The 61,583-nt window shown below is 40.9% G+C and overlaps 4 protein-coding genes and 2 long non-coding RNA genes across 7 annotated transcripts; 3 read left to right on the top strand and 3 right to left on the bottom strand.

Moving 5' to 3' along the window:
- The first annotated feature begins 8,504 nt into the window (after window positions 1-8,504).
- LOC110347421 (MFS-type transporter SLC18B1-like) lies at window positions 8,505-13,085 on the top strand. 2 transcript variants are annotated; one of them, XR_002392052.2, is made up of 4 exons: window positions 8,505-8,599; window positions 12,117-12,210; window positions 12,307-12,353; window positions 12,764-13,085. XR_002392052.2 is itself a non-coding variant. In XM_087187910.1 (4 exons), the coding sequence occupies exons 1-4, from the start codon at window positions 8,586-8,588 to the stop codon at window positions 12,828-12,830; spliced, it is 240 nt and encodes a 79-aa protein (XP_087044036.1). In that variant the 5' UTR covers window positions 8,506-8,585; the 3' UTR covers window positions 12,831-13,085. The 2 variants fall into 2 exon arrangements, 1 of the variants encoding a protein (XP_087044036.1); XM_087187910.1 differs by having other exon boundaries at window positions 8,506-8,599; window positions 12,099-12,210.
- Window positions 10,365-11,375, bottom strand: LOC101725440 (chromatin modification-related protein MEAF6). Its single transcript, XM_004874562.3, has one exon. The coding sequence runs from the start codon at window positions 11,362-11,364 to the stop codon at window positions 10,780-10,782; it is 585 nt and encodes a 194-aa protein (XP_004874619.2). The 5' UTR covers window positions 11,365-11,375; the 3' UTR covers window positions 10,365-10,779.
- Window positions 13,086-22,136: 9,051 nt separating the features above from the next.
- On the top strand, window positions 22,137-31,643 carry LOC101724572 (vascular non-inflammatory molecule 3). Its single transcript, XM_004874560.4, has 7 exons — window positions 22,137-22,443; window positions 22,557-22,687; window positions 25,873-26,065; window positions 27,685-27,976; window positions 28,974-29,347; window positions 29,931-30,104; window positions 30,967-31,643. The coding sequence occupies exons 1-7, from the start codon at window positions 22,231-22,233 to the stop codon at window positions 31,093-31,095; spliced, it is 1,506 nt and encodes a 501-aa protein (XP_004874617.2). The 5' UTR covers window positions 22,137-22,230; the 3' UTR covers window positions 31,096-31,643.
- Window positions 31,644-34,457: 2,814 nt separating this feature from the next.
- Window positions 34,458-35,577, bottom strand: LOC147824927 (uncharacterized). The gene is made up of 2 exons (XR_015441489.1): window positions 35,469-35,577; window positions 34,458-35,361 (listed from the first exon to the last, which is right to left on the bottom strand). It is a non-coding gene; the product is annotated as an uncharacterized LOC147824927 (long non-coding RNA).
- A 1,391-nt stretch (window positions 35,578-36,968) lies between these two features.
- Window positions 36,969-58,947, top strand: LOC101710059 (pantetheinase). The gene is given in 10 exon segments (XM_087187909.1): window positions 36,969-37,202; window positions 37,204-37,297; window positions 38,728-38,855; window positions 45,637-45,760; window positions 45,763-45,837; window positions 46,361-46,652; window positions 47,663-48,018; window positions 57,242-57,416; window positions 57,745-57,748; window positions 58,500-58,947. Coding segments are annotated over 10 exon segments (1,518 nt in total). The 5' UTR covers window positions 36,969-37,107; the 3' UTR covers window positions 58,675-58,947.
- Window positions 58,825-61,081, bottom strand: LOC147824926 (uncharacterized). The gene is made up of 2 exons (XR_015441490.1): window positions 60,436-61,081; window positions 58,825-60,108 (listed from the first exon to the last, which is right to left on the bottom strand). It is a non-coding gene; the product is annotated as an uncharacterized LOC147824926 (long non-coding RNA).
- Window positions 61,082-61,583: the final 502 nt, after the last annotated feature.

Below are 61,583 nucleotides of genomic sequence, written 5' to 3'. Positions count from 1 at the left end.
TAAGTTGAAAGAATTTCGAGGTTATCTAGGCAAAAAATATTTTGTTTAAAGAAGGCACTATTTCTAGCATTTCCTTTGAATACTACTTTTATAATTACTGCCATATCACTTGTAATAGTGTTAATATGTATTTTAATCTATTTTATTAAAAAATTGATCTGATAAAGACAATTTTTGTCCTCAACATAAATGGAAACCCACTATAACTTGCCTTGAATAGAAAATGGCCTTGTAAATGAATTACATTGTGAAATAACAGTTATTTTTCCTGTATGGCCTAAAATTATCGCACACACCAGTTTGTGAAACATTGGCTTAAAGAGTCACATCCTAATGTGTCCCTCAGGCTTTTCAAAACACATTTTCAAGCCTTTCTTTACTTCCTCTGAAGAGAAATGTTGGGTCCAGCTTAATTCAAGACATTATGTTTTAAATTCTTAATAAATTCTTTATTCTATCATTGATCTTCTTGACTAAAACATGTTTGAAGCCTCCAAAGTGTCTTCTAAAAATTAACATATTGTTATTGTTTTTCTTACCATCTTGCTTGTGGCAAATTGCAAATAATTTATATGAACAGGGTTAAAAAGCTAATGACTCTTCTGAAAGATTGTACCAGTTACCCATTATCATTTTCTTTTCTTTTTTTTCCATACATGGGATTGGCCCTTGGAGGGTGTCATTAAGTCACTAAATTAGATAGGCTGGGCTGAAACTTGCAATTCTCCTGCCTCAGCCTCCCAGAATGCTGGGAATACAGGCTCTCACTACCCTACCCCCACTCCCTTTTCTTCCTCCTTCTTCCCCTTTCCCATTTTATCTTAAATCTTAATCATTAAGTAAAAAACATTCCAACTCTTAACCATCTTGAGAACAGCATCTATTGACCCAGAATGGTATTGCAACAAAATTCTACAAGGTAATGAGAGACACTGGGAAAATACAACAGTGGGAAAAATTCAAGGAACCTAAAAGACAGAATGGGGAAATTCTGAAGGTGGAAATCTGGCGCCTGCTCCAGATGATTTTCACAAACATCAGCAGGTCCTAGATGACCCAAATCAAGCTTTGTGAATACCCATAAATGTTTAACTCTATCTAAGGAAAGATACTTGAGGGGAGAGGAGAATGTGTGACTTTATAGTGGAAATTTAAGATTTTCTTATTAGCAGTTTCCTTAACCCTCCCCTCAGGGCGGGATGCCTCTGCAGTTACCATTCACTATTTGTTTAGTTTTCAAAAGTGCATGGTACTGTTTTGGCATTCAGTGTTCTATAAGTCAAATTAAACAAAGTGTTCTAGGAGCTCATAATCCAAAACATAATTTTTATTTTAATTTTATTTAAAAGCAACCATAAGGGAAAAATCATACCATCGTTTTAGTAAGAACAGATTTTTAGGCTAAAAAGTGGAAGAAGACACTGCATTTACCGAAAAAGAAAACGAGAACTGGATGTTTGGAGAAATAATCCCAAAGTAAATCTCTTGTGGACCTTTCGGTGTACCTTTTGAACTCAAGCTGGAAGCATGTACAATTCTTTTTAAAAAAATACAGTCTTTCAATTGTTTCTTAGTGGCTTCTAAGCCAAACCCATTGAGCTTTGGAAGAATGAGGTTCTAAAGATCAGCTTCCATAGAGACAAGGTCAGTTCTACCCGGACAGACTGGGACAACCGATGAGAATTAACAGGAATATGAAGTCCTGTGCTGCTGGCTTTCTAAAACCTATAAGTAAACACACTTTCTGAGTAATTTTGTGCAGACCAATCAGGTTTAAAAAGGCTTCTGCTAGTCTGTTCAAGTGAAGAAATGAAGCTTGGAGGGGCCTGCAGTGCAGGATCCTGATCTGCACTCTGAACTTTCTCGTTCTTGGCAGGGTGCAAAGAAAAGGGATTGCACATTTTCTGGGAGACAGCATCATTGTATTTATTTTAGAATTCTTTCTTGAAATTTTTTCTGAAGTTAAATCCTTTTAGTACCATATTATGCAATTCGAGTCTATCTTCCATGTTTACGCCCAACCTTCAGATGTTTATAAACAGACATCAAGCCCACTTTTAGCCATCTGTTAGCCACCTTAAACAAATGCTAATCTTTTTAATCTTGTTGCAGCATGATCTCCTCCAGCCCTTAATCATTCTTATTGCTCCTCTCTGCACTATCTCGGTTGGTTTTTCTAGATGTTCATTCTGGTTAGAGGTACCCCACACTGAATTCCAGGTGCAGTCTCATTAGCATACTAGACTGAGTCCTACTTTTTAAAAATTCCCTTTAGAGCATTAAGTTTTGGCTTCACTTCAGCTTCCCACCAATTCATGCTACCCTCACATTCTAATAAGCTTACATGTAATTTTTTTTTTTTTTTTTGGTACCAGGGATCAAACTCGGGACCTTGCGCTTGCAAGGCAGGCGCTGGAACCACTGAGCTAAATCCCCGGGCACTTGAATGTAATTTTATTTCTCTATTTTGACTTCACAAAATGTTTCTCCTGGTGTACTATGTCAATCTTGGTTTCTCAGATACCCATTTTGCAGGAAAAGTAGCCAAAATATGAAGACTATCACTTTTTTTGTCCCTTTGATGTCACTGACTTATAATCATCTACATTTCAAAATAAGAAATATCCAGTTAGTAACTTTTTATACAATTCTGTAATGTATCTTTGTGAGATTTAGCTGCTTATGGAAAGTAGGCACTGATTTATCATTTGAAAGTTCCCAAATATACAATTCAATGACTGGTGGAAGGGGAAATTCACCTTTGCAGAGAGCAAGTAAATTGATTTGACAATTTTAAAGTGATATATTTGGCATTGGTACCTCTGGCATACATTTACTGTACAAAATCTCAAAGTTAGGGAGACTGCTAAATTGTGACACTCTACAGTGAATCCTTTTGAATAAAAATATTATAATGTCGTCGAAAATTGTGACAAAATTTTGAAATGGCCCTTCCACTGTAATTAACAGCACAGTCTCTTTGTACAGAAATTTTCAAGTTAAAACGTATATTCTCAGCACCCCAGCGTGTCTTTAAATGAGTTTGCCTGCTCACTGATTCCTTCATTCTACCGCCAACCCTGTCAAGAAAAGAATCACAACTCACTGTATCTTTTTCCTCTCCTAAATCCTAGAAATCTGACTTCTGCTTCCTTTATGGAGATGGATCTCAAGATCCCCAGTGGTCTAATCTTCATCACCTTGATGTCGAGGAAGCACGTGGTATTACTGACATCAGCATTCTCCCAAAGCCCTGTTTATGATTCTGTTTTTATCTTCTGTCTGCTGCTACTCAAGATCCTACAATGCTTCCTCTTTTCTCCCGATGACACTCAAAAATAAACCTAGCTGTGTCTTGCGTTGGCAGTGTCTCTTCATTGACTCTTTTTTTCCTCATTGACTCTTTCTCCACCGTATTCTCTTCTGACAACTACAATTGCATTCGCTTCCATAATCTCTATTTTGCCTCTAAATCAGTGACTCAATCCTGGTTATCTTCCCCTGCAGGGCCCACATCTGGACATCTGGAGCTGAACGTGCTAGAAGCTGAAAGCACCATCCTCAGGCTCATTCCCCCTCCCACCAGCTCCTTGTTTTGACTTATTATCCCCGACACCTTCCCCAAGCCTCAATACTTTGAACTCAACCATCACCCTGATCATATTTTTCACATCCAAGCAATGAAGGCCAAGTGTGTGGGCACAGCTGTCCAGAGCTCATGTGGCAAACTAAAACTTTGTGTCTGCCTATCTCTCTAATGCACACTGCCTTGTACCCAGTAGACACTTCCTAAATATTTACTAAAAAATTAGATGCTAAATGAAGGATTCCAAATACTGCACTTATAGCCTGATTGGAAAAGAGCAGCAATTCAGTATGATGAACCTCCTCTTGTGTAATTAATTTGGTTTGGGGAAGTGCCAGCTCATGTAGCCCTTTGGGCGATTTCATATGTTCTCTAAGCCCAAAGCAACTTCTTTCTTTTGTATTCTACTACTGTATTCCATTTCTTAAAAATAAAACTAATACACATTTTCAGAGATAAGATGTTCTGTATGTGTCCCACAATTCCAGACCAGTGATGAACAATTCCATGTATGAAATAAATTCTAAAGCTATCTATAAACTTTAAAAAATGAAACCTAGATTGGTGCACATGGCTGAGTTGGGGAGCTTGAGGACACTTCTGTGAGACAGGAAACTGAATCTAGAGGAAGAGGAAGGCTGGGTTAGAAAAAAGGCAGGAGGGGAGAATCCAGGCTGGTCGCCTTTTAATGTTCTCTATATTTGCAGATCAGAACACAGTTTTGCGAGCACAGGAAACACATTATTATTTCATTAAGCTAAGTGAACTGATTGCAGTTACATGGTCCCTGCCAACCTGATTTTCACTTAAAGTGAACCATAGTACCCTATCTGAAAGGAAGGCTGACCCACCAAGTTTTATTCCAAGAAGAAATGATATAATGGAAGACTATAATTTTGGTATTTTGTTGGTTTAGTGCAGAGAGAGAGAGAGAGAGAGAGAGAGAGAGAGATCTATAAGAAAATCCAATTCCAGTAGGAAGAACCATTGTAACTATTTTACAGGCTGTTGTTGAAAATTAGTTCATTGCCTTACATACTGCCTTTTATGTGAAGACAAAGAAGCCAATATCAGAATTGTAGGCTGTTTATATCTCTTTTTTAAAAATTCTTTTATTGGTACATTCTACGTATAGAACACAAGTACATTTCTCATTGGGAATTGTACCTTTACATAATGCAACTTGGTTCTTATTTTTTCCCCATTCCTAGCCCTCCCTTCACCCCCTCCACCCTTCCCTATTTACAAAGACTTTATTTCCATTTTTTCCATTTCTCAGCATTTTTCCTTTCCCTTCTTTCCTTTCCCCTGCCCCTCCCACTACCCCTACCCATTTGGACCTTTTCTTCCTATTTTACATTATCGATTATTCATTCTAATCATTGGTACATTTTAGGTATACAATATAATGACGTTCATCATTGGAAATTTGCACCTTTACATAGTCTCTCTTGGTTCTTATTTTTCACCCTTGCCCAGCCCTCCCTTCAACCCCTCCAGTCCTCCCTATTTACAAAGATTTTGTTCCTATTTTTCCATTTTCTCCTATTAATCCCATTCCCTTCTATCCTTTCCCCTAGCCCTCCCACTTCCTTCCCCTTTGCCACTTTTCTTCCTATTTCACATTACCTGTTATACATTTAGTCCTTATTTACACTTTCAGTTTCTCACACCAGAGAAACTATTCGGTATTTACACATGTGTGTCCTATTTATTTCACTTAAGAGTATCGCCTCAATGTGCATCCACTTAGCTATAAATGTCTCTAATTTCTCATTTTTTATGGCTGAGTAGTACTCCATTTTATTAAAAAACCACATTTTCTTTATCCAGTCTCCAGGTGATGGGCATTTGGGCTGTTTCCAAGTTGTAGCTATTACACACTGTGCTGCTATGAACATGGGTGCACCTATATCACTGTGGTATGATTCTTTTAATTCTTTGGGGAAGATCCCCAGCAGTGAAATAGCGGGGTCCAATGGGACTTCCAGTCCTAGTTCTTTGAGGTATCTCCATACTGATTTCCACAGTGGTTCCACCAGTCTACACTCCCACCAGCAGTGGACCAGGGTTCTTCTTTCCCCACAGCCCCACCAGCATTTGTTATTGGTTGATTTCATGATAGCAGCCATTCTTTCTGGAGTGAAGTGGAATCTCAGCGTTGTTTTCATTTGCATCTCTCAAATGACCAGTGATGTTGAACATTTTTTCATGTATTTATTTGCTATTTCTACTTCTTTGTCTGAGAAATGTCTGTTCATTTCAGATGCCCATTTTCGGATTGGGTCTTTAAATTTGGGAGGTCTGATCTTTTTAAGTTCTTTATAGATTTGAGATAGTAGACCTTTGTCTGAGGAAGAGCAGGTGAAGATTTTTTCCCACATTGTGGGTTGTCTCTTCACACTGTAGGGTGGTTTCTCTTGCTGTGCAGAAGCCTTTTAATAAGAAGAGATCCCACTTGTTGATTGTTTGTGCTAGTTCCCGGGCAACTGAGGTTTTGTTCATAAAATCTTTTCCTACACCGATATCTTCAAGGGCTCTACCTAACCTCTGTTCCAACTGGTTCAGAGTTTCTATTTTAATATTTAGATCTTTAATCCATTTTGATTTTAGTTTAGTGCATGGTGAGAGATATAGGTCTAGTTTTAATCTTTGGCAAGTTGAAACCCAATTTTTCCAGCACCATTTATTAAAGAGGCTATCTTTCCTCCAGTGAGGGTGTTTGGCTCCTTTATCGAAGATGAGATGGCTGAGTGTGTCTGGCATTGTTTCTGCATCTTCTAATCTGTTGCACTGGTCCTCAAGTCTGTTTCTTTGCCAGTACCATGCTGTTTTTATCACAGTAGCTTTGTAGTATAGTTGCAGGTTGGGGATTGTGATACCCCCTGCCATGTCTCTGTTACCTAGAATTGCTTTTGCTATTCTGGGTCTCTTCTTCTTCCAAATGAATTTTTGGATTGTTTTCTCGAGGTCTATGAAGTATGCTGCTGGGACCTCAATTGGAATTGCATCAAATCTATATAGCAGTTTTGGAAGTATGGCCATTTTCACTCTATTAATCCTTCCTACCCAGGAGCAGGGGATGTCTGTCCATTTTCTGATATCATCTTCAATCTCTCTTTTCAGAGTGCCATAGTTTTCAGAGAGGTGTTTGATTTCTTTTGTTAGGATGATTCCTAGGTATCTAACCTAGGAATCATCAGTTTTTTGGATGCTATTGTGAAAGGAATTATTTGCCCTATTTCTCTCTCAGTGAATCTGTCATTCGTGTAGAGGAAAGCTATTGATTTTTGTGTGTTGTCCTTGTAACCAGTTACTTGACTGAATTTGGTTATTAAGTCTAGAAGACTTTTGGTGGAGTTCTTGGGGTCTTCTATATAGAGTATCATGTCATCTGCAAATAATGACAATTTGACTTCTTCATTTCCTATCTTTATTCCTTTTATTTCTTTCTCTTGTCTAATTGCCGTGGCTGTTTCCAGAACTATATTGAACCAGAGTGGTGATAGTGGACATCCTTGTCTTGTTCCTGACTTTAGTGTGAAGGATTTCAGTTTTTGACCATTTAGTATATTGAGCCTCCGTTTTCTTATCCCTAGCATTGATACAGCACAAGGATTAAATGAGATCGGATATATGAGTAACTGGCATCATGCTCACCCTGGTACACATGTTAGCTTTGTCCCTGCCTTTCTCCCTTCCCTTCTTTGGCTTATTCAGTTAATTGAATTTCAGAGCCCAGTAACTGAATGAACAGTGTTAGTATTGATATTTCAACCCATTTTGAAAGGCTTCTATATGGTGAGAAGACAGATTGACTGCAAACATGTGATGGGCAGGATAGGTGTGATCGGTGATGGTATCACAGGGATGAGCTGGGTTCTTCCCACTCCCCACAGATAGAAGGAGCTGAAGATGATCTTGCCCGGTGGAATAGGCTAGACAAGAATGAGACTGAGGCTGGTCACATAATCTGTGACACCAGCTTCACTGGGACCCTGGCTTCCCTAGTGGGAAGTTTTGTGCCTCTTAAAGGCTAAAGGTGTTTTTCTTTTCCAAAATTGTTTTGCACTCAGATGTGGCTGCTGGTGCTGATATTGGTATTCAATGGCGTCATTGCTGGGATGAGCACAATTCTGACCTTCCTGGAGGTCCTCAGCTGTGCGTAGCAAGTGACGCCTGCTCCCTGAAGAGCTTCGCTGTGAGGAGCAGTGAATGTCATGGGCTGTTTGAATCTTTCAGTTTCTTAGGATGTAGGGACTTTTCCTCTAAACCATTGTGTGCTTAAAGAATACAAATATTGCAACAGAAATCCTATAAATAGTAATAAGATCATACAAATGTTAATATGGATGAATATTATTCCACTAATGGTCAAAATAAGTTGAAGATGGATGTTTTTCTTGGTTTGTGCCTTGGTGTAGAAGTAGTTTTTAAAAGCTGAAGCGGAGTGGAGAACCCTTGAGTTGTCCCTCTTGTGTGGAGCAGATGCGCTGACAGTGCAGGATGGCTGGGGATCTGTTGCCTGCCCAAGGTCCCTCTGCTAAGTGGCAGGTGATGCAAGTGCCCGTTGTCCTTTGATCTTCATCTCAATGTAAGGAGCAGATAATTATGTGTTTCATAAGCATTTACTACAAATGATCATGGTGTTACTATATCTAACTGATTTAATAGAAGTGTTTTTAGAAAAATTATTTTACAAGTCATAAAACATCTCTTCGAATTCGATTTGTTTCTTTGTTTTGGGGGTTGTTCATTTTTAAGTGCAGGGATCCAAGCCCAGACCTTCTGCATGCTCAGCACACGCTCTGCCACTGAGCTACATCCCCAGCCCTAGTGTGCTACACTGTTTAGAGGGATTTTCTTTGTTTTATCTTAGTATCTCTGTCATACAATTTTTCCTTTCCATGATGGATACTCTCATGTCTCTCTTTGCAGTGAAAGTGGGTTTGAAGAGGGATTAAGTACACTGGGACTTGTATCAGGCCTCACTAGTGCCATGTGGTCGGCAGGGTGAGTATTCACTGAGTGTCGTCCCCACCTGCAAGACGGAAAACACTCTCTCCATTTTACACCCAGAATGGGGAGGCTAGAATGCCACAGATGGCCAGTAAATACATGAAAACTATTCACCAACTCTGGCCATTACAAAAATACAAGTTGAAACCACTGTAAGATGTCATCTTACTCCAGAGAGAATGGCCATCATCAAATCAAATAATAACACATGCTAGTATCTTAGGTACTGTCTTGTCGCTGAGACCCAATACCCGATACCCGTAATTCAGAGAAGGAAAGGTTTATTTTTGCTTGCAGTCTGTTCTGGTTTCAGTACACAGTGGGCTGGCTCCAGGGCAGGTGCCTGGTGGAGGGGCGTGGTGGAGGGCATGGCAGGGGTGTGGCAGAGGAGGTTGCTTATGGCGGGGCAGCAGCAAGCAGAGCTCAAAGTGGGAGGGGAATAGACCCTTCCAAGCCACGCCCCCAGCGACCACTTCCTCCAATCAGCCCTCACCTTCCAACATCACCTTGGGCTATAATCTCATCATGAATGAATCCACTGCTGACTATCATGCCCCCATGATCCAGTCATATCCAGAAAGCCCCACTTTTGAGTCATCATATTACATGCATACCCATGTTTATAGCAGCACAATTCATGATGGCTAAATCTTGGAAGCAGCCTCTATGTTCATCAACAGATGAATAGATAAAGAAAATGTGCTACTTGTATATGATAGAGTACTACTGTGCCAGAAAGAAGGATAGATTTGAGTCATTTGTAGGAGAATGAATGCACCTGGAGACCACAGTGTTAAGTGGAATAAATCAGACACATAAACTTAAATATCACATACTTTCTCTTATATGAGGAACACAAAATATAAATACAGAGCAAAATAAAGGATTGATAATAAGAAATAGGAAGATAGATCTTTCTCATGGGGAAGAGGATTAAGAGATGAAGGGAGGGGGAGAGAGGGAGTAAGGGGTTGAAAAAAAGAAATAAGATGTTTCATATACACCACCAACACCCCAACAGGAACATAGTCTTTATGTACTGGAACATGGACTAATAAAAAATAAAAACTAGAAAAAAAAGAAAAGCAAAAAAAAAGTTATATGAGATTCTCAAAGACAGGGCAGATCGAGAATTCTAATCCACACCTTCTGACTCCAAAATGTAGCTTTAACAGCCAATTTAATACCTAAGCAGCTGGGCGTGGTGGTGCCCACCTGTGATCCCAGCACTTGAGAGGCCGAGGCAAGAGAATTGCTGCAAGTTCCAGGTTTAGCGTAGGCTACATAGTAAATTTAAGGCCAGCCTGAGCTACATAGCCAGAGCTTGTCTCAAAAGCAAAACAAAACAGGGTTGGGGATTTAGCTCAGTGGTGCTACTGCCTGCCTCACAAGTGCAAGGTCCTGAGTTCAATCCCCAATACAAAAAAAAAACAACAACCAGAAACTTAAGCATATACATATTCATATACACTGTCTTATTTATGTTACTTGTAAGATCCTTTAAAATGTATGTCTTAGATTTAAAATTCATTCATGTATTTATTAGTTTTTACCTTTTATTATACCAGAAGGGTAAATATGTTTGAGCAATGGAATGCTGTGTATAGGGAATTAACATATATTCAATTGAGTTATATTATATGCAAATACGGAGAAAAAATGATACATAGTTTTGAACATTTGTCATCCTTTTATTTCTCTGTAAGCCACCAACTTTTCCAATGCAGTTCTTGTTGAGAATTGTTTAAAATTTTTAAACATCATCATTATTTTTTTTTTGATAAAAAAGCTTGTATTTAAAATCTTTTTTAAAGGCACATTAAATCAATTCTCATAAGAGTAGGCAGGGGTCAGGAGTAAGAGCAAAAGACTATCCCACTTTACCCAATATACACTAGTGTCATTTAGCAATACTATTACACAGATTCCATTTCTATTTCCCCTTTTTCTCTTCTGAAAGGATTCCAAATTCACAACATTAAACAATGTTCTTGGGGTCAGGGTTAGGGTTCTGCACTAGCAACAGTGGAAGGATGTCCTGAAGTCCTCCTTCAGGCGGACTTTACTGCCCACCAACTCCTCCCTTAAAACATTAGCTGGTTTCATTTGGAGCAAAGGAATTTCTGTCCATCCTGAAGTGTTTTCATTCCAGGACAGTCCCTTTACACCGACAGTCATCGGAGCTGTGGGGGTGGGGTCCCTGCCACTGACCTGTGTCGGTTTTTATTCTTTCGTTTTTTATGGCTGCTATGATGACTCCCTGAGGAAGTGGAAGAAGCAGCCTTCTGAGGTTTCACTCCCTGAACAGATCCATCCAGATCCTCAGGGTCCTCCTGGCTGGGCTCATTTTCCTGATTGTGGAAGTCCGGAGAAGTATCACTTTCCGTCCCACTTCCTGGTTCCCTCTTTTCAATGAGCTGGTCCTGAACTCCTGCCAATGCACTTACTGCAGCTGCCGAAGTAACTGAAGATTTACTGAAGAGCCGCTCAGCTTCCTTAAACTTCCGGTTCCTTCGGTCATTTTTGCTATTGGAATTTTTTTGGTTGGTCAGATACCGATCCCAGCCATGAATAATATTGCCATACATCTGAGTGTCTTCTAGGTAGCTTCCTTCAAAAGCATAGATCTGTCTCTCCAAGTTTGCCAGTGTCTCCGCCAGCTCCTGCTTCCGCTTCACGAGCTCCGCCAGCTCCCGCCGGGTGTCGGGGATCTGCGGCGGAGCCGCCTTGTTGTGCATCGCCATGTTGGGCTCCATCATTATTGAGTAGACTTTTTTTCTTTCTATTCTTTGCTTTCTTATTTTTATTTATTTATTTTTGTAGTGTTAGGGATTGAACCTAGGGCCTCATGCATGGTAAACAAGCACTGTGCCACTGAGCTACACCCTCAGTCCTAGAATTATTTTCTTATAAGTATTGCTAAGCCAGAACTGACCTTTAAAAATTTTTTTTCATTCATTAAGTTTATTGGTACATTTTAGGTGTGCATTGTGATCACATTCATTATTGGGAATTTGTACCTGTACATGATATATCTTGGTTCTTATTTTTCCCATTCCCCTTCCCCCCATTCCACTCCTCCACCTCTCTCTATTTGCATAAGATTTGTTTCCATTTTTTTCTTCTTTTTTCATTTTTTTCTTTCCCTTCTTTCCTTTCCCTTGCTCCCCTCCCTAGTTCCCCTTCCCCTTTGAACATTTTCTTCCTATTTCACAATATCTATTATACATTTTGGTCCTCATTTACACCTTCAGTTTCTCACATCCAGAATTGACTTTTTTTGTTTTTGTTTTGTTTTGTTTTCCATAATGGGGATCAAATTCAGGACCTTGGGCTTGTGAGGCAGGTGCAGCACCACAGAACTAAATCCTTGGCCTCAAAATTGACTTTTTAATTCAGTACTTATAGTAACAATTTAAGGAAGACCTGTGACTATGGGATCATGCGACTTCAATTCAGTAATTATTTTTTCCGCTGTTTAATACTCATTTAGTTTTCTTTCCACTGCTAGTGCCTTTATAGGACCAATGCCGGGTGGATTTCTGTATGAGAAAATTGGATTTGAGTGGGCAGCAGCTTGTGGAGGCTTGTGGCCTATGACTAGTGTGAGTAACATGTCGATTTTTTTTCCACTTTTGTCACATTTTGGAGAAACTTAACTTGAGGATTTACACTCATCACTGTCTTTCATTGCATCAAAGGGATTAGCGATGGGCTTGTTTTACCTCCTGGAAAACTCTAGAAGAAGGTATGTCCAGCGTTTGGACTGTTTTCTCTCTTTCCAGGTTATCTCGTGGAAATTGAAATGAAATACTGTTCCGCATCCATTCTCCCACTTAGCAGAGTTCTGGGCACCTGGAGGCTCATTGCTCGTAGACACTTTTTAAGATACTAACTTGTTAGAAATGGAGGCACTGGGTGTCTTTTAAAGACTAGAAGGAAAGAAGGGGAAAAAATATAAGAAAAGGAGGACAAAACAGAAACAAAGTTTTTTGTAAATAGGGAGGGGTGGAGAGATGGAAGGGAGGGAAGGGGAATGGGGAAAAAGAACTAAGATATACCATGTACAGGTACAAATTCCCAGTGATGAATGTGATCGTAATGTGTACCTAAAAAGACTAGAGATACTAAGATTCTCCTCTTTCCCCCTCCTTGTAGAGCTAAACCCCAGAACTTCAATGGCACAGAGGAGGAGGAAGCTGCTCTCCTGCCCCTCAGAGTTTAGGTGGATGAGCTGAGTGACCCGGGCTGGGGAAAGGGAGCGTGGCTGGAAGTCACTGCTGGGAGATTTCCTGTTTTATCACAGAGCTCCATGGACTCCACACTAATATGCTGGAAACATCAACATAATTTGGGATAATTTCATATCAGACTGCACTTCCTGTTGTCCTGAAAAGCTGGCCTACTGAACCAATCATATTTACAACATTTATTATGGGAAAGATTGTTGAAAAGCAATAAAAGTTTGTGTCTTTTTGTTTGTTTCGTTTTTGTTTTTTGAGACAGGTTCTCAGTATATAGTTGAGGCTGGCCTTGAACTCACTATAGAGCCCAGGCTAGCCTGGAACTCATGGCAACCCTCCTGCCTCAACCTCCCAAGTGCCATCACACCCAGCAAGGTTTGTATTTTTAAATGGCAATACTTTTCTTGAAGATATTGTTGACTCTTTTTAGGCTTCCTGTTACCTCTGTTTACTTTTTATTGTAAGTTCACTGATTATATAAATATACCTTTTTATTAAGAAGGAAAAAATAAATTGATATGTTACGTACCAATTACATAAAGATGACTCAAAATATATTAATGAGTAATATATTTAATATTGAGGGTAATTAATACTCAATAAGTAATTACTTAAAATCTGCTTTTAAGAGATGTGCTTTCTTTTGTGTCCTGAGATTTTTGTCCTTGTTCAAAGGCAAAATTCCTTCAGTTTTTCTAAAAAAATTTTATGTGTGAAAAGTACAAGAATAAAATACAACTACCATGTGTGTGCTATATAGTCAATTAAGATCTGGATTTGTAAACATTCCTAGTACAACATTATTCGTTTCCTGCAGTGTCTTCCTGTTTTGTTCCACCAGCTGTGGGTGTGTGTTGTTTCTACTCCAGGCAGTGTGTTCGATCCCTAGAGCAGGTTGCAGCCCACTCCTGCCCCCCGCCATAAGTGTATGTTTCATATGAGGGAAGTGCTTCCCCCAACTTCATATGAAGTCCATGCTGCTCTTTGAAGTGAGAGAATGTCAACTCATACCTCTTCTCATTTTCATGCTGGAGTGGCCTATTTACCTTTTTATTTTTTAAGAATGAGAGGTTTAAATCTATTCATTCAAAACTGCCTTTGAATTGTTTTCTGGACTGACACTGTGCTGTGTGCTTGGGACTTGGCGGTGATCACAAGAAGGATCATCTCTACCCTCTCTGTAATTTATACCAGTGGAAAGGACAAACAAATCTGTACTTTTGAATTATCTCACCAAAATGCTCTGGGAAGAAAACTCGGTGTGATAGAGCAGCTGGCTGCCGTTGATTAGGTCTTGGGCTTTACTGCGGGCAAGGTCTCTCCATGGCAGGGAGACTTTTGGTCTGAGATGTGCAGAATGAAAATGAGATCACTATTCCTTCATTCTAAGGAGAGAAGAGTCCCAGATTGTGCAGAAGGCTTGATGAGGCCAAAGATGAAACTGTCCCACTGACTGGTGTCTGGGAAACAGGAGGTGAGGAAGTGGGAATTAGCCAGCCCCCCATTTTGGTGTGTGTGGTTGAACCCAGGACCTTCACACTGAGCCCATCCCCAGCCCTTTTTATTTTGTTTTTTGTTTGGGGACAGGTTCTCGCAAGTCATTAAATTGCCCAGGCTTGGCTCAAGCTTATGATTTTCTTGCCTCAGCCTCCCAGAATGTTGGAATTGTAGGTGTGCACCATCACATCTAGCTAGTACCCAGCCTTTAAATGGGATGCCAGAGTTTATTTCACATCTGTGGATGTTCATTGCATGTGGACAGTGAGTGGGGATATTTTAAGCCAGGATGGTGATGGAGAACTTTGAAGATGTGAGCGAGATGACAATGGTTTGGACCAGAAAGAGAGAGAGAGGTGGGGCCTGGGGAATTGCTGCTGTGGAGAGAGGAGAGCATTCTAGGCTGCCTTGGTTTTGGCCTGAGAGTATGGGTAGATGGCGATGCCACTTAGCAAGATGGGGAAGAATAGAAAAACAGGTCCTGGCAACTATTGAAGACACAGTACCACCACCACCTGAAATGCAACTGCTTTGTGCTCCTATGGAACCTGTATGCTTCACTGCTACAGAAATGGTCACATGTGATACATTTACCACTACCTGAGCTTTCCGAGGAGGCAAACCATGTTTACTCCTTCTTAACGTACTTCTAATGTATGGCTCCATTCCTGGAACAAAGGTGCTGAAGGAACCAAGAAAATTACTAAAAATAGAGAGGTGGGTGTGCCCAGAATGAGCGATGCTTCTGTATTTGGAACATAGTAATTCTGAGGCTCCTACAAGACAAAATGAAAACTGTTCATCCCCAAGATCATACTTCCAATATGACCATATATGAATTAAATTCGTACTTAAGGGTTTTAGTGGTGTACAGGGCATTAGCGAGTTAGTGAGAGTACTGTTGTTTGCAGATAACATGTAAGAAATTGCTTAAAATCACTCCTGCTGGGAGACATCTGATAGGAATATATTCTTGAACATATGAAAATGGATGCAGGAAGTGTGTAGTTGGAGAGCAGATGCATGTCTAACTCTCCTAGCTCATGTATCATTGTTAGGAACTGGATCATTGCGTAAAGGTGTCACTGATTTGAAAGGAATCTATATCGAGAAATATGACAAAGTGAGAGCACCAGCATTTAAGTAGAATAAAAAGACTTACAAGGAATGAAAAAGTACAGGTGGAATAGGTGTCAACCCAAATTATTTTCAGAAGTACAAGTTTTTCTGCTTTCACTGTGTTGATTTGTCTGGAAAGAGAAGACCAAAATGACCAAGGGAGTCTGGGATTATCCTAAAAACTTCTATAGCTTCATGTAGTGAATGTCTATGATTCTCTCTGCCAGGCTTCCCTTTTCCCTTCTTTCTTGTCTTGTTTCAGACAAGAAAGTCTCGGTCTCGGTCTCGCTATGTGGTCCAGGCTGGCCTTGACCTCAATTTTCTGCCTCAGCCTCTTGTGTGCGGGGATGACATGTGTGCGCCACCACAGCCTGCCCTCCCTTCTTACAGGGAACTCATCACTGTATTTGCATTTGTATCATCGTCCCTGGGTCCAAGGTGTCTGGAGTATCGGTCAGGCCTGGCCAATCATGGACCAGACCCACTGGGCTCAGAGATTCACGAAAGGCTAAGTGCACATGTGAAGTGAGGCCAGTGAGGATCTTCCCTAGGATTTTTGATTTAACAGTTGGAAAAGGAGTCTTCTGTCATCAGAGACAAAAGGAACAATTGAATCTAGAGACCAGGAAGCTGTCTTCACTGCAAACTGGGAAAAGCCTACATCCAGGATGACAACAAAGGGGAACCAAGGGTGAGAGCTCTGAAAATGTTTAGCTTCCTGGATCCAGTTATGTGAAACTAGAATCTCACTAGACTTCCAGTTCTGACAGCCAAGAAGTGTCATTTTTGGTTCTATTCACATTGTTTGGAGTTGGATGACCATCACTTACCCTACCTCATTTTTGTTACCCTTTCTAATTCTGCATAGTGAATTGTACAAAATGTTGAAATGCAAAGACATTTTGTGCTTTTATGAGCCCTGTTGCCACTCTTGGGTTAGTCTTGGGCATAACAACCTCAAAAACAAACAAACAACAGAAGGGCCGCAGAAGCTCCATAAAGGACGGAGCGTGGCCCTTGTCAGGTGGAGGAAGAGAGGACGGGGTCACACTGCACTTAAAGAAAGCTGCCTGGGGCATAGAAACACCAACGCCCTGTGCGGCTTCCGTACGGAAAGGTGCTTCTTAAAACAAAGACAGAGTCCAAATTATTTTAACTTTTTAATGAAAATGCTTCTGACTCACAGAAACGTATGCATAATTAACCACAATGTATAACAGTTCCCCATGAAGCCCTGGCCCAGCTTTTGGCAAAAACAAATTAGGAATAGAGCGGAAGCTGTTTGTGTTCTTCCCTTACAGCATCTTCCTCCTTTGCTTATCCCCTTCTCCTGGAGGAAAACACTGTCTTAAGATTTTCATGGATCATTCCGACTTCTTGCTAGTTTCTTCCGTATGTGCATATCCCTATTTAGCACAATTATTGCATCTTTTTTGACATTCGTATATATTTTAAATTATGCATATTTTGCATATTTCATTTTATACCCAACACAGTGAACGTAGACCATGTGACTAAGTATTAAGTTATCTCATCCACTGTCCCTGTTCTGCAGTGTACAATCACGCGGACGAGCTGATTATTAAGCTGCTGTCTCTCAGCTCCAAACCCACCTTTCTGCATTCTTTCTTGTGTGTTGATGCCACCTAGGCAAATGTATTTTTCTCTTGCCAGCTGGATCCCTAAATTCTGCCAATAGGGGGAGCTAGCGGAGGACCAACGTTAGAAGGGGACTAGATCGTGCATGCTCACTGGTCACGGTCTTCCCATCAGCAGTTGTCATTGCACTTGGCAATGACAGCACTTTGTTTCAGTAGCAGTTTTTAGTTTCTGGTTTTTCCCTACACTCTCAGAACCAGCAGGACCACCCTTCTCCAAAGCTGCCAGCCCTGGCCAGTGCCCCCTCCGCCAGCCTCAGCGAGCTGGTAGCTGACTCCTCAAGGCCAACTCCGAGCCTCCTTCTCAGGGCGGGTCCCCTGGCAAGGTTCTGGTTCCTGACACCCTTTTGTTCTGGCTCACTTAAGGAAGTGGTTTCCTGTAATTACTGTCTCTGGGTTACTAAGTGTTCCTCATTTGTCCTTCACTTATCAAATACTTCTTCAGCCAAATTTATATATTAAATTTTCTTAAAATAACTAGTGTGGATTCTGTTGTCCTGGCTGCATCTTGCCTGATACAGTGAGTACAGCTTTATAGTTGGGACTCAGAGAACAGCGTCCTCCCAATACAGCAATTTGTGGCACACTGAGAAATTTGATCTAAAGGAAATTAAAGGCCTTAAGAGCATGTTCAGAATCATGGCCCTTCTAAGACTGCATCAATTGCTCCCATCCAAGTGCAGGGAGAGGCTCTTCCTGGAATTCCTTCATCTGCATTAAGTCTGGATGGCAAAAGGGAGTTCTATTGCCTCCCCCACCCCAAAATCTCATTACTAGCATCTCAGAAAAGAAAACTGAAGGCTATCACCAGGTCTGGAGCAACACTGGCTATAATGTCCCTCCCTTAAACTCATTCAGATTCCAAGAACTCAGCTCCAGGACACACCAATATGAGGAAGTCAGGAAAGATGATAAGAAACAGAAAAGATCCTATGGAAATAAGACAAATACAAAAATGCAAAAAGAAAGAAAGAGGAAAACTTGAAGACTGTGGGGGAGAAAACTGCATCAAGAACAGGATAGTGGCAGCTGTGTCAAACGCTGCTGAGACATCAAATGACCTGGGGCTGAGAACCGATTACCGAATTCAGTAATGTGGAAATCAGTGGTGACCTTGACAAGGCAGTGAAGTCGTGGGGTAAAACCCTGCTGGGAGGAAAGGAACTGAGACAAGTACATATTACCCTGTGAAGGACTTTTTTTAATAAAGCAGAACTGAGAAATGGGACAGGAACCCATAGAGGGTATTTTTGTTGTTGTTGCTTTGAGACAGGATCTCACTATGTGGTTCAGACTGGCCTTGAACTCACTACATAGCCCAGACTGGCCTTGAACTTGCAGCAATCCTCCTGCCTCAGCCTTCAGAGTGCTGGGGTTACAGGCATGGACCACCACACCTACCAGTTTTTATTTTAAAGATAGGAGGATTGGCAGAATATTTGTAGGAGATACAACAGCATATTTGTATTTTCCTCTATTGCATCTAATAGAGGAAGAAAATTTAAAGGTAAGTAATAAGAGAGAACTTTGGGAACAGTGTCCTTGGAGTCCAGTATGAAGGAATGGGGATAGACCTACACAGGTACCTGAGCAGCCTTTTATCCTACGAAAATGAGAGGCTGGCAGGTGGATTGAAGCTTTGTGGGAGCTCTTGGAGGGCCTCTCTCCAGTTCAAAGGACAGGCCTGGAGTTCAGTATAGAAGCCTGAGCAAAAGATTGAAGATAGGAAGTAGAATTGGACCTGCTAATGAGGAAGAGAGTGAAGAATGGAACTTAAGAGACATGACCAACAATGAGACTACTGCCTGTAGTGCTTTAAGAGTTGAGAGAAAGGAGTGGCAGAAAGAACTGGAGAGCTAGAGAGGGAATTTGGTGGAGAGTCCTTCTAGCATCAGAGCAGCACTGTTTCTGTCAGCTTTCTTTTAACAAAGTACCTGAGACAATCAGCTTAAAGGGAGAAAAGGTTCATTTGGATTCATAGTTTTGGTGGTTTCGGTCCATGGTTGGTCCCCTTGCTTTTGGGCCAGCAGTAAGGCAGCACATCATGGTGGGAATACACTGTGTTGCAAGCTTCTCACCTCACGGAAGCTGGGAAGCAAGAGACAAATAGGAGGAGCTGGAACCCCAATATTCCCCTCTCAAGAACATGGCCCCAGTGACCTACGACTGGCTACTATACACCATCTCTTCAAAGTTCCACCGCCTCCCAAGGCTGCTACTCTGAGGACCAAGTCTTTACACGTGGGCTTTTGAAGGACACCCAAGATCCATACTATAACAGAGATCATGTTAAGGTATAGTAAGAAGAGCGATTTTAGTCGGCAAAGGAAAGGTAAAATGTCACCAAATGAAACAAGGCCCCGATTGTCTCTCTTTATTGGACATACACATGGGAAGCATCTTAGTTAACGAAAGCAACGGTTAAGGGAACATAGATGGCTTACAGTACTGGTGAGGGGTAAGGCAGAAGGAGTGGGGTCAGAGAAGCCTGTAAAAGTCATTCTTGCTTACAGAGTTAGGGTCTTGATAATGGGAATGGAGAGGAGGTTGCACAATGGATATTAGAAATAAAGCTTTGGTGAGGGCCAACATCCTATTAGAGCTTTTGTTATAAAGTCTCTCCTCTCCTTTAAAAAATTTTCTTACACACATACACACACACACACACACACACACACACATACATTTTTTGGTAGTGCTGGGTATTGGAGGCAACACTTCATGCCTGAGAAGCAGGCTCTTTACCACCGTGCCACATCTCCATTCCTCCCTTATAGGTGTAAAAGAAGAATTATATTTATGTTCATACAGCACTTCAGACTCTCAATTTACTAATCCCCCAAGAATTCTGAACTGTCATTCAGGTTATATAGAAAGTCTTGTTTCAAATAACCTATTTCTGCAATCTGATTAATTATACAAGCAGGAAATGAAAATGTTACTAACCGCACTTGTTAACAAAACATTTGTTTCTAGCTCCTATTGATTTCAACATAATAAAAAGTTAGTTCAGGGGCCGGAGATTTAGCTCAGTGGTTCTGTCGTCTGCCTTGCAAGCACAAGGACCTGAGTTTGATTCCCGGTACCAAAAAAAAAAAAAAAAAAAAAAAAAAAGTTCATTTCCTGGAACTAGGGACTGGCAGAATGCAGGGAAATTCCCATGTTATTCCTTTTGATGCTATGAAGATAGTCAGGTGAACCAAGAAAAGGTAGAACGTCAACCTGAAATAGAATAATTTTCTTCTTATCATAAAACAATACACATCCCTTATAAAGTTTCTTTCTTCCCAGATACTTTTTTTATGGGATGAATTTATGCCTGATGGTTGCTATTTCAGAGACAAGGACACAGGAAACACTGGGGAGACTTTGGGAACACAAAGCAGGACAATTGCAAGTTGGAGTCCAGCCTGAACAACTTAGTGAGGTCCTGTCTCAAAATAGAGAAGAAAAGAAGGGCTGGAGTCAGAGCTCAGTGTGAAGATCCAGGGTTCCTAGTGCTGTAGGTGAAAAACAACAAGCAAGCAAGTAAGCAAGCACCACAAGTCTCCCAAACCTGTAAGGTTCCCTAGACCAGATGTGGATTTGAAAGAATCCCAAGAAAAAGAACCAATTCCTTCCACCACGTGGGGACACAGCAAGTAGATGGCTGTCTGTGAACCAGGATGCAGGCGCTCCCCTGAAACTGATTCTGTCAGCACTTTAATAGTGGACACCTCAGCCTCCAGAATGGTGAGAAATAAGCTTCTGTGGGTTATAACCTTCCCAGCCTCTGGTATTTTGTTATAGCAGTCTAAATGGATTAAAACACACTACTGGGGAATTAGTATTTTAAGTAGCAGAGAACCACTGATTTTTGAACCACTGATATTTTGAAGTCCAAGGGACATAAAAAGCAGACTTTGAAGAGAAATTTTTTGGTGATTATGTGCAGAAACGAGCAGGAAAATTTTTTGGTAATTATGTGCAGAAATAAGTAGTTTTCTCCATTGTGAGAGATAGAGAGATAAACTAAAAATATCATCAGCTGCATTAGAAGATATTTGAACTCTTATGATGAACTGTATGTGGGGGCAGGAAGAGAAAGGAAAATGGAAAGAAATTCAAGTTAATTAGAGAAAATGAAGATGTTGCCAATCTATGTCTAATATTTAAGAATGTTTAGCTTATTTAAAGACAAAAACCCAACCTCCTGAAAATGAAATTTTGGGTAATGTAATAACAAAATATTTAGGGAAAAAGGTTTCACTAAAATAATTATGGGCAGATTCTATGAAGATGCAGACACCGCGTGTCTCTGAAGCCATGGCTCTGCAGCATCTGCCAGGTCCCGGGGTCCCGGAGACCCCATCCAGAGGGCCCTTTCCACCAATGACCTCGCTATAATGTATGTTTTATGACGTTTACAGCCAAACTTTCCAACATTTCAGACTAGTGGGCAGTCTCTCCAATATAAACCAGGAAACATTGCTTTTGCTGATATCCTCTAATGATGCAAATCTGAGCTCATTCTTAGCACGTGTCTGTCTGTTCTCCCTTAGCCATTTTGTGAACTCGGTTAAAACTAGGACTTAGCTTAAACTCTGTGCTTTGGGTCTGTCACGGTCATATAAATAAATTCTCAACAGGGGGCCGGGAATTTAGCTCCGTGGCACAGTGCCTGCCTCACGAGCACAAAGTCCTGAGTTCTATCCCCAGTACTGGCGCGGGGAGAGCGAGGAATAAATTCTCAACAAATTGCTGCTAGGGCGGCTGTGGGCCCTATTGTGGAAATACTGGTTTACCAGAAAGATATGTTACATTAAAAGGTCAGGGTTCGCCTCAGGTGTGTTTTGGCCCGAGGTGGACCGTCTGGTTGGTGCAGTAGTTCCACTTTTAGGGATGGCCTGACTCTCAGGAGCGCCAACACAGCACTGCACATTTGACTCAGTCCAATTGTTACTTCTGCATGTCAGTTTGCTTGCACAACATCCTTTCTCAGAGCCGTATTGCATAATATATTCACGAGAAAATAAAAGCAGCTGGTCACCCGGCAGAGAATTAACTTACATGTTTTTCTACTGATACAAAGTGTAAGAATCTGAGCTTGTTTTGGAACCCTTTAGTGATGATTACATTATATTTTCCAAAACAAGTAGTGATTTTTGGCCTCTTCATCCTGAATGTCAGGGCACTGGACACTTTTATTGCTGCAGTATATGAGCATGCTGTCATATTGCCGAACAGAACAGAAAAGCCTGTTTCGCACGAAGAAGCTTTGCTCCTGATGAACAAGAACATAGATGTTTTGGAAAAAGCGGTCAAGCTAGCAGCCCAGCAGGTAGTGCCCTTTCTGTCCTGGCTGGGACATTATGAAGGAGATTTGCAACTTGGTAAGAGTGTGGGTATTTGGAATTTACGAGACATTCTTTTGGCCCCGCTTGCTTTGAGCAGGGTGCACATATCATTGTGACCCCAGAAGATGGAATCTATGGCTGGGTCTTCACCAGAGAGTCCATTTATCCCTATCTGGAAGATATACCAGCCCCGGAAGTGAACTGGATTCCCTGTAGAAACCCCAAGAGGTAAATCCGTGTCATTACCCTTTGATTTTGGGAGGGAAAGTTGCAACAGTGGAGAATACCAACACCAAATTCACTGTTTGCCTAGTAATTTTTCTGGCAAATAGCCAGTCCATGGGGACAGATTTCTCATGTTTCATAATGTGTACCATCTGGCATGTCTCTTGTTTGGAACTAATTTAAGATAATGATATTTGATTAGCTATTTGTTGGAGTTTTATTTAAAGAACAGTATGAATACATATGCAATTTTTGTAATATGTGTTTAATTGGGTTTCATCAAAATGAAAACGTTGCAATATCTAGGATCTATGTTCTCAAGTACAGTAAAGGGTTCATCCATGAACATCTACTCCATTCATACAAATGGAAAAAACATGAATGAGTCTATTTTCCAAAGAGTTTTGTATCACCATGATTTACACTGTGATCAATGGGTGAATGGAGATGAAACAGGGAGCACTGTTTTTGAGACCACCTCTTACTGCCCCCTAGTGAAGTGATGTAGGACATGCAACCTAGATGCTTGGCATTTCTGTTCCTTTCTTTATCTGTAAAACAGGGTGATAAAGCTTCTTCTCCACCTTCCTATGGAGTAGACAAGAGTGTCAAATGAGGTAATAGATGTGGAACTGGTGTACTGCACTGCTTTTCTCTGCTGTTAGCTGTCACTATCACTTTTTTTTTGGTACCGGGGATCGAACTCAGGACCTTGTGCTTGCGAGGCAGGCAGCAGCACCACTGAGCTAAATCCCCGGCCCCACTATCACTTATTTTTAACAGAAAGAACTCAGTCTGACTTCTTTGCATTCCTATCCTTAGATTTTAGTAATTATTAATAGCTGTGGCTTAGGCATAACTTTTTTGAAGAAAATATGTACAACAAATTAGATTACAAAATAGGTTTCTTTAGGTCTATTTACTTTTAAAATAATTTGTACCTAATTCCTTAAATAACAAACTTTAACAAGTAGTTAATTTACTAATTCTGTACTTCCTTACACCTGTTCAGAGTTACAACTATTGCACAAGAGAGGAACTTCCTTAATAATTGTGACCACAAGATATCAAGCAATCTCAAACTCAGTGCTATCATAGTAAGTTCTGGTCTGTGAGTCAAGTCTCTCCCTGAGATTTTCACCTTTGGAAAAATATTCCTTCAATGTTGCACAGTCAATAAATCCATGTTGCTATGACTAAACACTTATGAGGCTCTCCCAGAACAGATAGCAATCATCATTTGATGTAATTCATGAGGCAAATTTTACAATAAGTCACTCTATTTGACTAGACTGATTAAACTGACTTTCCTAAGGAAAAGATGTTCATAAAGTGTAATTAGCCTAGGATGTACCCTGTTAAGTTGAGAAGGTTAATCACAGGTAAAAATTAACATTGTTGAGTCCTGTAGACACTTATCCAAACAGCAGACTTTTAGCTCTGTGTTTTAAAGAGGAAAAACCTGGTTATTTAATATAATCACAGTTACTGCAAATGAAATCCATAGTTTCTTCCCTATTTATATTTGTCTCTGAAAGGGATCATAGAGAGCCACATGACCATCCCTGTGTATCTATACACTACTACTTGGAATGCTGACCTGTCAAACACTCCTTTGAGTTTTTTCCCCCCATGAGAAACTAACACTTAGCCAAGAAAAGAAAATTACAGAAAATACAAGACTGACTTGTTGAACATCTTCATGAATATTGCTAATATTTCCTCATTTATCCTGAATGAAAAAAAATATATCTAAAGGAATGGGCTATTAATTTTTCCATTTTATTCAGATTAGCTCACCACCAGTTGCAAAGTGATCGTGGGGAGATCTCAAACAGCTTCCAAAAGCAATACAGCCATCATTGGTGTAGGTGCCCGCTTGGCAGCCATTACTTATTTATTGAGCACTTACTTGGGCCCAGGGACTGGATCTGTTGTGCATGTTCAGTTCATCACTAGTGACAGCAGCTATCACTATCTGTATTTTAACTATGAGAAGAAATGGAGGCATATGTCCTCCTAATTGGTAATTAGATTACTGCAATTAAAACACAGCTGTTTGCATTAAGCCTGGATACCCGAGTGGGGGCCTGGAGGGACTATATTACGCGGACATTTTCAGTAACTAGAGAATCCACTTATTCACTAAGAGGGATCTGCCTGCTAAGCCTTGGATATCCTATTTTCTCCCGAAATCTACCTCCGTCTAGCTTCCCTTGGTCTTTGTTCTGCCTTGAGCAATTCATTCATCCACACAGCCTGCATCTCTCAAATGAGAACCCCTCAAATATGTGAAGACAGCTGTTACCTCACCTTCTTGTTTCTAGGGTAAATATCCCCAAATGTGGATGAGGTTTAATATTATTCTGAAAAGCAATTACACGGTCTGTATTTTCCTCAGCATTTCTCACGGGGGCCCTTTAAAATAGAAAGGAATCTGCATGTTACATGTGAGGGAAGAGAAGACTAAGCCAGCATTGTGAAGTGTCTGTTTACATTTTCACTGCACAGTGCTGCAGTTGTTCATGGAGGATGAGCTACACGGGACCCGGCTTGTCCTGCTGCCCGCTAATTGTGCTTCCCACAGCACCACATATCTGCAGAAGTGCAGGATTGTGGCTTGGATGATAGATTAGGTCTTTCTCATAGAAGAATCGGCTAAATTTCAAGTGCTTCATTGACTTTGCAGGGAGCACTTCAGAAGAAAAAGTGCTAGGCAGGTGTGCATGCCTATAATCCTAGCACTCAGCGAAGCTGAGGCAGGAGAATTGCAAATTTGAGCCCAGCCTAGAAAACTTAGCAACTCTACAAGATCCTACCTCAAAACAAAACAAAACAAAACAATCAAAGAAGGGCAAGGGATGGAGCTCACTGTGAAGGCCCTAGATTCAGTCCCCAAGACTGCAAAAACCAGAAAAGACAGACAGAAAGAGTAAGTGTTGCTCTTTCTCCTCCTCCTCACCCTCCCTTTGTATTTCCTGTGCACCACTCCTGCACTGAAGTCCGGCACTTTCCGAGAGGTTCACTTTCATGACAACAAAGACAACAGTGCATGTGATGTTTTCAATCTTTTCTCTTGATTCTTGTCCCTGGGCTCTAGTGTTATAGGAAACAAGCAAATAGCATCACTCTGGCATTTTGGAAATCACTAAAGTAGAGTCAGTTTTCTGGCAATATCTACTGAACAGATTTGGCAACACCCCAGTGCAAGAGCGACTCAGCTGCCTGGCTAAGGACAACTCCATCTACGTTGTGGCAAATATAGGGGACAAGAAGCCGTGCAATGCCAGTGACCCTCAGTGCCCCCCCGACGGCCGTTACCAGTACAACACTAACGTGGTGTTTGATGCTGAGGGGAGGCTGGTGGCCCGCTACCATAAGGTAAGAGTCACCTCTGCCCCCGCTCCACTTGGCTTCTTTTGTGTGTGATATGTGTGTCTGCTCCTCTGCTGAATGCTGGGGAGGTGACTGCTGCGGATACACCTCCTAATTACTTCCAACTCGAACTGAAAACGGGATTTAATTTACTTCAATTCCAAATAAGCATTCTGAGCTTGAATCATAAAATAGTATATGGCAGGAAGTTAAAACAGATATGATAATAGCCTCACAAAGATTTTGATATTCTCTGAGAAAGAAAAGTCTCCCTTTCTTCCACAATATCAGAGGGTTTTTTCCCCCAAACTAACAATATTTCATACTAGGCTACCATTTGTTTCATTAGGACTTCTTTGATTGCAATGAAATATTATCTCAATAGAAATTGGCTTTTTAATTAAAATTGAGAATTTTCTTCCGTATACACTGGGAGAATGCATAGCACCTAAAGGGGAGGTCTTGTTGGGGTGTGCTCTGTCCCTCAGAGGGCCAAGCCGTGCTGTGCTTCCCTCTAACCCTCTTAGCTCTTATTGCCAGCTTTTCCCCAGGGTAACTTTCCCTCTAGAAGCACATGTGTGCAGAAACACGGAGCTTATGTCTTTATGAAGTAAAAGCACAAGAAGAGTTTAGGTCTCATAGCAATGTTGCAAAGGTCGCACCAGGCCCTTCCGGAGCCATTTGCCTAAGGATGCAGGACATGCCACCACATGGGAGGGGAATGGAGGAACAAGGAGCCCTCAGTGAGCAGCAGGGCTTGGGGAAACTGATGCTAGATGGTGCCTGTGCACATCTTGAGCAAAATAAAAGCCTGAGCCGAGCATGTGCCATACTCCTGAGCCCAGGGTCAAGTGGATTTTTGAGCAGTAATCAGGTTGAAAAAATAAAATTCCTAATATCTTATGAGTTAATAGACTTGGTTGTTATTATTATTGTTGTTATTATTTGGCACTGGGGATCAAACTCAGGACCTCGAGCTTGCCAGGCAGGCACTGTGCCGCTGAGCTACATCCCCAGCTCTAAGACTTGGTTATTGCACTGTGTAAATTAATTCTAAATTTGCATCCCTTGATTTATATAGTTAATTTCTTTTTTTAATGAGTTAGATTTCACACAGGGAATGCTGTTGATATTTAGAGTACAGTAGGCCAGGGATTTAGCTCAGTGGTTTTGCCACCTGCTTCGCAAGCACAAGGTTCTGAGTTTGATCCCCGTTACCCAAAAAAAAAAATTATTTATTTTAACTTGCTTTTGTTTTTGTACCGGGGATCGAACTCAGGACCTTGCACTTTTGAGGCAGGCGGTGGAACCACTGAGCTAGATCCCCAGCCAAAAATATGTAAGAGTACAGTGGAAACACTGAAAATTTTAAGATTTCATCCTGTAATGTTTAAGGCAGAAACATTCACATCGTCAATACCACTGGTAGGTGTGGTTTTATTTGTTGGTTGTGGAGCAATAAAGTCACAGCGCATCTGCAGTTGTATGGTGGGCTGACTGGTGCAAATGTGTGTAACTTCAGGGATGCACATCAACACTCATGCCAGGAAAGACAATGCAGCTCTTGGCCATATCCATTGGGAATTTGTTCTGTTACTAATTTCCTCCTTCTTTGTTGTTAACAGTACAATCTTTTTGCACCAGAAATTCAGTTTGATTTCCCCAAGGACTCAGAACTTGTGACTTTTGACACTCCCTTTGGGAAGTTTGGTGTCTTTACTTGCTTTGACATTTTTTCTCACAACCCGGCTGTGGCGCTGGTGGACGAGTTTCAGGTCGACAGTGTTCTCTACCCCACGGCATGGTACAACACGCTGCCCCTGCTCTCGGCTGCCCCCTTCCACTCAGCGTGGGCCAGGGCCATGCGAGTCAACCTGCTTGCCGCAAATACGCACAACACCAGCATGCACATGACAGGTAACTCAGTCTCTGAGCACTGAGGGCAGTTACAGTCTTGGGAAGTCATCACTGGTTTTCGAGCCACACTTTTCTTTAATGATTCACTCATCAACTCCAATACCACAAAAAATGAGTGACAGCATGGGTTTCTGCTTAGGAAATTTTATTATTTTGGGGGTATATGATTGTGATACATAATAATTAAATTCAACTTGGGGAATTGGTACATACATATATTGCATAATTAAATTCATCAGGAATTGGTGCATAGATATGTTGCGTCTTAATTTTACTAACTCCATTGGAAAGGAGCTTTATTCTTGTGAGTAAAGGGGGCAAACATGATCTCAATTTTACATGAAGGGAGATTTGAATTAAAGAGAAACCAAGTCATAAAAAAATCAAAGCCAGCTCTATAAAACATCCTAGCCACTATTACTAGTAATATTGAAATAAGTTGTCTTGTTGAGATGACAAAACCATTTGAGACTTAATTTAGAGTTTATCCTTTATAATATCCATGTTCAAGGTAATTCACACTCCTCTCTAGACTGCTTCGCTATTTGTTTATATAAATGAAGACTCCCAAAAGCAAGTAAATGAATTAGATCAGTGGAGAGCTGAAATCATTCTTCATGTTTGGGAGGATTTCCTAGCTTCTTAGTAATTTGGCTTGTAAAAAAGCAAAGCCCAGGAAGAAAAAAGGGCCCCTCCACATTCAATGATTATTTCCATGACAGTAGGGCCCTCTGGTGGATGCAGAGTCAAGGAGGATTTAGGCCAAGGTAACAGCTATTTCCTTAACTGTCTTGAAAATGCTGATGCTTTAATAATATTCATAGAAGGTGGAAATTTTTCATTCATTTATCACCATAAAAAATGTAAGGGCTGGGGTGGGTGATGCTCAGCAGCAGGGCACTTGGGGAGCACAAGCGAGAACCTAGGCTCCATCCCCCGCACATGGAGAAGGAAAACCTTGGAAGCCAGTATTTGTGCACCTTTCTGTTGCCTGCAGGGAGTGGGATCTATGCCCCGGAAGAAGTCAAGGTGTATCACTACGACATGGAGACCAGCAGTGGCCAGCTGATGCTTGCAGAGTTGAAGTCCCGGCCTCCCCTGGAGCCCACCTTCCCTCCAGCTGTGGACTGGAGCGCTTATGCCAGAAGTGTCAAGCCGTTCACCTCTGGGCAGTCACACTTTCCAGGGATGATTTATTTTGATGAGTTCACCTTCACTGAACTTAAGGGAGACGCAGGAAATTACACAGTGTGCCACAAAGATCTGTGTTGTCATATAACGTACAAGATGTCTGAGAAGCGAGGAGATGAGGTCTTTGCCCTGGGTGCTTTTGACGGGCTGCACACAGTCGAAGGCCAATATTACCTACAGGTAGAAGTGTCTGCATGTGCTGGAGTGGAATTAACGTTACTGAGCCGTGACCTTTCTTCAAAAATTATGCTGGATTCAGTTAATTGGTTAATCTTCTATTTATCACAGACATCCCCCCCCAAAACTTTTAATTTATTCGGTCTTAGCAAAAACAGAGTCAGTTTTCTTAAAAGAGATACTGAATTTAATCAGTTTATGAAATAATCCAGATTAGGGTTAGCAATAGCTAAAATTTAACATACAATGAGCTCTGATTTTTAAAATTCTAGTCTATTCTATTTGGCTTCATTTAAAAAGAAAAAGAAGAGGGCCGTGGATTTAGCTCAGTGACACTGTGCTTGCCTTGCAAACGCAAGGTCCTGAGTTTGATCCCCAGTACTAAACAATTTAAAAAAAAGAAAGAAAAAGAAGAAATCTTTATCTACTAAATTGGAATTAGGATTCACTAATAAGTTGTGACCTGCAGTTTAAAACACACAGCTTGGGAGGCAGCTTAAATATTCTGCTGTTCTTTGAAATTGTGCTCTTTAGCTGAGGAATATTTCTGTGCTTCTGACTGCCTCTCTTTCCATTTTCTGCACAGATATGCACCCTCCTGAAATGCCAGACCACTGACCTGAGGAGCTGCGGGGAGCCCGTGGGCTCAGCTTTCACCAAGTTTGAAGAATTCTCCCTCAGCGGCACATTTGGAACAAGTTATGTCTTCCCACAGATCGTCCTGAGCGGGAGTCAGCTGGCCCCCGAGAGGCACTATGAGGTAGGAGGTTTTCAAGATGACAGATTTCTTAGAGCAGATGGGTTAGAAAATCTTCCAAATAATGGGGTCCTATTGAAATGTTATTGTCCATATTCTATGAAAGGCGCTTTAAAGATAAGTGGAAACAATGATATGAAACACAATTTGTGGTTTTAGATAGTCCTTAGGGTGTGATGGAGAAGTTGGGATTCCCTTTTCTACATAAATGTGATGTCGAGATCAAGGTAACATTGAAGCCACAGAGAAATGAAAATGAAGATATTGATTGCTGATCGTGGCTTCTAACTGCTGTTCTGCTCTGTTGCATGGTGTAGAAGGTTCAAATTAAATATGGTACATGAAAGAATTCATTTTCGACTTGCTTTGTGGGTCGGTTATTTTGAGAGCTGTTTATAGTGACAATGATAGTTAATAATTTGTGTAATATTCCATTAGTTCAAAAAAATGATATTTTTTTTTGGTGGTACTGGGGCTTGAACCCATGATCTTCTCAGTGAGCTTCATCTCCAGCCCATTTTTTAATGCTTTATTTTGAGACAGGGTTTCAATAATTTGCTCAGGCTGGGGTCCATATCAGGGGTTTCTTGCCTTGGCCTTCCAGAGGGCTCAGATTACAGGCATGTGCCACTGTGCTCAACTTATAGGACACTGATTAATACATTATCTGATTTGACCATCTCTGAAAGGGACTTATTTGCTACTCTGATACACAAGCCTCTTTACTATTAGACCCAAACATGAACCTAGGTCTTCAGTGCTTTGTACTACTCTGAGCTGCTTTAGGAGTGATCTTGCCAGATGAGGCCTCTGGGCTGGAAAGGAAGCTCTGCACCGGAGTTAACCCTTCACTTTCTTTGATTAGGTTTCAAGGGACGGACGCCTAAGGAGCCGGAGTGGAGCCCCTTTGCCTGTCTTAGTTATGGCGCTGTATGGAAGAGTGTTTGAGAAGGACCCTCCACGCCTGGGGCAGGGACCTAGGAAATTGCAATGATGCCCAGCACCAGAGCCTTTCCAGGTTAGCCTGGCAAAGCAGGGGGTGGGGGTGCTGGAGAGAGAGAGACAGAGACAGAGACAGACAGAGGCAGAGAGGGAGGAGGGCCTTTAGTGTTTGCCTGGAAGAGAGGCCAGAAACTTACTGTAACAACAAATCAACTTCAAATTTAAAAAGCAAGGAGTGTTCTATGGTTTGAATATGATTTATCTTGTCTTGCAAAACCCTGCACCTCCTTGGGACTCTGCCAGGAATTGTCAGATGTGAACCATGGGCCTTGGACTAGAACCATGAGCCCAAAAAACCCAAATGAACCTTCCTTTTTTCTTTATAGTTTACCCAGCCTGTATTATTACTTTATTAGTAAAGATGGAAAAGGATCTGAGGATGGGGTGAGACCAGAGGGCAGAGAGGGGAAGGAGAAATAAAAATGATCAAGGTCCAGTATGTCTATGTACCAGTTCCTTAGGATGAATGTAATTATTATGCATTGGAAACATATAATAAAGATTTTTTAAAAATTAAAAAACGAAATAAAAAAGACAGGATTTGTGGATATCTGGTGTAGCTCATTTACAGGTGCTGCATTGACCTCCCATGTATGTGTGTAGTGTGTGTAAGTGTGGATATGTATAGTGGAACATATATAGAAATGTGTGGCGAACCTGGAAAGACCCACTGCAGTAACTGCTCCCATGTATGCAAATGTCACCCCCACCAGGTGATGGTTAATCTGCGTATCAGTTTGACTGGCCGTGGGTGTCCAGCTGGGTGAGGGTTATTTCTGCATGTGTCTGTAAGGGCTTCAGAACTGGGGGATGGAATGATGCCTCCCTGATATGGGCGGGCATCATTCAGTCCCCCAAAGGCCTGAATAGCAAAAAAAGGCAGAGGAAGGTTGTGTTCATTTCTTTCCTGTTTGAGCTGGGACCTGGTTCTTCTCCTGCTTTTGGATGCTTGGGCTGTCAGGTGTGGATGGGAACTGTCACCGTGAGCTCACCTGTCAGCCCTTCACACTGCACCCTGGCTGTCTTGTGGCTCCAGCTTGCAGGTGCAGTGCAGAGCACAGGACGCCTCAGCCTCCTTAGCTGGAGACTCCAGACCTTATAATAAATGTGTTACAGGGGCAGGATTTGGCTCAGTGCTTTGGCCACCTGCCTTGCAAGCGCAGGGTCCGGAGTTTGATCGCCGGTACCAAACAAAACAAAACAACCCCAAAACAAAACAAAAAAAAATGTGTTACATCAATGTGTGTCCTGTCAGTTCTGTTGCTCTGGTGAATCCTGACTGGTGCACATTGTTTTTGGATACACAGGCTGAACTTTGAATATCCAGAGGGTATTTGACTGCAGTCAAGTGATATAGACATTTGTGGACAGAGGCATCTTTTCAAGTAATTATGAACGACTTTGTAGCTAATTTAAATTGTTCCATTATCTATTTATTGTAATCTACTTGACTTGTAGGGTCAATTAGTATGGAAATTAGATTCTCAGAATGGAAATAATAAAGAAATAAAAAACTTTCTTGAGATCACACTGTTCCCTTCTGAATTAATTCCATCTTAAATTCTGTCTCATTCTGGTTAAGGCCCCATGCAGTACACAGGTGTTGGTTGCAAACTGTGCCCCTTCCTTAGAAAGGGCCCCGTCACCTTTCCCCTAGCAACCTCTGGCCCACTTAACCTGGCTCTCAGTCCACCTGTTGGTCACTGATTAACTCTTGGAAGAGACTTCCAGGAGAGCAGGTGAGTTCTCTCGGGTGCGGTGGGGAGGCTGAGGATCACTGAGTTCAGAGTTCAGAGTGTGCTTGTCCCCACAGAAAGTGGTGACTGCATTTGCAGGCTTTTTCTAGGTGTTTTTTCCCAGCCGATATAATTTAATCCAGTAATGCAAAGCCACAGACCATCTGGGTAGCAGAAAATGCCTTTGGACTCCCCACTCCCCTCTCTCTTAGATTCTCTCTTCAGGAACTGTAGCCCTCAAATCCCAGGGAGGTAACAGAGCGTGGTCTGGGTGTTTTGGCCATGCATGCCATGGGCAGCTTCCCTCTTTATGGCCTGACATCGGCTCCTCTGAGGCTTCTTCCTCCTCCCCTAGACAGCTGTCTGGAGGTTGGTGTGCACATTGGCCTTGGTTTCCTCATCTCCCTTCACTGTGTGCACTCTTAGCCAACCAGACTTCTGGCCTCTCTTCAAAATCAGATCTCACGGTCATTCCTCAGCTGTTATTCTCCAAGAGGGAATGTCTGTACTATGCCCATTGAGTTGTTTTACCCCTTATCTTTGTTTGTTTGTTTTTTAGAGACAGGGCCTCCTTATGTAGTCCAGGCTGGCCTTAAACTCCCAGCAATCCTCCTGCCTGAGCCTTCGGAGTGCTGGGATTACAGGGTGCACCACCACGACTGGCCCCCTTGTCTTTTAATACTCAAGTTTTTAATTTTCTTTGCTGCCTGGCCTTTCTCCCTTCCCTCGCCTCATTTCTCACTTTGTTGAGAATGAACTTATAAATGAGGAGCTTTGCTAGACTCAGCTCCCACAGCTGTATCTTCCTCATCTAGACTATTTGGAGAACATCAACCAAGTATTTTCTGATATGCAGAGTAGAACTCACAGGTTAGTAAAAGAAAAAAATGAGAGACAGTCTAGGCTGTAAAATAAAACAAACACTATAAACTAGGGTGCATATTTGTAATCCTAGCACTCTATGGAAGGCTGAGACAAGAAGATCCAAGTTTGAATCCAGCCGGGGCAACTTAGTGACTTAGTGAGACTCTGTCTCAAAATTAAAAATAAAAAAAGGCTCAATGTGGAGGCCCTGGGTTTAATCCCTAGTACCACAATAAAAATAAACAACTCTAGGAGTTTATTGTTTTGGAATCAGCTCCTGTCCTGGACCCCAACCAACCAAGCTAAACATCCAAATGGAATCACACTAAACTTGCATATCACCAAGTGGAAACTACACTGCTTATCTGACCCTCTGAGAAATCAGGACCAGAGAGATGACAACTCAAATTTCAAGTTTCAATTGGCCTGATAACAGACAGCTCTCTAATCTGTATACGTAGGAAGTAACTTGATACAATCTGATGTTAATCAAATAGTTTTTACTCTTCTGTCTCCCAGTCTCCACCTTGCAAGAAAAGTCACTTGAAAGTGACCAAGCCATTTTTTTGTTCTTTTGTTCTGCTTTCATCAGCCTTTCTCTGTCTATATATTTTTCTGCTCAGCCCACTGTAACACTTACTTTATTTTATGGAATTTTCCTTACCCATTTCTAGAATTAAAAATTAAGCTTTTGAAATTAAATTGAAATTTTGTTCTCTGGAAGAGGTAATGGGCCAATGTTTAGAGGTTACACTCAAAGTGTAAAAACCCTTTTATTATGTCTTACAGACAAAATATATACTTTCGACGTGAACAACTTCATCAACTGGATTAAGGTCAAGGAAAGCGTTGGCACCGAGTCACGGCCACTGAATATTAGTCCTCAGCTCATGTGTTTAGCGGTGATACAGAACTGCTGTCTCATATTTCATCTCACGCACAGGTGCACACGTACACTTGGCTCTTCAGAGTCCACCAGGGGATGGGCAGCAGATGGTGTGAACCCCACTGAGTCCTGGTTCTTGGCTCCATATCTCCAGTTTCAGATTCTCTCTGCTTGAATAGGACAAGATTTACTGCTGAGTTTCTTTTGGAGCTTGCTGCCAGGGCTGGAGTCATTGCTACTCTGGCAGCAGGGGCACACTAGGGTCAGGCTAGTGTGGGCCCCATCCCTTCTCTTTGCAGGGAGCTGTCCCTTTTCTACTCCAGAGGCACCAGCTCCATCCATGCAGACTGTTGGTGCCTCCTGCCTGTAGACCCAGCCAAGGACGCTCTACTGCAAGCAGTACAGTGTTTCATCTCAGCCTTGCTCTTGCCTGGTTCACACTAGAGGGGCCGGAAACACAGGGTCGGTGTGGTGGTAGCACATGGGGGAAGGAAGTGTTCCCCGATCCTGTGACACAGTATCAGTGTCCTATTGAGCCTGTGCAGGTCTTAGACCCACCTTCCGGAGCACCTCCAGGTAAGTTTCTTCTGTCCTTAGGGCGGGGACAAGGCAGAGGGTGTCAGAGCTGGGGTTTACCTTCCCCTTTGTCAAGTTAGAGGAGTTAGCATTGATGTTTCCCTAGCTCCTGTCCAACAGGCTCAGGTAAAATGCCTTCCCTCAAGGGCAGGCTCTGCCTTGGGCACAGTTCAAAATGAGCTCACTTCCCCTCTGCCTGCAAGAAACACAAGGGGATTTACAGCCTGATTTGAGTCCATTTGGCCAGAGAACATGTTGGTACACCAGGAGGGCAAGCTCACAAGAGTGTGAGGGTCCCCTTACCTTAATGGAGTTTTAAGTCTCGAGATTGTTCACCTGAGGTTCCAATGGTTCATCGAGTGCAAGTCAAGTGATCCTTACCAGGGTCCTGGTTTCAGCACGAGGCTCTGCCCCTGTGAGATTTATCCTCTGTATTTGCCTGTCTTCTACTCTGAGAATGACAGCTTCTGTGAGTTCGAATTGATATAGGGGAAATATAATTCTCAACCTGTTAGATGTCAAGTGTGCTGAGGTTGTGGTCCCACAACATCAAGGAATGAAATCAGGAACCAAAAGAAGTTAGGAGGGTTTTACTGAACATAGGGAGAGAAGAACAGCTCCTGGATTTGGTACCCGAATGGGGTGGCCACCAAGGCCCTTTGGCAAGGATAATTTATACAGCAAAGTCACAACGTGGGTACAACATGGGTCAAACTACAGTAAACCTGTACGATGACAAGTATAGCTGCTTAGCTAGTATTGATCCGATAGGGAAATGAGTTACATAGCAAGGATACATAGAAAAATAGATGTTTTGGGGAAGGGATGGGACCAGATGCTCTGGTCACTCACCTGGGCCACTGATGCCTATCTGGGCTTACTGGACCAGGTGGTGCTAATTACAGAATAATTTGAGGTTACTGTTTATCCCTTGGGGAAGCATGTAGGCCTGGCCATTGCATTTTTATCTTGAGGCCTGGTCTTCAACAGATGAGCCTCCAGCCACGATTCTGATATTTTTATTTCTTTTCTGCTGACTTCCTCCAGTCAGTCAGTCCCTTTCTATCTAACTTAGCTGCCTATAATAAATCACACATGCTAATCTATGTTGAAAATCTAAGACACATGAGTTACAAAAGTTCATATATTGAAATCCGGTGCCTCGGAATGTGATGTTCTTTGGAAATAGCGTTGTTTGTGATTTGATTAGTTAAGGTGAGGTCATACTGGAGTTGGGTGAGCACTAAATCTAATGACTGTTTTCCTCATAAAAAGGGAGAATTTGGACACTTAAGATACAGGGAAAACACCTGCTGAAGAATAGGAAGCTAGCCACGTGTGAGCCCAAGAGGCAGGCCCAGACCCATTTCCTTAACGAGGAACCAACCCTGCTGGAACCTTCCACCTTCGCACTTCTAGAACAATACCTGTTTTTTTGGTACCCAGATCCAACTCAGCACCTTGTGCTTTTGAGGCAGGCGGCAGCACCACTGAGCTAAATCCCTGGCCCCAGAACAATACATTTTTGTTGTTTACACCACCAAGTTCCTGGAACTTTGCTAGGTAGCTCCTACAAAGCTAACACCCACACATTTCCTGAGTTCCGTCCCCCCCTCCTCCCAGATCATCTTAGCAGGAAAAGGGACTTGTGTTGTTTCAAAATAGTATGAGGACATGACATTTTCTGAAAGTTAGCTTTTTCTGTTCTGTTTTCTCACTACGTAGTTCAGGCTGACCTCAAATCCACAGTGATCCTCCTGCCTCGGCATCCCAAGGGCTTGGATTACAGCGATGTGATTGATCTGTCACCACGCCAGGCTGAAGATTAGCTTTTGTAATTTATCTGTAAGAGCCTAAATTCTGGAAGTCATGTGACTCAGTGTGCTTTCTTTGTACAAATAGCAACACATGTCCTGGTTTTCAGCAGTCTTTGGTTTTCAGCATGATTCCTTCTCAGTTGCCGGTTTCTGCAGCATTTTCGGTTCTCTGTGTCATAAAAGTCAGCTCCCTGGATACTTTTATAGCAGCTGTTTATGAGACACCTAACACCGCTGTCTCCTGAAGAGGCGTTGGCATTGATGAATCGGAACCTGGATCTTCTGGAAGGAGCAATCGAATCAGCAGCCAGGCAGGTGGCATCTCTCCTATCTCTCCAGTGCTAAATTCTTTGGGAAAGATGGCGAGTCGGGGAACAGGGTCCTGGTGAGGGTCAGTAACATTTTTGGATGGTATATATGTATCAGGACAGCCAAGATCTTTGGTTACGATTAGAATCCAACTTTCTACTCACACTGTTATTAGAGCAAGGACACTGGTCTGCTGCCCTAACAGTGAGAACATGGTTAAGAGAAGAACATTTTGGTCAGCACTGAGAAGCAGCAGAACCTTGAGGAACTCACTGTCAACTCAGCATCACTGGGAGGGTAGGGGACCAATGGGGCAGGGACCCGGTGCTGTTCTTGGAGTTTTAGTGGCCTGGTGTACTCTTGGCATCCTAAGAGTTGGTAGGTTTTCAGGTAAATTGACAAGTTGGGAACTATTACACCCAAGTTGCAAGTTACTTACTAGTGTGTATTATATACTTCATATTTGATTCTAATTACAAGATAAAAGTGTATATGTTAATTTATGGTAAGACCTTGAGTTGAATGATTAAGTTTAAAGCAAATCATACAGTCTAGGTGAGTGGTTTGGACAGCTATTATTTAAATAACAGTTGTAGATCAGGGATAAAACAGGGATGTAGAAGTGTGACAAAACTCATAGGTAGGTATGTGTGTCTGTATACATGTATGTATGTATGTATGTATTTACAGTACTGAGGCTTGCAGGGTTGAGCCCAGGTAGCACTGAGCTATACCCTAGCCCTTTTTAAAATTTTACTTTGAGACAAAGTCTCATCTAACTTGCAACCCTCATGCCTCAGCCTCCTTAGTAGCTGGAGTTACAAGTGTGCACAGCCACACACAATGAATATTCAATATATTGTCGTGCATATTAAAATTTAAAAGGTTACCAGGAGTTCTGAAGTTCTTTTTCATGTTTTGTCCAACTGTTTGCTTAAAGGCTACAGCAGCTTGTCAAGGTGGCTCTTCTAATCCGGAAGTACTTGTAGGTCAGGCAACCCATGAGAAGCCCTCCTTGTGAGGAGCAGGAATCATGTTTTCAGGGTACAGTGGCAGGGAAGCTGGGGTAGAAGAGGAAGTTAATAGAGCACTTGAGTTACAAATCACTCCTGACACAGCCAGGCACAATGACTGGTCAAAGTTCAAGAACAGGACAGGTCTGGGGAAGAGCTGGGCACACAGTTAATGACTGCAATGGCTGCCGGAGCCGTATGTGTCCTGGAAAACTGTCCATGTCTATGAAAGAAAGAAAGAGTCATATAGAAACTACAGTGGCAGGATTAGACACTTAAAGTGTTTGGGAAAGGACAGGGAGTTATAAAAATACAGAAAACAAATGGTTAAGAGTTGTTGGCCTCCCAGTTTTTCCTGCAGCACCTGCCTCCTTTGATTTTTGTGTATTTGAGAAAAGTGTTCATTAGCTATGTATTTGACAGGGTGCACATATTATTGTGACTCCAGAAGATGGTATTTATGGCATCAATTTAACCAGGGAATTCATCTATCCATACTTGGAGGATATCCCAGACCCTCAAGTGAATTGGATCTCCTGTGATAATCCTAACAGATAAAGAAATAAAACATGAAAATTTCCATCATAATCATCACATTGTTTTATCTGGGAAAATGTTGTGATGGCCATTGTGCAGGTCCTGTGTTAGCTTTCTATCACTGAAATTTAAAGATAAGGAGGGGCTTCCTTGTGTCATTTTACCATTTGCTTTCTATGTGCCTCGTACCTGTTTGTCTCTCATTCTCTGCATTACTGTTTTCTTTTGTATTTAGTTGATTGGTTTTGTAGTGAGACATTTCGATTTGCCTTCTCATTTGCTTTTCTGTATATTATTTTATGAATGCAATAACTTTATTTACTTTTTCTATGTACACTAATTAGATTTTTAAAATTTTTTTCAGAACCGTAAATATATTTTAAATTCAACGGTGCATTTTAGATATACATAACGATCACATTTATTATAGGGAATCTGTACCTGTACATGAAATATCTTGCTTCTCCTTTTTTCTCATGCCCTTCCCCTCCTTTCAACCCCTTTCCCCTCCTTCTTTACAGAAGGTTTGTTTCCATTTTTCTTTCTATTCTCTTTTTCTCTTGTCCCTGGTCTATCTTTGTTTTGCCTTGTCATCCTCCTCACCTCCCCCTCCTTTGTTCCCCTTTCTATTTGAACACATTCTTCCCATTTCCCAATATCTATTTTACATTTTGGTCTTTATTTACACTTTTGGTTTCTTGCACCAGAGAAAGTGTATATTTAAACATGTGTAAGATGTATTTCCCTTAAGAGTGTGGTCTCAAGGTGCATCCATTTAGCTAGAAATGTCTCAAGCTTATTCTTTTTTATGGCAGAGTAGTACTTCATTATATAAAAAAACCTCATCTTCTTTATCCTCTCACCATCCGTTGATGGGCATTTGGGCTGTTTCCAAGATTTAGCTATTACAAACTGTGCCGCTATAAACATGGGTGTGCATATATCACTGTGGTATGATGCTTTTAATTCTTTTGGGAAGATAATAGAAAGGGAACAGCTGGGTCAAATCAAACCTCTAGTTTTAGGACTTTCTAGTTTAGGTTTCTCCATACTGATTTCCACAGTGGTTGCACCAGTCTACACTCCCTCCAACAGTGAAGAAGGGTTCCTTTTCTCCCACAGCTCCTCTAGCATTTGTTATTTGTTGATTTCTTGATAGCAGCCATTCTTTCTGAAGTAAGGTGGAATCTCAGCGTTGTTTTCATCTGCATCTCTAGAATGACCACTGAAGTTGAACATTTTTTTCATGTTTGTCATTTCTACTTCTTCATCTGAGAAATGTCTATTCATTTCAGATGCCCATTTTTGGACTGGGTCTTTAAATTTGGGGGTTCTGATTTTTTTGAGTTTTATATATTCTAGATATTAGTCCTTTGTCTGAGAAACAGCTGGCAAACATTTTTAACACAATGTGGGTTGTTTCTTCACTTGGTGCTTTCTTTTGCTGTGCAAAAGCTTTTTAATAAGATGAGATCCCAGGTGTTGATTTTTTGTAATAGTTCCTGTGCAATTGAGGTTTTAGTCATAAAGCCTTTGCCTACACCAATGTCTTTAAGAGTTCTTCCTATTCTATCTTCCTGCAGATTTAGTGTTTCTGTTTTAATATTTAGATCTTTGACCCATTTTGATTTTAGTTTAGTGCATGGTGAAAGATATGGGTCTAGTCTTAGTCTTCAGCATGTGGAAAACCAGTTTTTCTAGCACCATTTATTAAAGAGGCTATCTTTCCTCCAGCGAAGGTATTTGGCGCCTCTGTCAAAGATAAAGTGGTTGAGTGTGTCTGGAGTTGTTTCTGCATCCTCTAGCCTGTTCCATTGATCCTTGGGTCTGTTTTGTTTTGGTTTTTTGCTGTTTTTTTTAATCACAGTAGCTTTGTAGTATAATTTCAAGTCAGGTATTGTGATGTCCCCTACCTTGCTTTTGTTGCCCAGAATTGTCTTTGGTATTCTAGGTCCCTTCTGACTCCAAGTGAATTTTAGGATTGTTTTCTCTAATTCTGTGATATATGCTATTGGTATTTTGATTGGGATTGCATTAAGTCTGTATAACAATTTTGGAAGTATGGCCATTTTCACTGTTTTGGTTTTTTCCTACCCAAGAACAAATGGTATTTTTCCATTTTCTGATATCTTCTTAGATGCCCCTTTTCAGAATACTATAGTTTTCAATGTAGAGGTCTTTTACTTTCTTTGCTAGATTGATTCCTAAGTATTTCATTTTTTTTTTGGATGGTATTGTGAAAGGTGTTGTTTGCCTAATTTCTGTTTGTTATTTGTGTACAGTAATGCTATTGATTTTTTCATGTGGGTTATTTATTATACTAGAACTTGAAAATGAGTTGGCAGATGTCTGTAATCCCAGCATTCTAGGAGGCTGAGGCAGGAGGATTGAAAGCTGGGGCCTAGCCTGGGCAATTTAAGGAGAACCTGCCTCAAAAACTTAAAAGGGCGGATGGCCTAGCTCGGTGTGGAGCCCTGTAGTCCCTGCACCCAGGAAGCTAACCTGGGCTACCTGGTGAGACTCTCTTGAAAAAACAAAAAGAGAAAAATTTATAGCACGAAAAATGCACACAACGCACTCGTTAGGAGCGCCTTGGTAGCAATGTTCAGTCTATCTTCAGGAAAACTCCACCGGCGTTCTTAAGAGAATTACAATCACAAAGGCAAATCCTACCTTGTTAGAAAAGCCTGGATCTCAAGTTGTCCCTGCCACAGTCTCGGGGCAGAGACCATGCTTGGAGAATCGCTCTAGCCCGGATCCATGCTTGCCCGCCCTCGTCCCTGGTGCTGGACCCCTGCCTACCTCTCCAGCCCAGCTGCCGACCCGGCCGTGTCCTTCCTCTCCCGTGCCTCGCCTTCCCTGGGGCGCAGACCCAGCGGGCCTCGCCTCTCCCCTGTCTGCCGCGCGTCCTCCCGGGCTCACCACTGTCTCACTTAAGCGATCCTGCGCCACACCATCAAATGCTCGTCTCCCCTCGCGCCCGTGTTCTGGGCGGAACGTTTCGCTCCAGGTCAAGGCAGCGCCCGCCCGGCGCCGATTACTCGCAGAGCGCGGCCGGAAGCGGCAGGTCGTGAGGGAATAAAGTTGTGGTCCAGTGCTTCCAAGCGGGTTTCTCTTTCATTCTACCCCTTCCTAAGCACAACGAATCTCTGGTCATCTCTGCTCCCTTCCCGTTACCCCGTCTCCCACACGTCTCAGGGACGGCGAGTCCCGTCGGAGCATCCCGCAGAGAGAGAGAGAGACCAAGGCTATGGATTTTTTGAGTGCTGACTTTGTATCCAGCTTGGCCACTGAATTTGGTTATCAAATCTAGCAGACTTTTGGTGGAGTTTTGGGAGTCTTCTATGTAGAGTATCATGTCATCTGTAAATAACGATACTTTAACTTCTTCCTTTCCTGTCCTTATTTTTTTTAAATTTCTTTCCTTCTCTTATCTAATTCCTCTGTCTAATGTTTGCAGAACTATATTGAATGAGAGTGATGATAGTGGGCATCCTTGTCTTGTTCCAGATTTTAGAGTGAAAGCCTTCAGTTTTTGCCCTTTTAATATGATGTTGGCTGTTGGTTTGTCACAGATGACTTTTATCACATTGAGATAAAGACCACCTATTCCAGTTTTCTATGAGGTTTTTTTTTTTTTTTAATCATGAATGGGTATTGGACTTTGTGAATGCTTTTCCTGCATCTATTGAAATGATCATATGTTTTTTGTCTTTAGCTCTCTTAATATAGTGTATTACATTTATTGATTTGCATATGCTGGACCATCCTTGGATCCCTGGGATGAATTCTACTTGGTCATGCTATATAACCTTGATGATTTGCTGCATTGTTTTTGCCAGTTATCTTATTGAGGATTTTCACATCTATGTTCATTAGGGAGATTGGCCTGGTAGTTCTCTTTTTTGGTTGGATCCTTCTCTGGTTTTGGTATTAGGGTAGTGCTTGCTTTCAGGAATGAATTTGAGAGTATTGCTTCCCTTTCAATTTCATTAAAGAATTTGAGGAGTAGTGGTAATAAGTTTCCACATTTCTTGTAGAGTTCAGGAGTGAGTTCATCAGGACCTGGGGTTTTCTTTGTTGGTAGGTTAATTACATCTTCAATTTCATTAACTGACATTGGTTTATTTAGAATTTTTGAATCTTCTTGATTTCGCTTTGATAATTCATATGTATCTAGAAAACTGTCCATTTCTTCTGTGTTTTCCATCTTATTGGAATACAAGTTCTCACAGTAGGTATTGATGATCTGGATTTCTGCAGGATCTGTTTTGATTTCACCCTTTTCATTCCTAATTGCATGGATTTGAGTCTTTTCTTTCCTCTTTTTGATAATGTTGGCTAAGGGTTTGTCAATTTTATTTAGTCTTTCAAAGAACCAACTCTTTGATTAATTGATTCTTTGTATTGTTTTCTTAGTCTCCATTGCATTAATTTCTGTTCTGATTTTTATAATTTCCTCCCTGGTATGAGCTTTGGGCTTGACTTGCTCTTCTTTTTCTAGAAGACCTTGACGTTCAACATTAGGTTGTTTATTTGAGCTTGCTCTGATTTTCCAATATGGGAAATCACTGCTATAAATTTCCCTCGTAAGGCTGCTTTCATTTTATCCCATAAATTCCAGTATGTCATATTGGCATTATCATTTAATTGTAGAAACTGTCTAATTTCTTCTTTACTTTCATTTGTGACCCACTGGTTGTTCCGGAGGATGATATTTAATTTCCATATGTTTATGAAGTTTTTGTGGTTTCTTTTGCCATTGATTTTGAATTTCATTGCACTATGGTCTGATAATATGTATGGGATAATTTCAATTCCTTACTTTTCTGTACATTCTGTAGCTATTTGCACCACAGTTCCTGTGACAATCAAAGTGGATTGAAGGATTAGTAAGACAGTTCTGGGTGTGTCTAGGTAGAGCATTGACGTGTGACCATGGGTTAGGGCTAGGATCAAGTTTAGGTTTTAACTTGAATAACATCAATTGTTTATATATGTCTCCTATCAGTTATTAATTTCACAGTTTACATCTTCATTCATTGTATGCCCCAAAATATATAAATAATTGTAATGAACTGATCTCTTAAATTATATAGGAAACAAATTGTGGGGTACAATTGTAGTTGTAAGCTAATCTTTTTTCTTAAGATAGTATACTCTTTGTAAAAAACAAAAACTAGAGTTACAAATGGAAGTTACAAGTGTACTTGACTGTGTATCTGCTTATGTATACACCTTTACTGAGATTATTATTTCTTTAAACAGCTTTACTCTCTAATCACCTTTCATTTTACCCCAAAGAATTCCATTGCCCATTTCTTATAGAACAGGTTTAGTGGTAAAAAATTCCCTAGTTTTTATTTATCTGGAAATATCTTAATGCCACCCTCACTTTTAAAAGAGAGATTTTCTGGATATAGGATTCTTGGTTGGCAGTTACTTTTTTCCTTCAGCACATTAACTTTATATATACATTTGCTGCTTTCTCCAAAAGTTTCCAAAGTTTCTGATGAGAAATTTCCAGTAATCTTATTGAAGATTATGAGCATGTTATGAGTCACTTTTTTTCTTGCTGCTTTTGATATTCTCATTGTGTTTTGGGCTTTCAATTGAGTGTGGTACATTTCAGTGTGGATCTTTTGTGCTCATCCTGCTTGGAGGGTTGTAAGCTTGTTGGATTATTCATGTCCTCTTCAAATTGGGGAAGTTTTTGACCATTATCTTTTCAAATAATTACTGTTGTTTCTAGAACTCCCACAATGGATATTTTTGGTTCATTTGGTGTTCCACAGGTCGCTAAGGCTCTATTTCCATTTCCTCAATTTTGTTGTTGTTGTTATTTCTCAGACTTAATAATTTTACTTATCCTGTCTTCATGACCATTGATTCTTTTGTCTGCCAAATCTTTGAATTCCTCTTATTTTGGACTTCAGTGGTAGTGATTTTTCAGCTCCAAAATTTCCTTTTGGTTTTCTTAGGCTTTTCTTTATTGATGTTTCTTTTTTCCTTTTTTTCAGTACCGGAGATCGAACTCAAGACCTTGTGCTTGCGAGGCAAGCATGGTGCCACTGAGCTAAATCCCAGGCCTGATATTTCAATTTTATTCACACATCCTTTTCTTGACTTTGTCCACATGTTCCTTGAGCATTTTTAAGACTGTTATTTTAAAGTCTGACTTGCAGAGCTACCTCTGGTCTTTCTCAGGAATAGTTTCTGATGGTTTGTGTTCCTCCTTCGTCGTTGTCGTCGTCGTTGTCCTCCTCCTCCTCCCCCCCTCCCTCTTTCCCCTCCTCTCCCCTTATTCTCTTCCCCCTTCCTCTTCCTCTTCCTCCTCCTCCTCCTCCTCCTCGCCCACCTGGGAATTGAACCCAGCGCCTTCACACAGAGCTACATTCCCAGCTGTTTTAAAATTTTAAATTTGGAGTCAGAATCTCTCTGGGTTACTAAGTTGCCCAGGCTGGGCTGAAACTTGTGATCTGCCTGCCTCAGCCTCCCCCATCACTGGCATTATAAACATGTGCCAGTCTGCCCAGAGCGCTTCTCATCTTAATCTTTCTCTTCTACCTATTGTTATTTAGAATTTTGGGTAGTTTTTTTTCTTTTTTGGTACCAGGAATCGAACTCAGGGTGTTGCGCTTGCCAGGCAGGTGCTATGCCCTAAACTACACCCCCGGCCCTGTTATTTAGAATGTATTTTTGTATATAGGAAAAAATCGGTTCAGGCCGTTATCATTCTGAATTAAGTTAAGAGCTAAGCTTGATTGAAAATGTTTGTCTTCCAATAAAATATACCAGATTTGGCCACACCCCGGTAGAAGAAAGTTTCGGCTGCCTGGCCAAGGACAATGGTATCTATGTGGTGGCAAATATAGGGGACAAGAAGCCGTGCAATGCCAGTGACCCCCAGTGTCCTCCCGACGGGACGGCCATTACCAGTACAACACCAAGGTGGTGTTCGATTCTCAGGGAAAGCTGGTGGCCCGCTACCATAAGGTAAAAGGAGCGCACAATCAACAGGTGTTTGAAGGCTTAATGAGTTAGTGGGCAGGAGGGGAAAATTGTTATAATTGGTAATAAGGATGCTTTAGAAACAGAGCAGGAACAAAACACGAAAAGAAACGAGGAGGTGTGGTAAGACTCTTAGAGTGGGTGCCTAGGAACTCATTTACCAGCCTGGCTTGGCCTTGAGGCAAGAGAAGCACAGAAAGATCTCTGCTTACAAGAAACAGTTAAGTATCCTGGGCAACAGAGGTTATGTGTTTCACTCCTGTATCTTTAAAGTTCCAGATGGTCTGTAGAGATAAGGGTGCCATGTGCATATCGGCAGGGTGCAGATTGAACTACAGGCTCCATCTGACTGTAGGGGCCTTTGGCTCCCCGTTTCCCTGTGAAGACAGGATTGTAGGTGAAACTGGCACTGCCTACCATTCTTGAGCATCCACTTTTCCAGGCACAGTGATATCTAAATCAGCATCTTAAAAGGGTTTCTTTTCCTTTAATCTTCTGTTTATCCCAGCAAAACCTTTTCATGGGTGAAGAACAGTTCAATACACCCAGGGAGGTTGAGATGGTGACTTTTGATGCTGCCTTTGGAAAGCTTGGCATTTTCACGTGCTTTGATGTTCTCTTCCATGGTCCTGCTGTCGCACTGGTGAAAGATTTCCATGTGAACACCGTACTGTTCCCCATGGCTTGGATGAATGTTCTGCCACATTTGTCAGCCATCGAATTCCATTCGGCCTGAGCTATGGGCATTGGGGTCAATTTCCTTGCCTCCAATTTACATAACCCTTTGAGGAGAATGACAGGTAAAGTGTGGCCTTTAAGACTCAGTTTTTAAAAATCATCTTTTAATGACTAACATGTACTCCTCAATACAATCACTTCTGACTTTTCTGACATTTTTTGTACTAGGGATTAAACCCCACACTTTGCACTGAGCTACATCTGCAGCCACCCCCACCTTTGGAGTTTTTTTGTTATTGGTACATGCTTAATGATCATATTCATCATAGGGAATTTGTACCTGTACACAATATATTTTCTTTTTTCCCATTCCCCTCCCCTCCCTTCAACCTTTCTTTCCTTTCCCATTTACAAAAGCCTTGTTTCCATTTTTCCTCCCATTCGCTTTTTAAAATAATTTTCCCTTCCTTCCCTTTCCCCTTCCCTTGTGAAAATGTGATTTCATACAACGGAGTACTGCCTAAAGATGGATAAGCTTGAGACATTTCTAAGTAAATGGATGCACCTCAAGACCATAATTTTAAGTGCAAAATATTGGACACACAAGTTTAAATATTGCATTGTTTCTCTCGTGTGAGAAACCCAATGGATAAATAAGAAGCAAAATGGAGGATAGCTATTGGGAAGTAGAAAGAACATCCACAGCCCTTTATAAATTTTATTTTGAGTCAGGGACTTGCTAAATTGCCCAAGCTGGGCTCAAACTTATGATTCTCCTCCCTCAGCTCCTGGCGAGTTGAGATCGTAGTCATGTAGCTTTCTATCCAACTCTTGATTTTTAAACATCTAGCAAGTGACATGCTGTAGAATTAATCGCAATCTAAATTATTGTGTAGATTTAGTTTTATTCAACTTGAGTGTATACTCCTTTTCTGTTTTTACAGAAAACTTTTTCTTCCTGGAGTCATATTTTATTGGATTTTGTCTCATCTCTCTGACTCCTTATCAGCATATTTTACTAAAATTAATAAAATATATGGCTTATAGGAAATGAAATGATAATTTGAGTTTACAATAACAATAACAACTGTGAAGTACCTTTCACTCAGTACTTCCAACTGTTTACTTCCAGGAAGTGGCATCTATGCACCAGATTTTCCAAGAACATTTCATTACAATATGAAGACCCAGGAGGGAAAACTCCTGTCCCAGCTGGATTCCCATCCATACCGCCCCGTAGTGAATTGGACTTCTTATGCCAGCAGTATAGAAGCCCTCTGGACAGGGAACCGGGAATTTAAAGGAACTGTCTTTTTTGACGAATACATCTTTGTGGAGCTGAAAGGAATCACAGGAAATTACACAGTTTGCCAGAAAGATCTTTGCTGTCATCTAAGCTACCAGATGTCTGAGAAGAGGTCAGATGAAGTTTATGCCTTAGGAGCATTTGATGGGCTGCATACTGCTGAAGGACGCTATCATCTACAGGTAATGTTTGGGGTCAGAAGAGTTAGGACATAAAATACAGATGCTTAGGTAAATTGGAATGTTGGATAAACAATGAATGCTTTTAGTGCACTATAAGTATGTCCCACTTTAGGGAATATATCTGTACTATTTTTTTTTCTTTATTTGAAACTTAAATTTAGCTGGGCAGCTTGTATTTTTATTTGCTAAATATTGCAATTCTAGATGTCAGTCCAATTTTAAACTGGTTGGAAAAAAGGCATAACACTCATTTGCAGTATCAACATTAAAAGTTATTCAAGTTACAGATGATTTTGATGGATAATTAAGTACTTACTCCTTGCCTAAAATTTAGACATTTTCTTTCTTCACTAATGCTGCTCTTGCTGTATAAAGAGCTTGACTCTAAATATGTACTGGAGACAGCTGGAGTTGCGTCTGGGGTTGTTCACTAGAACAGTTTATGGCTGCAGATCCTGATGTCTTGTAGCCTTGACATAGAGAGCGAGCTACCATAGTGTGGTGAGACAGGTCTTTGTTCTTCCTTGCCCTGTCCCCATCCTTTCTCACTCAGATAATTGCAGTACCCACCTAACAGAGTTCCTAGGGTCAGCTCAGCTCCAGCCACCTCATGCCCTGCACTATTATTACAAAAATCATGCAAAGCTACTTCTGATTATATCACTTTCTTACAATTCTTCACTGACTAATTGACAAGTCAAGTTCCCAAACCTAAAAGACTCACAAAGGCTTGATGTGTGGTCCCCTCTTCCTCTCTATCCCCTTCTTTCCTCTCCATTCACACTTGTCCTGGCTTGTGCCACATCGATGCATTTGTCTGTCTCCAGTTTGCCAGCATCTGCAAAGTGTGTGGATGTTTGCATGGTGTTTTTCATAATGATACTCAGTTATTATCCTCACTGTGACACTTCTGCAGCACCACTGCCCCCTCCACCTGGGTTGAGCACTTTGCCTGTGTGTTCCCAGAACATCATATGCTTAGTTTCATCAAACTCGTTTTATGTCACATTACTCACATAATTGTTTGAGATCGAGTGCCTTTGAATGCTGGAGATACTGACTGCGTAACACTGTGCTTGGTTTATGGTGAGCACTCTAGCAATGCTTGTCTGTTTTTACAAACATTTATTGAGTACCGACTATGCTCCAGGAAGACGTTCAGTGGCAATGATAGGAAGATGAGTAAACATTTCATGCCTAGTATAGTAGAAAAACCTTCCAATGGAGAATTTCAGTAAAGGCTGACAAGTGATAAGACATAGTAGGCACATTTTGCTGTAAGAGGAATAAGGACTGAACTGAGTCTAATTTGAGGATTCAGGGCAGTTTCTGGAACTGACGCTATTATCTGGGTAAAAGAGAGTGGAGGGAATTCTAGTGTGGGCTGGGAAGATGAACAAGGATGTGGATGTGTGGAAGACCCAGGCGTGCAGGAAGAGCAAGTTGTTCAGTGTTGCTTGGGCATAACGTGAAAAGCAAGGGCTGGAGGAGGATTAGCCTGGCCCCAGCTTCATATCCCCTACGCTCCTACCTGGTGTAGTTAAGATCTGTACTTCATTCCACTGTTGGCGGTCAGCTGTTGAAAGGTATTTGACAAGGGAATGGTATGGTTGGATCTGCTTTTGAACAGACCATTTTGACACACTGCATAATTTGAAACTAAGATTAAAGAAAAACTAGATAGAGTAATAAAATGGTCCTATTAGGCTGTGGACCAAGATGATGTTAGTAGGAATTAAATGTAGGATATAATGTAAAGAAATATTTAGGAAACTGAACTCAGTGGCTAATTTGATATGAGACCAGAAAGTAGAATGAAGGGTCTAGAATATGCCGGGTTCCTGGTAAGAGTAGCCAGGTGGATGAGATGCCTCTGAGAGATCTGGATGCTAGGGGAGTGAATCAGGTGCAAGATGCTGAGTTTATTTTGGGACTAGCTAATTTTGAAACATTTACAGGACATTCAAATGGAGCCACTCAATAGGCTATTTATTTTTTTCCAGTTCCAGGAATTGACTTTAGGCTATTGAATACATGAATTTAATGCTCAAGGGAGATTGGACCAGGAAATACTCTTTTGAGAATCAGCAGGATACAGGTGATGATTAAATCTCCAAAAATGAATGGCTTTGCAGAGGAGGCTACCCTGTTTCCCCCAAAATAAGACCTAACCAGAAAATAATTAGCTTTGAAAACTGGAGATCGAAAATCGCAGCCCCAGTCACCTCGCTTCACCTGCCTTTACAGAGTAGCCGCCGATCAAGACAAGAGTGAGGTATAATGTTCTGCATGACACTGACCATCGCCATCATAATGATCAGCCCTTATTTCCCAGTTAGGTCTTATTTTGGGGAATCACGAGTATGTGGACAATGAAAAATCATAGTAGAAGCGGAGCCTTTAGGAACTCCAGTGTTTGGGACAGGAAATAGAAGAATAGGAATGTGCAAATATGATTGAAAAATAAAAGAGTTTACAAAGAGAACTTTTGTGGACTCCCAAAATTGTAGATACTCTCAGGTGGAGAAGTTGGGAGGCATGTTTATGAAATATGTTCAGCATTATTGGCATTAATGGGTACAGTCCTGGTGGAATATCATCAGCTCCCTGAGTGAAACACAGGTGATAGTGTTTGAGAAATGAAGTTATTGAGAGAATGAGTGAATTTTTCCCCCAAAATACTTTGAGACAAGAAAAAGGGTAACAAGACAGCACTAGACAGAGACTTGTAGAGGTTTTGTTCCTTTCCAACAGATGACAGAGCCTTGATTATCTGTTTAGGCCTAAGGGAAGGCGCAGCAAAAGAAGAAAGGACACAGACAATAAGAGGAATCAATACTCTAAGGCATCAGAGGAAAGAGAAAAAATAGTATCACCAACCAAGTACAAAATTGAAAATTTGTTAAAATTATGTTGTCAAACAATATTTTTTACCATATAAATATCATCATGTATTATAATGGCATGTTATATTTTACATTAGATCTGTGTATATATGGTATTTTATTATTACCATCTAAATTTTAAAAAATAAAAAATAGGTGATTTTTTGTGATTATATTTTTATTATTTATTTATTTATTTTATTTTTTTGAGGTACCAGGGATCGAACTCTGGACCTTGTGCTTGCGAGGCAGGTGCAGCTCCACTGAGCTAAATCCCTGATTATATTTTTAAGTAAAAATAAAAGCTATCAAGTGACATAGCAGTTTCTTGAGTCCTCCTCTTTCCTTTCTCTCAGTATTGCCCTATTTGTCTGCCCCCTTTCCCCAGTCATGGGCCCCATGGAGGAGAGCTCAGAAGTCCCTTTTTGGTGGTGGGAAAGAGGGCCTCTCTGCTGGGTAAAAGCAAGCCTTCTGAGGTTATTTCTGGGCAGTGACCTCCACTGGCACCACACATATCATAGAATCTGGAATTTTCTAATTTTAGAAGAATTTTGACATTAATATTACCAGCAGAGTCTGGGGCAACACCCAGGATAAAACACATAAGTCTGTCTATTGGAAAACATGGAAATATTCACCCAAAATATCTTAAATAAATACATTACAGCCTCATGTTTATTCCACCTTGATTTTAATGTCAAATGGTTTAGAAAAATCCTTTGTTTTCAGGAAAGTTTAGATGTTGGTCTTGAGGATAAGGGATTTTGTTATTGAATAATATTGATACTCTTTCAAAGTCTAATTATGATCCTATGTTAAGAAAGCAAATACTATTATCATAAAAGCTACTTCTTAACTGAAGGAAAGAAGAGAAAGAAAAAGAAGTAAAGATGAAATAAACCCCTGCCTTGTGTCACAGGTTTTCTAAGTGTTGCATGGGTACAGGATTTTGTAAGAGTTTTAACGATGTGGCGAAGGAAGGAAGGTGTGGCATTTTCTATAGAGTAGGGAGTGGTAAAAGTTGGGTAAACCAGACTGGAGAGCTTGAAGGAAGTGAAGATTTAGAGCAATTTCTATAGCAGTGTGGGAGATGGAACAGACTGAATAGTTTAAGGAATTATAGAGTAAATCAAAGCAAAAAAAATAATAGAAAAAGAAGTCAATTATTTTTACCAAATACACTTAGAGGTCTTCTTCCATAGATTATTACTCTTTGGTCTCTCTGTGTCCTTTCCCTAAGGTCAAAGTCCTCTAAATGACCAGTCTATGGGGTTTTGGAATATAAAATTTGTTCCCCAATGATACAAGAAATTAGTGATAAAACATCTGCTAAAAAACACAGTTCAAATTCAGGGACTTGAGTAATATGTTAACAAGATGGATTCTGCTATCAGAAAATCCTGGGCAAGTCTTTGTTTCCCCATGTACTAGCACCCTGGCCTTGGTCCAATCTCTGACCTCTTTAACTCTCTACTTATCTTCATCTATACCATGTGGATCAATTCTCATTTACCAAGTATTTATGTAACGCCTGTCATATACAGGCACTTGACACAGGCTGGAGGCGGCAAGATGGGTAGGAGAGATGTGATCATTGCCTTATAGAGCTTGTGTCTAAAGGGAGTATTGGTAATTATTGAATAGGAAGTTAAGACGTTGCTATTTAATTTTGGTTGTGACAGATGCGTCAAAGGAAAAGTACCATATAAAATTAGAGCCTATCACTGAAGGACCTAACTAGTCCTGGAGAACGGGTAATAATAACACCCTCTGGATTTGCCCCTTTCTTGCCTCTCAGTACCTTATGCCTTGGCTCCTCATACTCAGGGTTTCTCTGAATCAATTCTTTCTAGGGTTTTGCGGAACTTTGATTTAATAAGTACATTTAGTGTTAAGCACTGTGATTGGCATGAGGGGTCCTCAGTAAATGTTAACTTTTCATATTAGGTAGTTGAAAATAAACATAATCTTTTAATCACCATCCCTATGTCACCAGGTTTCACTCAGGTCAACACTGGCTATATTCAAAATAACTGCTTATTCAATTCTTTTCGTGCTTTAGTCCTTCTTAAATGTCCACTGTCTTCTCCCTTCTTGCCATCTGGATTAGTTCTATCCCTTCCAGCCTCATTCATTTTAAATCAAAGTAATCACAGACATAATTAAGAAGAAAAACAGCATTAGAGACCTATAAACCACTAGTTCTCTGTCTAATCTGCCCCATTCTCCTTTCTGGAGGCAAGCAAACTATTTTGAATCATGTGTGTGTGCGTGTGTGTGTGTGTGTGTTTGTGTGTGTTACTGGTCATCACAGTCAGAGATTCTGTACCACTGAGGTACATCCTCAACTCTGTAGTTTTTGTTTTGAGACAAGGTCTCCCTAAGTTGCTCAGGCTGGCTTCAAACTTGTGATCCTCCTGGATCAGCCTCTAAGCACCTGGAATTATAGGCATGCACCACTGGCCAACTGCAGTTTTGAATCTTTTAGAGGTTGTTTTTCTGGAATTTATTCTATATTTCTAAATAATACAGCTATGTTTTATTCATAAATTTTAGTTCTACAATTCCTTTATTCTTTCATTTCTCTTTACATCCAAGACTCTCAACCTTTTATTGCCTGGATTTGTTCTAAGTAATTCATGTACATAGTTCATAACATAAAATAGCACAAAAAATGTAACAGTTGTACTGTTTCCGGTCCTTCTAATTCTCCTTTCTAGGGGCACTTCTGCTTCTTCCTTTTTTCAATTGCAATTCATTTTACCTAATAATAATTCCATTTTTTAAAATGCAACATTTTTGGTCATTGTGTTTCATTTTTTGCCTGCATAGAGGAACATTTAACTCTGCTATATTGTTCTGTCTGCATCCCCTCTGCCATTCTTTCAATATAACCTTTATGTATTCAATATGTACTATTTATATTGTTATGACTACATAAATATCATTTCAAGTAGCATGTGAGTGTTGTATATTCCTTTTCTCTTTGTTTTTTCTAAAGTTATTAATTGCCTTGCCTTTACAATTTACTTAATTTTCTTTGACTTTTTTGCTTTAAACTCCCTGTACCTTCCAGTAGTATCTCAGAACAATTTTCCTCCAAGGGTGTTTTTACCAGGTAATCCTAAATTAAAAATAATTGAATTTTGTCTGCTTTTCTTTTATTCTTTCTGTAAATGGTTATCTTGCAACTTCTTTTCCTATCTCCCTAGGAATTGTCTCTTTCCTTTTTTTCTGAGTTCAGAGTCCCCGTTTCTTCCTCCCAGCCTCACTCGCTCCTTTCTCCAATCCTCCAACACGCTGTCTTCTTCAGTCTACTGCTCCATTCTGACCCAGCTGCCCCATATGCCTTATCCTGGACTCTCCCTTTTCCTGGGGAAGATTCTCCTTACCATTCCTCTGTGTGAGTTTCCTGTTCCCTGCCTTTCTTGGTTTTGGTTCATGCGCTCTTCGTTTTACTAAATTTCCTCAAAAAGCACGATTGGGAGGTAAGTTTTTTGACACTGAAGTGTCTGAAAATATCTTTCTCTTAAGTTCAGGTAAGTGCCTGGTTATGGACTAAAGTAGTTATAATTTTCCTTCTGTTTTGCTGTATGTCTACTGAGAATTCTGAAGTTAGCCTGCTTCCTGATTTATATGTATATATCTTTTTCTTATGTACTCTCCAGAATGCTTGCAGAATTTCCTTCTCTTTTTCATTTTTCTGAAATTTCCTCATTTTGGAAATCTAAATGCTCTCGTAGATTTGTCCTCCAATTTTCGTATCTTTTTTTTTCTTTCTTTCTTAAAAAAACAATTTTTTTTCTTTCATGGATGCAGTGTTTTCTCTTTTATCTCTGAGGCTATTGAGAAAGAAATTTCCTGATAGCCAGGTGTGGTAGTGCACATCTATAATCCCAGCATTCTGGGAGGCTGTGGCAGGGGCATTATAAATTCCAGTTCATTTTGGGGAATTTAACGACTTAGAGAGATCTGGTATCAAAATTAAATACAGAAAAAGGGTGGGGGATGAGTGTGAAGGCTCTGGGTTCAAGCCACAGTAACACAGAAAATGAAAAAAAATTCTTGACATTACTTTCCTCTAAATAATCTGTATTTCTTTCCTTCCTTCCTCCTCCCTCCCTCTCTCCTTCTCTTTCTTTTCTTTCTTTCCTGACAAAACAATGTATAGTTAGAATTAGCCAGCTAAACTCAATTTAGATGATCTCAGTTCTCTTGCCAAAATCCAGTCATCATGATCAGGAGTCAGTAGAACATATGCTTTCTTCTCTCCACCAGGGCTGGTCAGAGTATTGACCTTGGCCACATCAGTGTGGTACAGCTTCTTCACAGCTTGTTTGATCTGATGCTTGTTGGCCTTGACATCCACAATGAATGCAAGCATGGTTGTGTCCTCTGTCGTCTTCGGAGCTGACTCTGTGGCCCAGGGAAACTTGATAATGGTGTAGTGATCAGGCTTATTTCTTTTGGATGTGTTCTTCTGAGGGTATTTGGGCTGCCTTGCAAACCTCAGTGGCTTGAGTAGCTGGAAGGTTGGTGACCTTCAGATCTTTCTCTGGTTGTGGACACCTTTCAACACTGCCTTCTGGGTCTTCAAAGCCTTTGCTTTGGCTTCAGCTTTTGGGAAGAGCTTCCTTCTTGGTTTTTGGCCCCATCTTTGTAAACAGGTGTCTCTGGTTCCTTTGTCTTTATTTGCTTCTTTTGCTCTCTCTTTCATGTTATAAGTTTTCATCAGATACTAGTAATGCCTGAGGACTTACCACAACCCAACTGAAAGTTCTGAGTGTGTGGCTACTACATACTTGCCAACCAATCTTGAGCTTCACGGTAGGGTGATCTAGCTGTATCTTTTGTTAGGTCAATCCCTGAGGTAAGCACCTTTAGAAACTTCCTCTTGGGATTAAGTTTCAGGTTTCAGGATCCTTCTAATTTTCTTCCTGTACAGGGTTCTTAATTAAAGTAGAAACACAGGAGGCACAGGTAAAATTGGAGTTCAGATAAACAACTTTTTAAATATAAGTATATCCCATTCAATATTTAGGATGTACCTATGCTAAAAAATGATTCGCTGCACTACAAATTTCATTTTTGGTGATGGAGATTGAACCCAGGGCTTTTCACAGGCTAGGCAAGGGCTCTACCACTGAAGTATATCCCCAGATCTGAACTTACCTGACTGTCCCATCCTGTATTTTATCTGGTATCTCTACTGCTGAAAGATAAATCTACTGTATTTAAGCATTTATAGAGTCAGCCTGGAGAAATGGCCTTGCAGGGTGCTTGTAGGGGATAATGGAGGGAAATATTTTTAACATTCAATATGATTTTATTCATGTAATGCCCATCAACTGTGTCATTCATATTTCCACCTAAAGACCACCTGCTTTCCTCCCTGGAATAAATTATGTCTTTTATTGGCATGTAGGAGTGTCATGGGCTCATTTGTCATGGAGGACTTAGTATCTAAGGCATTCTTGCAACTTTCCACTAATTTCTCTTACTTTAGCCACCATAATGTTATTCCCAGCTCTGAGGTGCCAAGTGGTCCAGTGATGGCATTGTCTGGACACCCTGCGGTGTGGGTGGGGTTGATTCTTGGCCTTCCCCACCTCCAGTTTAGGATTGGGTTTCTTAGGTCTGCTGAGTCAGTTACTGTTTTTTTACATCAACTCCTCAACTTCTGAAACTGCTGCGGTCTGTCCTATTGTCATACCCTGTGGGTTTATATCTTTTTTTAAAGCTAGTGTTGCATTTTGTAGGTTAATAAGGGAATAAAATTGAAGCATATATTACTTCTTAGAAGTTACTTAGAAGTTATTTTTCTCTCATCTGAACACTGTTGCCCTGAAGTGCCTGCCTACCATCTGCAAACGTGCAGGGAGCAGATGAGCTAGATGCTAAAACTTTAGTCTGACAAGAGGTGAAGGTGAATTGGAAGATGCTATTCAGGTCTAGTTGAGTAAATGCGGGTCTTGCTTCTGGAACCTTTCCATCTGTATAGTAAGATGACTTCCTTAGTTAAATTTTATATAGAAATACCTAAATAGTGTAGTGAAAGAAAAACTTAATTGACTTTTTCAGTCTTTGCTCATATACAAATATGTGACTTTTTAAAATACAGGGTATTTCAATTGCTTTTCTTATGACTTTTTTTTAAAGAGCAGCTAGCATTAAATTAATTAATTAATTAAAAAATTTCACCACAGCTTTATTGAGATGAGATTAACAGGAATGGTATGGAGGATATGATACTTTGATATATACATTGTGAAATGACTAGATAAAGCTAATTACATGTACATGACTTTCTCTGACTTTTTGATGCTTTACTTCTCTAGATTTGCACCCCGCTGAAGTGTAAAACCCCTGATATACAGAGCTGTGGTGGCTCAGTTGACACCGCTGCTACCAGGTTCGAGATGTTCTCCCTCAGTGGTACTTATGGGACCCAGTATGTCTTTCCTGAGGTTTTGCTGAGCAAAGTTCAGCTTGCACCCAGAGAATTTCAGGTAAGTCTTTTCTTGATATGACAAATTAATTTCATAAAAGTAGAAGCACTTCTTGACATCAAAACCTCACCCAAGTGCTTCCAAGTATTGTAAAAATCTCCAATTGGAAAGGATCAGATTATCTTTGTGGATGAGGAAGAACACTGAGCAGGCTAAACTTCTTGCCTAGAAGTCACTAATATGATAGTGTGTCCTTGGATATAAAGAAATGAATCTTATTTAAGCCGTAGGGAGGAGGTTGAGCTGCTCATGGTCTATCAAGTAGGAAGAAGATTTGAGGCTAGTTCAGGACCAGTCTCTGCAGAGAATCCTATTAGAACCATGAGGGGGAGGCAGGTGGCCTGGAGAAGATAAAGGGATCCCTTTCCTCATGTGGGTGGAGGCCCCATGTGACCATAGGGGAAAAGGAGAGAAGGAGGAGCTGAAGGAGAGAATTCGATAGTAGCTGGTGTTGACAAGAAAACACAAACTGTAAACCCCAGAAGTAAACGCTTGTCTCACGTGGGCTCTTCCCAGCCACATCCTTCCACTGAGCTCTGCAGATTCTGCTCCCATTCCTCTTCTCTGTCAGAAACCACTGCCGGGCCTGGGGACCATGGGAAGCCTGGGAGGCGAGCAGTGAGTGACAGGAGGAGGCGACAGATGCTCAGTTCAGACCACCCCTCCATCATTCACTTCTGGTCATTTGGCGGAGACTAAAAAATAATTTATCTGAAAGAGTTAGATTTCTGGAATATCAGTTACAAGCATTTCTGTACTAATCAATCAATGCCAGTCCCATAACTTCAGTTTTTCAAAGTATGCTCTGTGTTTTTCAAGTATTTCTAAAATTGCTGTGTATGGTGTGTGTGTGTGTGTGTGTGTGTGTGTGTGTGTGTGTGTGTGTGTGTGTGTGGTGCTGGGCATGGAATCCAGGCTTTGTGCTTGCTTGGCAAGCACTGAGCTACAGCTACAGCCCTTCAAATATTTCTAACAGGTCAGAATTTGGCCAGCATTTGTCACTGGCTTTTCTTCATCTTACAAGGACAGTGTCATCGGACTGTGTATCTTAAAGGTCCACTTCTCTGTGTCGCACTTAAGTGATGAGTGATGAGTGCTTGCTGAGCCTGCAGCCAACATCCAGACCTGTCTTGACAGTCACACTGTTTGGGAGGTTGTATGACAAGGACGGGGCCTCAAATGCCTCACCCAACCTCGCAGCCCACTCACTAAGAGTACTGTTAATACTGATAATACCCATTGTATATTCATTATGTTGGTAGGATATTTACATTTATCTTTTATTTGGGATAATTTAAAAATGATAGATGAGTAAAGGATTAGTCTGGGCTTTTGCTAATAATAAACTCTAATATAAATGAATGATTAATACACATTTCTCTTTATGTAGATAAACAGACATGGCAGCAATATAAGCTTAATATAATATATATTAAGGTAAATTTTTAAAACTGTGGTAGAGAATTTGTCTTGGAACTGAGGTATTTGTACCAATTGAGTATCAAACATGTATTATGCAGAAGAAATAAAAATTTCAGTTAAAAAGCACATCAAAAATTACCATAATATACTTACAAGAAGCCTAAATCCATTATCACTTTTATTTGCTCTCTTATTCAGTTCTGCTTAAGATTTCCAGAGACCATTTCCTCTGTTAGTGATTTACCTGAACAATACATTTCAATCCTCTTATGGGCCAAATAGTGTCCCCTGGATTAGTTAGTTGAAAGCCTTAGCTCCCAGTACCTCCGAATGTGACTGATTTGCAGAGTATTTGAAGAGATAAAATGAGGTCACGAGGGTGATCCTAAGTCAGTGTGACTGATGTCCTCATGAGAAGAGGGAATTCAGACGCCATGTACAGAATGGAGACTGCATAATCCCATAGAGGAGACTGCTGGCTACAAGCCAAGGAGAGACATCTTAGGAGAATCCAAACCTAGCAACCTGTGGATCTTGAACTTCTAGCCCCCAGAATCACGAGACAATAAATTTCTGTTGTCCAAGTTATTGGATCAGTGGCACTTTGTTAAGGCAGTCGTGGCAAACTAATACGAAGTTCTGTCTTCCCTTCCTGCTTGTCTTTCACCGTCCTCCACCATAGCCAAACGCTTGCTTAGTAGGAACATCCAGCTCGCCCGAGTGTCCATGACTCCAACAGAGACTTCCGGGGGAGAACTGCTGAAGCCTTGATAGTGAAACCACCAGAGCACTGGATGTCCTTAGGAGTTAGGAACTGGAAAGTCACAGTGTTGATAGTAAGTATTAAATGGAGCATCACATGTCCTTTTTCAGTAACAGCAGAATCTCTCGGCGTTGTGCAGCTTAGTGAAATATCCTTGGCATCATACATCCCTCAACTGATACTACCCCCGTGGCACAGATGTCTGTCACACCCTCTATGCAACGTGCCTTTCTCCAAGAGCAGTAGGGTACTTCAGAGTGACCTGTATCACCAGCCCACTGTTTGGCAAGACATGCCTTTTGTGGCAGACACAGTTGTTGATAATGCTATCTCATCCAAAACATATTTAAGTAAAGGCCATCTTGTGCTTTTGTGTGGCATTAACTAATTTTCTAAGAAAATAAGAAAGGCCACTAGGTGTATAGAAAAAGAGTTACTCAGGGCCAGGGATTTAGCTCAGCAGTGCCGCAGCTGCCTGGCAAGTGCAAGGTCCTGAGTTCGATTTCTGGTACTGGGAAAAGAAAAAAAAAGAGTTAATCAGGGTAAGCCTTAGTAATGTCATCTAATATTAATTAAAAACAGAAAACATGCTGATTGTCAATGATAGGCTTAAAATATTAAGAGCTTCAAATAATCAAGTGCTTCTTTTCTATCCAACATCAGCTGTATTTGTCACCCACTGTGGCAAAATAAATTACTACTGTTGTAGGATCTGGAAGGGGCTCATCTGGGTTTCTCTGGCTCAGGGTGCCTTGGAAGCCACAGTTGAGCTGTGACCAGGGCTGCCGCCATCTCGAGGTTCTGCTGGGGCTGGAGAATCTGCTGTAACCTCACTCACATGGTGATGGTGGCCCCAGGTCCTTGCTGCAAGTTGGCCACTGGTCTCTCTTCCTTCCATATGGGCCTCCCTGTAAGTTGCTGGAAGGTTTTCACAGAACGGTAGCTGGCTTCTCCCAGAGTGGAGAGAGAGAGAGCAAGAAGGAGAGAGACTGGGTGGAAGTCACAGTGTTTTATAACCCAATCACAGACGTGACGTCGCTTCTGACCTTTGCCAGTGGTCACGCAGGCCAGCCAGGAAACAGTGTGAGAGAGAATGATGCAAAGGTGAGGAGGCTCAGGGAGGTGGAGTCCCTGTGGGCTGTCACACTGCCAGCTCCTACAGTGAATGCGTGACTTTGTTTATATATGTCTGTATCTACTACATAATTTTAAAAGATGCAGTTCTTTCCCTTTTCTTTTTGCTATGCACTGTATATCTCAAAATATACTAACATTTGTATCCTAAAAGTACTATGCCAAAGAACTTTCTGGGATTACATTAGATAATTAAATTAGATAATTAACGATCTGTACTTTTGACCCATAGTAAAATTTTAAGTTCCAGAATCAATTCATAAAATGTTATCACTGGAGAAAAGGGCCCTAAAAACCTTATCATATTTACTGAATTGGCTGAGTTTTTTTTAAAGTAAGATTTTCTCCAGAACAATCTCTAAAATATATATTTTTAAAAATTAAAAAATGGCTCAAATGATTGCAGTGTTCTGGATATCAAAAAGAATACTGAAAAAATTCAATTAAAAAATCATGTCAATGCCAAGAGCTGCCCTAAAATACCTCTCTTGGTGCTTATATGAAGACTCACAGCTCATCCCTCACATTGTATCTGTTTCTCTAATCTGTGGATGTTCTGGGCATTTTCCTTATTCTCTGCCTCACTTTCATGTGTGTTTCTGGAAAGACTGTGAAATTCTTAGATGAGGAATATATCCTGCATCTATTACTAATTCTGAGGCAGCACGCACTAGTATAGCGTAGGATTATTGCTTGGAGTACTGAGAGTGCAGAAATAAATCTGTGTTTAATAATATTCATACCTGTATGCAAGTGGTATAATTAAAGTGAAATTGAGAAAAATAGTAAGTATAGGACATGGTAACTCTAAAGAGTACTTACATATGATGACAAATATCACTGGAACTTAAA

Source organism: Heterocephalus glaber, unplaced genomic scaffold, assembly GCF_053883595.1.
Source record: "Heterocephalus glaber isolate CG9 unplaced genomic scaffold, H.glaber_assembly_v1.0 deba00001523, whole genome shotgun sequence".
Lineage (NCBI taxonomy): Eukaryota > Metazoa > Chordata > Mammalia > Rodentia > Bathyergidae > Heterocephalus > Heterocephalus glaber.
Note: the sequence above shows the minus strand (reverse complement) of the source record. Positions and strands in the feature narration are given on the sequence as shown.

What these genes read in the sequence shown, in the direction of transcription:
- LOC110347421 (XM_087187910.1), top strand. An exon ending in GCTTGTGGCCTATGACTAGT is followed by an intron (nt 12,211 to 12,306) that starts GTGAGTAACATG and finishes ATTGCATCAAAG; the next exon opens with GGATTAGCGATGGGCTTGTT. An exon ending in CTGGAAAACTCTAGAAGAAG is followed by an intron (nt 12,354 to 12,763) that starts GTATGTCCAGCG and finishes CCCTCCTTGTAG; the next exon opens with AGCTAAACCCCAGAACTTCA.
- LOC101725440 (XM_004874562.3), bottom strand. Translation starts at nt 11,364, where the DNA reads ATGATGGAGCCCAACATGGCGATGCACAACAAGGCGGCTCCGCCGCAG.
- LOC101724572 (XM_004874560.4), top strand. Translation starts at nt 22,231, where the DNA reads ATGATTACATTATATTTTCCAAAACAAGTAGTGATTTTTGGCCTCTTC. An exon ending in TGGTGGCCCGCTACCATAAG is followed by an intron (nt 26,066 to 27,684) that starts GTAAGAGTCACC and finishes TGTTGTTAACAG; the next exon opens with TACAATCTTTTTGCACCAGA. An exon ending in AAGGCCAATATTACCTACAG is followed by an intron (nt 29,348 to 29,930) that starts GTAGAAGTGTCT and finishes TTTTCTGCACAG; the next exon opens with ATATGCACCCTCCTGAAATG.